Source organism: Neopelma chrysocephalum, unplaced genomic scaffold (assembly GCF_003984885.1).
Source record: "Neopelma chrysocephalum unplaced genomic scaffold, ASM398488v2 Primary Assembly neopelma1_119, whole genome shotgun sequence".
Lineage (NCBI taxonomy): Eukaryota > Metazoa > Chordata > Aves > Passeriformes > Pipridae > Neopelma > Neopelma chrysocephalum.
Window position 1 is genome coordinate 3,034,037 of NW_020897781.1, and position 69,880 is coordinate 3,103,916.

General features: G+C 47.7%; 3 protein-coding genes across 3 annotated transcripts; all 3 read left to right on the forward strand.

Annotated features, from left to right (window-relative positions):
* Positions 1-3,103: 3,103 nt before the first annotated feature.
* Positions 3,104-16,567, forward strand: RBBP8NL (RBBP8 N-terminal like). The gene is made up of 13 exons (XM_027697512.1): positions 3,104-3,170; positions 4,472-4,514; positions 4,979-5,074; positions 5,424-5,536; positions 6,566-6,638; positions 7,904-8,070; positions 8,556-8,638; positions 10,038-10,201; positions 11,227-12,031; positions 12,429-12,537; positions 14,431-14,492; positions 14,799-14,925; positions 16,094-16,567. The coding sequence occupies exons 1-13, from the start codon at positions 3,104-3,106 to the stop codon at positions 16,210-16,212; spliced, it is 2,028 nt and encodes a 675-aa protein (XP_027553313.1). The 3' UTR covers positions 16,213-16,567.
* Positions 16,568-24,155: 7,588 nt separating this feature from the next.
* CABLES2 (Cdk5 and Abl enzyme substrate 2) lies at positions 24,156-47,676 on the forward strand. Its single transcript, XM_027697578.1, has 11 exons — positions 24,156-24,252; positions 24,384-25,200; positions 37,778-37,849; positions 38,045-38,137; positions 38,869-38,946; positions 40,411-40,519; positions 41,076-41,241; positions 41,985-42,088; positions 42,497-42,603; positions 43,919-44,123; positions 44,572-47,676. The coding sequence occupies exons 1-11, from the start codon at positions 24,156-24,158 to the stop codon at positions 44,710-44,712; spliced, it is 1,989 nt and encodes a 662-aa protein (XP_027553379.1). The 3' UTR covers positions 44,713-47,676.
* Positions 47,677-48,795: 1,119 nt separating this feature from the next.
* RPS21 (ribosomal protein S21) lies at positions 48,796-52,725 on the forward strand. The gene is made up of 6 exons (XM_027697516.1): positions 48,796-48,907; positions 49,347-49,434; positions 50,439-50,502; positions 51,528-51,599; positions 52,423-52,478; positions 52,663-52,725. Exons 2-6 carry the CDS (start codon positions 49,385-49,387, stop codon positions 52,670-52,672), a joined length of 252 nt encoding a protein of 83 aa, XP_027553317.1. The 5' UTR covers positions 48,796-48,907; positions 49,347-49,384; the 3' UTR covers positions 52,673-52,725.
* Positions 52,726-69,880: the final 17,155 nt, after the last annotated feature.

The window sequence follows — 69,880 nt, forward strand, 5'->3', positions numbered from 1 at the left end:
GCCGGTTGTCTGAGTCCATCCCCTCCCAAGGCCATTCAGACAGGACAGAAAATAACCTCCCTGCTGCTTTTCCTTTCCCCAGCCAGGAGCATCCCACCCCAAGGATGCCATCAGTACCCAGGCATTGCCTAGGGCTGTTCCAGTCCTGTGCCTGAGAGCTGACATTCCTGGGGGACCCTGTGCACCAACCTGGACCCCTTTTCCTGCCCTGAGCTGACCATCAAGACATGAGGAGAGCAGGTGAGCAAAGCCACAGCAGTCAACGACTGCCCTGCCCCGGGTCTTGGGTTTTCCAAACCCTCCAGATTTAGAGGCTGGATGAGGAGTTTGCCTTTGGTCCCTGACACTGGGGCTCTGTTTGCAGAGGGCACCCGTCACTTTGAAATACATCCAGCCCTGCCGGAACACCAAAGGGCTGCTCCCAGCCCCTCCGCGGGGCCACATCCGGCCCCACTGGGTGTATATCACAGTGACAGCTCTGGAAAGGGCTCAGGGCTGTAAATGAAATCCCTGTCTCAGGGAGTGAGCTCCACACCGAGGGACTCTGTGGTCTGGGCTTCATCAATAAATCTCCTTCAATAAATCCTCTGGAGCGGGACAGAAGAGTGGGGGGCTGCGGCTTCGCGCCTTGACCAGTCCACACTGGGTGAGAAGGGAGCAAAGCTGAACCCCTCAGAGAGCCTGGGCTGCCTGTGGGGTTGCTCTGCTGCAGCAAAAGGCTGAATAGTGGGTACAGATACATGGGGAGCGGTGCTAATGCAGGATCTCTGTTACGGTGTGTGTGCACAGACCAGAGACCCAAAGTCCTCTCCAGCTTTGCCACAGAGAGGCCGTCCTGTCTGCAGGCAGGGTTGGGTGCTGGCATCTCAAAAGCACCAAAAACAGCAATAGCATTTCCCCACTGATTGGATCTGCAGCAGGTCACAGGTCCCTGCCCACCTGAGGGCTCTGAGGAAAAGAAAATCAGGAGTGAACCCCAACCCTGGTGGCACCGCAGCCGTGCATGGAAGGCAAAGCTGCTGCCCACACCCCAGCCTCGAATCCTGATCTGCCGGGCTCTGCCCGCAGCACTGAGTCACAGCTGCAGGGATCCGGATCTGGCACAGAGCACCTGGGCTGCCCCCGCGCCCTCCACCTCCCACCACATCCCAGCCCAGCCCTACCTGCCTGAACCACAGGCTGGCACCAGTCCCAGCCAGGGTGTCACCTTGCCAGGATGTCCCAGCTGGAGCCTTGTGTCCTGAAATGCTGGGTTCAGCCCTTGGAGACACCAGCCTTGGGGAATGGGCAGCACCGAGGTGGGCAGGGGCTGATCCAGCCCAGCGAGCATAGTAGGGAGCTCATGCAGCATCCCTGGCTCTGTTCCCAGTTGCAATCCCTTCCCAGATTACAACAATAGGGAATGCAATGGGAATTAGTACCTGAGCACTTCAGAGCCTTCCCAGCCAGCACTTGGGGTATCAGTCCCATGACAGCAGTGGTGGGTCTCACAACCTCCCTTCAGCCCTGGGGACATGCTGTGCTCAGGGCAGAGCCAAATTTAGGACTCAGTGATCCTGGGAAGTGTTTCCCATGAACATCAGGGGTTTGGGGGTTTTTCTATTTTGCAGTATAGCCAGGTGTTATTTCTCCTGACTGGTTATTCAGCTGTGGCTCTTGGGGCTGAGTAGCAGAGATCAGTTCCCAATCCCATTTCACAGTGGCCCATCTCAAGCTGTGTGAGCCGTCACAAGCCACACCGTGCCTTGGGTAGCTTTTATTTGCTGGGATAGATCACCCAGCCCTGGGAAAGGGTGGGTTATTCCCAGGGAAGTGGGAGCGATGAATATTTTTAATATTTTTTTCCCAGAGAGTGAGATCTCTCTCTGTTCGTACCAGATTTGCTCAGAAGCCAAACGAAGTGTCTCTGGGATGGTTCATGTTCAGGCAGCTGTTCTGCTGATCCGAGCGTGTCGAGAGCACGCGAGCCGAGCTCACTGTCTGTGCTTGCTGGCGCGTGCCTCATTTCTTTTGAAAATCAGATGCTTTAGGGGAAACTTTCTTCTTCCAGCTCTGCGTGCCCACATCTTGCATATGCAGGCAATCTGGCACACCTCTGCTCCGTGTGCAGATAAAGGCACGGGCGGGCTGCCGGCAGCGAGCCGGGCTGGGAGAGGGCTGGAGCCCAGTGGAAAACTTCCCATGCCGCCGTGGGGCTGTAAAACCCAGCTCCCAGCCCACTCTTCACTTTCCAACAACAGAGGGGAGGTTTTCTCCCTGGTCATCTCTTCATGGCTGAAGGCTCAGTGTCCAGGTGCTTTGTTGGGATTGGGATTGCTGGCCGTGACTCACTAACCCGGCATGACTTTTAGGGGAGAAGCTCCCGTGTGGTAATGCTGAATGCCTTGCTGTAGAAGTCTGTCTTCTCCCAGAGTGGTTTTGGTGGTTCTGGAAGACCACACAGGTGTTGTGCCCATCCCAGCTTCCTGCAGGGCTTGGCTCTGCACACCACCTCTCCTGGTTTTCTGTAAAATTGGGTGAAAAACTCTGGTGTCTCCGAAGGTTTCCAAGAGGCTGCAGCCAGCAAGGCCATGCAGAAAGCCTGGGTGATGACAGTGAGGTGGCTGAGTGGTACGTGTTCCCTCTGTAGAAACTGCGTATGGTGCCAGAGGGAGAAGTGATGCATGGACCCATCTCCTGCTGGGCCCATCGGGGTCAAGCACCAATGCTGCTGTGAATTTTCCCACCATCAGTCCCCATGTGCTCCTGACACAAGTCCTGCAGTCCCCTCTTTATCCTCAAGAAAATGTCCTGCCCCACCTCATCCCAGAGAAATGCAATTTAAACAGCTCAGCAGGTAGAGGAAAAGCCTGATTTTCCAGCTGGGCTTTCAGTTCTCCCAGTTTCCAAGACATGCTCTTTGCTGTGCTCAGAGCTGAGGCAGAGTGGACAAAAATGCATCTCATGGTTTAGCAAATGATTTCCTTTCCTAGCTTTGGGCTTTGCCCCAGAACACCACATGCACAAGACTCATCTCTTTTATTGGACTTTTTCTTTCTGTTTTAGGCTGAAACCTGAATAATTTGAAACAAAAGGACATCCTCTTGCAGGAGCAGCCCTGAACATGACCACGGAGAGTTTTGCAGAGTTCCTGAACAAGCTCAAGGAAATCCATGAGAAAGAGGTCCAAGGTGAGGAGACACGAGATGCCTGATGAAAAACTGGCCAAGGTCCATTTCTGTGTAATGGCACCTTGATCTGTTTGCTTTCAAATAACCTGAAGGGAGGAGGAGCAGGTGTGGAGCTTTGGGGATTAGTGCTGAGCAAGCATCACCCATGGGGATGGATTGGGGCGTGGGGTCACAGCCTGGCCCTCAGGGGAGCACCCCTTCTGATGGCACCTTGGTGCCTCTCACCAGTGGAGAACAAGGTTTACTGAGAAAATCGGTAACTTTTTGGATGATGAGGAGGAGCAGAAGAAAGCACCCAAGGCTCCTGGAGAGCAAGCCACGGCGGTGCTCAGTCCCCATGGGAATCCCACTTGCTCCAAGCATTAGCTGTGGGGGATTTGGCTCCTTTCCTGCTCCTGGTGCCATGGTCTGTGCTAAAGGTGAATTGGGAGGTTTGCAGAGGTGACACACACACCTGCTGGGCATCTGCTCCAAGCAACGAGGACTGGAGTACATTTGGATACTGAAGGATCAAAGGGAAAACAGAGAGATGCAATAATCTATAAGACAGAAGCAGCAGGAGATGAAGCTCTGTTAAAGAAAACATTAGAGTCAGGTTGGATAGTTTATTCCTCTAGGGAATAAATTATTCCTCAGGTCATACATTATTAAAATAAAACCCATTAGGTTAAGCAACCAAATGCCAAATACAATTGTTTTCCTATTAGAATAATTCCCAATATCAATATTATGAACAAAACATCAGCACTTTTGGAGGATTCTGGCTTATGAATTCATTCTTCACTTGTGTAATTTCAAGCCGTGTGAGAGTTAGAGGAAGCTGTTGAGCAATTTAAACCACATGTTTACATCTACTTTGCATAAAATGTATTTGACAGGATGTAACGTCTGCAGATCCATCAACCAAAGCCGTTCTCGTTCAGCTGTAAATATTCTCCAAGATGCTTTCCAACCCTGAGAGCTGTAAAATACTGCCCACCTGGGAAATGTACGCTGTAGCAAGAAATAAGTAGAAACAAAACTAAACCAGACTTCTGGGGGGGTGGGAGGCAAATGCAGATGCATTAAATACTCGGAATACAAAATGTGCTCACATTCTGTACAGCTTTTCCAGTTCTATTAAACTGTGGTGGTGTTTCGCACACACAGTGTGTTATTCCTTCTCGGAAATACTGTTTGCAAATCGATGAGATTTCTGCAAAGCCACGCACCTTCCTGAAGTTCCATCGCTGCAGTTTGTTTCTGAGTGCCAGGGGATTGGCAACAAACACCCACCTCTCTGCCTCTGTTCCTTGTTCCAGGTCTGCACAGCAAGCTGACGGAGCTGACGACGGAGAAGTGCCGGTGAGCAATGCCGAGCCCACCCCACCCACGCCGCGGTGGGACAGGGGGTGGAGGGTTGGTTACACTGCTTCATTTTCAGACCTCCTGAGTTCTCCTCCAAAACCGATGGATTTAGAGAGCACTGCTTGCCTTTCTGGCTCCGCCAAATTCAAACCTTTCGGGAGCTTTTGCCACACAAGTCCCCAGCACAGGCAGGGCTTGGTGTGATCCCAACCTACCTCCAGTTCGCCTTCCCACTGGCAAGTGATGCTCGTGCCAGCCTGCAATTATTTTCTTGGGAAGCAATAAACCGTGAGGAAGCAAGCTCCTAATTCCAAGGGAGGTGTCACAGGGCAGCATCTGGGCTCTAACACATTTGTTTCCCCTCCTGCCCCACAAGCAAAAGGACGCTGTGGATGGAGCCACAGATTTTGGGGAGAAATCCAATAACCTCCTTTTTTTGTGTGTTCTGTTTTTTCAATTAGTGATGCTCAGAGAATTGAAGAGCTGTTTGCTAAAAATCACCAATTAAGAGAACAACAAAAGGTCCTTAAAGAAAATGTAAAGGTGTTAGAAAACAGGTAAGATTTGTTTTTCAATAGGGTGCTGCTTAGTGGCAGCAACTGCAGCATCCTAGGGGGAGACTTTGGAATTTGCTGTCTTCCCAGGAGCGGGGTGTAGCACAGGAACCTCTGTATTGCTCATACTCAGTTGCTGGGAGAGCTGGAGGAGTCTGAGCACATGCAGGAGTCTAAGCTCATGATGGTGGGACTAGATCTAGGGGAGTGGAAGGGCCAGCGATAACCCCTCTCACCAATTTGGGGTGATGGGCTGGGTGTTCACACTTCTCTGTGGGGAGGGCAGGAGCTTATTTCCCACATGGGAACCGTGTGGTAACAAGCTGCTGGCCGGGGTTTTTCCTTCCTCCAGGCTGCGAGCAGGTCTCTGTGACAGATGCATGGTCACCCAGGAGCTGGCCAAAAAGAAGCAGAATGAGTATGAGACCTCCCATTTCCAGAGCCTGCAGCACATCTTCATCCTCTGTACGTACCACTGCCTGCTGTAGGCTCAGCTTTGGCTGGCTCAGACTTTGCTCAGTTAATGCCTCTCCTAGATATTTGCACAGGAGCCCTCATGGTGACCAGGCACCCAGAAGGGGTTTGGGGATGGGGAGAAGGGAGGGAGCAGAGCTGTGGATGTCAGCCACACCCCCCCAAGGAGAGGTAACGAAGCAGCAGAGCTGGGGGTTGCAGCCCTCTGTGCCTCCAGAAAAGAGATGCCAGGCCATGTCAGCTGCAAGGGAAAAAGATGCATTTGGCATGGCAGGAGCAACACTCTGGCAAAGACAGGAAAGTCACAGCAGCAGCTCAGCATGGGTAAATGGAAATCAAGCAACACGTGTGATGGATCTTCTCCTGAGTTTTTGGCAGGGCTCCCAGCACTGCTCAAGAGTGGGTTTTTTTCCCTGGGGATTGGGCTGACCCCGGGAGGGTCCTGGGTGTAAGGGAGATAAGGCATTTAGGAGGGATGGAGAGGTGCCAAAAGCCCTTGGTTTATCTCCCCTGCTATGCCACTGCTTCCTGAGTGCTGCTTTCGAGCAGGAGCAAGCCAAGGCAGTCACCCACCCTGCCCATGCTCACCCGCGGCCTCCTCACTGCAGCACCCACCTGCTGGGTGCTCTCAGCTCCCTCTGGAATTTGCCTGATCCCACCCGAGACCCTCAGTCCTCCCCCTAACTCAGCACCTGCTCATCAGGTGTGGCTGCAGTGTTCAGGGCAGGATGTTGGCTGTGTCCAACCCACCACACCACGGCTGCTGCTGCACCTGGGTCGCGCTCTCCCCCTGAGCTGGATGAGCTGCAAGCAGACCCAGTCCAGAAAGTTGCTCCCTTTTATCCCTTAGTCCCTGCACGTTTTCAGAGAAGGAAGGAAGGAAGGAAGGAAATTCGGCATCTCTCCAAAACCTGTTGTCGTTCCCCCCTCCTCCTCCCTCGGGGACCCCAGTGAGCTGTGGCGAGTATCAGCTCTCTCCTTGCAGTGCCTGAACCCTCAGCACAACCTCTGTCCCTGCAGCTAATGAGACAAATCGCCTGAGGGAAGAGAACAAAACTCTCAAGGAAGAACTGAAGAAGCTCCGGAGCCTGGAGTAAGTGCTTCCCTGGGTTTTATTCATTCTCAGGGCTGTTAGTAAGGACAAGGGCGTCCCCACAGCTGAGCAGGGCTATGTCCAGACTGCAGTATCCTCAGGGGTATTTTAGCATCTAATTCCTGTGGATTCCTGTATATATTAGACATTGAAACATTCCTAATAGTCTCAAAACCCTTGTTGACCTTCGCTCGCTCCCCTGTTAACCTGCATCCAAGGATTCAGTGTCTGGGGAACAAGGGTATTCAACCCCTCTCCTCCTCATGGGGTACAACTCACAGGAAGCAAAGTCCTGGGCTGCTCAGCTTGGCCATGGACCTCCACCTGGGCTCTTCCATGGCACCAGCTCCCCTCCTGCAGCAGCCAGGCTGTGTTTTGGAGGAAGGAGAGTGACACACAAGGAACTGTGATGCGGTTAAAGAGGGAGAAGAGATCAGCACCAACAGGTTCGTATCCCAGCAGAGCACTGTGCTGAAAGCCAAGTAACCTGCCAGGCTGGCCAATATATACAAATCAGCTCATTCCTCAAGGGTTTAAAGTCCAGAGGAATTAGCAGTGAGGAATTAGTTTAGAAATGTGTTTTCTTTGGAGCACAGGAACATCATCCACTTAAAGAGAAACTCTGGCTTTTACTCCCCAAATGCTTCTCAAGACCTGACTAATTCCAGAGCTGTAGGTTGGGCAGGGCTTGATGAGTGCTCCTGCTCTGCTCTGCTCTCCCCTGGGATGCTGGATAGGAAGATTTCCAGACAAATATCCATGTCTCAGCATCAGAGTTCAGCCAGGACTTTGTCCACGACATAAACATGTGTCTCCAAGACTTAGTCATTCCCTTGGAGTCATCAAGAGCATCAGCCCCTCCATCCTGATATGGTGACAGAGCACAGCCACCACATCCTCATGCTGAATCCACCCCTACATCAGGCTGAAAGCCCAGCCAGGGACATACAGGTTCCCACAGGGCTTTTGCAATAGTCACAGCTGGGTCCTGGCTTACCCAACGTCGTGGCATCCTGCGACGTTACCCACAGCCAAGTGGGGCAATCAGACCTTGAGCTGTCGTGCTGGCTCTGTCCCATGCTCCAGACTGCAGCTGAGCTGGTGATAAGCTTCAGTGGAAGGAGGTGAGTCTGAGGATCCAGTATATCCACATACACACATAAATATGTATTTGTATATCAGGCTCAGAGCTCCCAGTACAGTGGCTCCAAAACCTTCCTACTCCTACCCCTTCCCATTAATTCATGTCCTTTTCCTTTCAACAGGGACAGGGCAAAGAACCCAGGAGTCACCTCCAGAGAAAGCAGCTCCACGCCAAGCTCCCCATTGCCTTTACTGTCCCCAGTGAGCAGAAATGTTGGCACCGAGAAAGCAGCTCACAGGGAAGCAGAAGAAGCCCACCGTGATGTGGCAGACCTTGAGCTGGGAGAAGGTGGGTGTTGCTGGCTCCTGCCACCCTTGAGGGACCTGGGGATGGGAAGAGTGACAGAGTCATGGTGCAAAACTGCTCTGGGAAAGGGTCTGGAGAGCAAAGGCCAAGATGTTGGCATCTCAGATGGACATTGCCATGGGCAGAACAGGTGCTGGGGGAGAAATGCACATCAAAGGAGAAACACACTGCTCTGCATTAGAGAAAAAGAGTGTTTGGGTGCCCTCACTGTAACACAAGTGATGTGCAAGTGTGGATCCACCAACTGTTTCATGCAGAGACCATGTTGTTGCCTTGCCCAACCACACATGTAATGGAGGGAACATTCAATCAGGTGCTGGGTTGAGCCAAAAGGAAATTTTGACTCAAAGTTTTCAGTGAGAGGTGGTTGGTACCAGCCAGTGGGTTCCTGGGAGGCTGTGAAACTCCAGCACACTGCAGGGCAGGGCTGCAGCAGCTCTGGGTGACTGTTTGTGTCTTTTTTGCAGAAAAGCCTGCAGCACAGAGAAGCTCTCCAAGCAGCAGGACTTCTCCAGGCACTGTCCTCCAAGAAGTCAGCCTTGCAGAAATGGTGAGTTGTCAGAGGTGGTCCGATGTCCTCAGGCCTTCTTCCCAGCGCTGTGGTCATCTGAACTGCATCAAGACAAGCAGATTGGGACAGGGAAAGAGTAGGAGGCACTCAGAGGGTGAAACAATTAACCAGACTTGGGCAGTGCCAAGGAGGGCACCTACCAAATGCCAGGTGCATTCTCTCTGCAGAAATTGCCACTTGCTGCAAGCAAAGCATGTGAAGTTTGGCACAGGCTCCTGTCCCTGATGTGAACATGCACATCCATGTTTGCTCCTGTGTTTATCCTTCATGACAACACATCCAGCATCCTTGAGTCCTCTGCCCATTGCTCTGGTTCCTCTCTCAGATGTCTTGCTAGGGAAACCTCTGAGGAATGAAGGGGCTGGGGAGATTGTGCTGAGCCACATTTCAGTGTAGCTTATCCTGAGCTCTCCATTACCTGGGTGAGCAAGGAGCTGGAGCACAGTGAACGTTGGAAAAGCCTGGAGAACGTGTAAACTGTGGGAGTTGTGGGTACCAGGAACAAACACATCACAGCAGCCCTGCCCAAGAGCAGATACAGGTGTCTCTCCATGTGCAGCATAATGAATATTGGTATTTTCAGAGGGCCTGGCGTTCAGTGGTTGCCATTTTGTGCATTGATGCAAACACAAACACAGAGAGTTTTGCCAGCTGAGGGTTGCTGAGTGATATGGTGACACTGGTGCTGGGAGATGAGACTGCAGGATCTGGAGCCCTGTTCCTGGTCATGGGAAATCAAGCCCACATACACACCCACACACAGGCGCTTCTGTTTTGGCACAGGTTTTGCTTACCTGACCTCCGCAAAAAACTTGAAAGAGCAGGTGAAAAGGGGCTTTGGTAAGGCTGCAGGCAGGCTGTGGGGATAATTAATAGGGATCGCAGGAAGGGCTGGTGACATCTCCAGGTGGGCAGGGGAAAGTCAAGTCAGAACATGTGGTGAGCCTTTCATGACAGCTGATGGAGATGATGATGTCCTGGCCTCACAACCAGGTACTCCACTAGAAATACACCCACCAAACCTGTGTGTGCCAGGAGCTTACATGAGTAAAGGTTAGGGAATTTGCAGGGTCTTATCTTGGTTAAGCCACTGAATCATGACTTAACTTGAGCAGAGACACAAGACCTCCTGCTCTACAAATCAGTGCAGCCCAAAAACAGAGAGTGCAGTAGATCCTGCCAGAAAGCAGAAGGGGGAAATTTCCTCATAAAAATTAATAAAAATCTGGTCAAGTTGTTGACCAGAATCATCAAACAGAGCACTCAGGAGCTGCTTGTCTTGTTCTCGTGAAGAGATGCATCCCAGCTCAGCTGGGCTCCCTGTAGCTCGGGGTGCACAGCAGAATGGCTCACCTGGACTTTCTCCCCTCTGCCACAGGCATCCCAGAGGATTTCCAACCAGCTGCATGGAACCATTGCCCTGGTAAGACCCGGTTCCAGGCCCTGTCTCCTGGAAAAAAGTCCTTCAGGGACAGCAGTGTCACCACCAGCGAGGAAGACTCCTCTCCCTCCGGAGCGCGAGCACAGCCCCAGCCTTGAAGCGTGAGTACCAGCTCCTGGGTCATGGTGTGGGCCTGATCCATGGCCCAAGGCACTGTCCCACTGGGACAGATGGCCAGTATTCACTGTGTTTGTCCACTTTCCCCTCCAATCTTCTCCCACAGCCTTGGGGAGGGGGGAATCTCCCAGTTTATACCAGTAAAAAATGACTGGAATGCAGCCCAACAAGTTCAGCCTCTCATTATTCCAGCTTCTCAGACAGACCCATAAAGTGAACCAGGTGCCCCCACCTCCAGCTAGGAGAAGGACTTGTCCCACAACAGGCAGGAATCCCTGCTCCTCCTTATCTATTCTAATGGACTTTTCTACAGGGCTCAGCACTTCCCAGGCTTATCCTCCCCATGGATTTCAGGAACACAGAAGGCTGAGCAAGGCTAGTGAGTTCATCTGTAGCAAGTTTTCCAGAGTGGGAGTAGTTCTGCTGAGCATTCCTGGGAAAAGCTTGCACTCATGGAAGGGAAATAACCAGCGATAGCAGGGACTGGGTTTACAGGGCAGGTTCGTGCACTGTACCAACCTTCTTAGCATGGCTGTAAAAGGCTCCCATTGAGTGATATTAGGGCAGGGTGGGCTGTTCCTCTGTCCTGGGGGTCTTCAGGCCCACCAAGGCACTAAGAAAGCCCAGGAGGGTCGGTAAGATGCTGCTGGCTGTAAGGCATGATTTGAAAAGTGATGTCTCAGCAGCAGTGCTGATGTGAGTGGTCACTGCATCCTCACCCTCACTCAACCCACTGCCTGGACCTGCTGTGGCCCAGGGACAGGGGATTGCTGCTGGATAGGGATGGTTTCCTGCAGAGTGTGCAGTGAGGAGACCTGCTGCCTGAACCCCCTGGCCACCAGGACCCTCCTCCCCACCACAGCACCCAAAGGCAAGTGTGATGCACAGGCCAAGAGCTGCAAGAGGGCACAGAAAGAGTGGGACAGACCATGTACATACCCTACAGGGCTAGGAAACCACGGGAAAACCCTCTACTTAATGTGATGGGGTTTTTCATTGCTTTTTTTAGTTATTTAACAGCAAGCAAACTGGACTCCCCCAAGGCTGCTCCATCCTACGAAAACCTAAAACTGACCACCCGGAGAGAGCAGCTCTGCCTCCTCCACAAGCACCTTTCCCTGCACCAGCTGGGGCTGGCGAGTCACTGCACCTCGGCTGAGCGGGACGGCAGCATCTTCTCCAGCCATTTGCTCAGGACCAAAGATGCCGAGGGCAGGACACGGTCACGCGACGGCTGGGAAGATCACGCAGCCTTGCTGAAGCTCCCCGCCACCATGGTGTACGTGAGGGATCAGCACCTGGAAGAAAAACTGCACCTCCTCAAGCACCGGGAGCGGCTGCAGCACCTCCTCATGCAGCAGTGCCAGCCAGGCCAGCGGGCAGAGGGAGACACCAAGCTCGCACCTGAGGAGCGGCCCCTCTCCCCGTGGCTGAGCATCGCGGCGGGATGCAAGGAGGAAAGGTCCTTCCTGGAGGATGCCGCGGATGGGAAGGAAGAGAAGGAGCTTTGGCTGAGCCGAGACCGCCCCGAGCTCCGAGCAAAGGTGAAGGAGGCAAGGGATGATGATGCAGACACGCCACTGGATCTGTCAGACTCCGGCCGTGGCAGGGAAACAGACTGGCACCACCGCCGGGAGCTGCGGGGGTGCGGCAGCCCCAGGGAGAGCCCCGCTGAGCTGATAGCCCGCGGCCCTAGTGGGAGACACAGGGCACAGCGGGACGACCTGCGCTTCCCCTACCACTGGCCCAGTGCCACCCGGGCACTGCCTGGTGCTGCCAAGCAGGAAGAGGAGGAGGAAGAGGATGCAGCTGTGGTGAGTACAGCTCGTGTTGGCACCAGCTGTGGCCCCTTCCCCTCCCCAGGGTGTCCAGCACTGCTGCTGGCACCATTGTGACCACTGTTAGGAGGATGGTTTCGATATATGTGAAGCCAACTTGCACATGGCAGAGCCACAGCTGCTCAGCCTGGGCTCTCATTCTCTGTCTCCCCTCCAGTGCCTGTGGGGTTTCCATCCGAGCCCAAGGACAGGCAGTGCCTGTGCCCCCTCCTGCAGGCTGGTGCAGGAGGTGTGCTGGGCTCCCTGCAACACACCACAGTGCACAGAAATGCCTCCATGATGCTCATCCCCATGAGTGTCGTACATAAGGGTTGGGGACAATCCTTTCCTCCTGCCTGGTGGCAACAGCTTTTGTGCTCCCTGTATCCCACAGCTCGCGCTCTCACGGGCACATCTGACAAACAACTCCACGCCGAGCAACCCAGAGGCCCTTCCTGAGTCTGGGGTGAGATGGGATGTGAGTGCACAGAAGGGAGAACCAGGTAAGAAGCCCCAGGCAAATGTGACATTTGAGAAGGCAAGAGCAAAAGGTGCATTTTGGCAAAGGCATCTCCCAGCCCGGAGCTCTGTGCTGGGCTCTGCACGTACCTGCAAACGCCCCAACAGGAGAGACCCTTCCAGGGACCCAAGTGCTCCTGGCTCCCAACATTTTTGGGCCATTAAGGGAAAATTCAGGTTTCACATTTCTGCCCTTGAGAGCTCAGTTTTCAACCCTAGAGATGTCCAAAATTCAGGCTCAGTATCTATAGGGAGAAAGTAACTTCAGCTGTTCTGGAGAAAAGCCCAGTGTTGCTGCCTAGCATGGTCAGGAGCCACCAATGGGGTGCCCTTGCTCCCCTGCAGAGCACCCTCCTCTCCATGCCTAGAGGCATGGAATTCCCAGGAGCTAAAGAGGTCAATGTAGCTCCAACCTATTGGCAAAACCCACTCCAGCATTACCCAAGAAATCTCCAAGAGAGACGGGGAAAACGCAAGAGGTTTGCAGGACCAACACTGGAAAACCATCCCTGTCTGTCTCCTTGCTCCAATGCATGCCCTGTGCTGGTACAGCACACAGGGTTGAGCATGGAGACAGGGATGCTGGTACCTGCAGCAGGTAGATCAGGATGCTCTTTTGCTTTTTCCCTGCTCCATCCCCCATAAGAGCCCTTTCAAGGCTTTCTCCCTGCCTGACCACCAGAGGACACGGGTGCCAGGTTTGTCCAGGTGGGTGGGAGGCAGCAGCCATGGGGATCGGAGCAGGAAGCACGTCTGCTGAAAGCTGCTCAGTACCAGTCTTACTGGCTTGGCCAGAAAGTTGAGCTCTCCTGGATTAGTTGGTCTGGGCGTGTCAGAGTGGTTTGGGAACACTCTCTGGAACAGGATTTTTCACAGTGGAAAAAAAAAAAAAGGGAGTCCTCTGTGATTTACATGCTAAGGAGATATCATCATGGCAGAAGAATTTCAGCTGATTACATTCTGGGTGTGGGAATACAGGACTTTCTTCAGTTCTCACCTTAAGGTTGACACAAAGCCCAGGAAACAAGACACAAAAACTTCTGCACTTTCTAGTCAACCTTAACCTGCAGAAGGATAAGGTGAGGATGGGATCAGGCTACAGGGACTCCAGGAGTGCCTGGAAGCAGCAATGTCTCTCTCCTACCTGGGCAGGGAGGCTGCCCCGCTGAGCCCTGCCCCAGCCAGACCTGGTGTCATGACCAAGAAGCATTGAGCTTCTGGAATGCCCCTGCCCCTCAGAAGAGGGCACAGCCCTGTCCCCAGCCCTTTCTGCCCTCCATGGCCAGCCCAGGTGTGCTGCTGTGGGTGCAGGCCCACAACTCGTGCAGATTCACTCTGTGCAGAGGTCGGGTGTGTGCAGGTTTGTGTCTGGGGTTCTGCAGCCTTGGGGTCTACGTGCAGCAAAATCCTTTGCTGGGCAGGGAAGTGTCTCCCCTGCCTTTCCTTCCTCTGCTCCTTGGCACATGTTTCCTGCTGAGAGACACTGACCAACACCAACAGCAAATGTGTGAAAAATATGCTTCTCCCCACCTGGGGCTAAAATGGGAAGGTGCAGTCTGGGGTTTAAATACCCCTCAGCTTCCCACCTGAACGTAGCCACAGATGTAGGGGCAGCACATGCAACCTTGGTGTAGCAAAGTCCTACAGATACACCTTTACTGGGAGCTGGTTTCCCAACAGAGTCCTGTTGGATCATCCATAAACATTCATTCCAAGCCACTAAGCTCGCAGTGTCTCTGCTTTGCAACACAGTTTATTGCTAAACCTGTTTTCTGCCTCAGTGGCTCTCAGAGCACGGACCAGTGGCTCTGTATCTGCTCATGAGCTTGTCAAGCCTCCTGCCAGCCAAAAAAGCCCTTCTTTTTGTGTTTCCTTAGATGACAACGATGCTGAATCTGGGAAGCAGGAATCCGATGAGCCAGACACAACGGACAGCGAGGTTTGTTTGTTCTCCTCAGCCATCAGGCTGCTGGGTCCAAGAGGCATAAGACAGGTTGTCCCTGCCCAAGCTCCCTCCAGAAGGTGATGGCTCTTCCTGCACTAGGTGCCAAAACTCATTCCCACCCTGTTACACAACTTGTTGCTGAGGGATAGAAGTATCACTCTTTCCAGCTAGACAAGAGTGTTTAAGAACAATAGCATTTGTCATCACTCCATAGGAATGATCACAAAGGTCCCTGGCAATGCCACTAGCTCCCTGGGAAATCCAGGGTAGTTTGTAGACTGACTGTTCTTGTTGCTATAGGGGGCTGCCCCATATGAAGACGATATCCTACAAGAAGCCGAGGCTGATGGGAAATACTTTTGCACCAAAGACAAAGCTCATGTGCAGCAGAAGAAGAGAAAAAGAGGACAGGATCTTTGGATGAAAGGTAGGGAGGAGGAGTTCCTCGGGGCATCAGCTCAGGATCACAGTTTCTCCTGCTTCCCAAGAGGCTCCTGTGAGAAAAGCATGAGGGAACTGAGGGCAGAGGGGAGGAGGGTTCTGCCGAGCACATGCTACGCTGTGTTGTGTTTTGGCAACACTTGTCTCCAGCTGGAGGAGCCCCCTGCTAATGGTTAGCCAGGGCAGCCTGGGCAGGGTGACCAGGAGAGCACTCCTGAGCACCTAAGCTAACAGAGCTGTGTTTGCTTAGCAGGTCAGGGAGGCAGTGACTGGGAAGGCCAAATTCCCAGGGGTGAGGTATTGACATGCAGAGAAAGGTTTCTGCCCATTCTGTTGATCTCCCAGTGTGGCTGGGGAGGTTTCCCTGCTGACAGAGGAATGTGTTGTACTCGTGTTTCCTACAGGTGAATAAGCAGAAAACTGCTCCTGATAAGGGTAAGGATAAGACAGACCTTTGTCTGTCAGGCCTTAAAAAGTGCTCTGTCAGACAAACCCTGCTGCTCACCCCCTCTGTACCAGCCATAAAGACAGGGAAGTGTTGACCCAATTATGAATGTAGAGAGGTTTGCTGCTGGAACATGAAAGGAGCTTGTTTAACAGCCCAGCCTTTGGAGGAGTCCCCTTACTCGGGGGACACCACCAGAACTGGGTGACAAGAGGATTTGCTCTACAAAATCAGCCACTCAGAGCAATGGGGGGAAGATGCCCTGTACACCCCAGGGCAGACACATCCAACCTTCTAGGACAGGATGGAGATGTCCTGAGTGAGGACTGAATGCAGCTGTATTAGGAATGGGGTGATGGAGAGACATAACACCTCTCTCAGCATATGGTGTGGGCCATGTACCACACTGGAAGGGGGGAAAATACAAGGAATACATCCTGCTGGTCTGGGTACCCTCTCAGGTATGCTCCTGCATCAGGTCAGTTCTCTGCCTATTTCTGCTTTACACATTGTTTCTGTGTCCAGGATGACAACAGCCTCCCCTGGCTAATCCACACATCTCACTTGTGAGGTGTTTCTCTTGGTCTTTCCTCTGCTGAGCTTTGCTTCCTCCTGCACTGTCCCTATTTTGGGATGAGGCCATGCTGACTCCGTAAGTGTAAATCCATTGCTCTGTGGTTGACTCCTGCTGTCATCTTGCTGTTTACAGGAGCTAAGAAGTCAATGAGAGGAAGAAAGAAAATCAAAGTGGAGCAATGCTCAGTGGGGATCACAAAGGAACTGGAGAATTGCTCTGCTTCCCACAATGATACCTCTGAGGAGAGTTAACAGCAGGGCAGGATGAAGTGACATGGAGGACTCGGAGGCCTCAGCATCCCACCCACGCTGGGAGTGAATCCTTCTGTCGTGCTGGGCCTGGCAGTGGGGAATTCATAAGGATCCATTAATGGGTAGAGCACTCAGAAACTCCTCACTCAGTGCCCCAGGAGAGGCTAGGCAAGGAAGAGCCGTGCAGGTGATCCCCAGAGCAGCCAGGTCACTGCTGGTGGAGCAGCACATTCAGCAACACCAGCCCTGCACTGGAGCAGACCCTCAGACTGGTGCTAGGAGGAGGAGACATCTCTTTGCAGCACTCACCCTGGATCAGAACAATGATTCTTCCCTGGAATTTCATGCTTGGGGAACAGACTACCCAGACCCCGTTCCTCATGTAGGATGGCCTGGTGGCTGGTCAAAGGGTGGTGACCAAGCTAAACGCTGCATGTACAAACCTGCTTTGATTAAATCCCTACCCAGGTTTCATACACATGTGGATCTTGTTTGACCTGGAAAAAGTCCATGGTTTCCTTTTCCAGTTAAGTGAGGAGCAAGCACATGAGTGGACAGGTGGGATGTGTCCCTGGAGAGGGCAGGGAGACGAGCATAGGAAGGGAGGGCTTGGGTGCTCCCAGTCCCCAAGGTGTCCTGCATGCCTGGAAGAGGTCAGTGTGTGAGACCCAGCTGTGGCTCACAGCAGAGCACCAGCTCAGCAATTCACACTAACCTTGGCAGGATCGCTGGGAGCTGTTTTTCACATGGATAAACTGTTCTTAATAATATTTTTTTCTGTTGGGCTGAGATGGGAAGGACTGCAGTGAGCATCCCTGCAGCCACAACATCGCTCCAGGAGCCAGGCTGGGGTGTTCCTGGAGCACAGCTGGAGAACAGGGGGACAAAACAGGAGACCAGAGAAGGAGTGCCAGAGCCAGTACCTTCCCTGGTTGGTGCCCCATCATTTCCTTTACCTGCAGTTATTTCTATTTAAAGGTGTGTTTGTCTGTCCGTTCACAAGGGCGAAGGCAAAGCGCAGCCAGCCAAGAGCAGCATCTTTATCCTGCAGCGCCTTCCCACCTCCCCAGCCCCAAAATCTCACTTTAAGAGGGGGAGCAGGGGCGGGAGGGGGCCCAGGCCTGCGCAGGGTAGTCCCGCACCCAGCCGGGCGAGAGCGGTGCAGGAGCGGTGCGGGAGCGGTGGAAGCGGTGCGGGAGCAGAACCGGAGCGGTGGAAGCGGTGCGGGAGCGGTGCGGGCGGAGCGGCGGGCGGTGGGAGCGGTGCGGGAGCAGAGCGGGAGCGGAGCGGCAGGCGGGCAGTGCCGCCTGCTGGGCACCGCCGGGCAGGGCCGGGGCCGCTCCCGGAGCGCGGGGGATGCGGTTCGGCCCCTGGGGAGCACCGCAAGGTCTGCCCCTCATAGCTCTGGAGCCAGGGGAAGCGGACAGGCAGCGGGGATGGAGCGGGGGAGTCCCGCGGGGGGCTGCTGCCAGGATAGCTCAGAGCAGCTAAACTTCACGGGCTGAAAAATAACTGAGACGGCTGTCATCTTCCTCCTGCCTCCGGTTTGGCAGAGCTCGTTGGATGCTGGGGAAGGGTCTGCAGCACAGATCTGCTGAGGGAGCTGGAGGTGCTCATCCTGGAGAAAAAGGAGGCTCAGTGGGGGACCTTATCGCTCTCTGCGACCACCTGGAAGGAGGTTGTAGCCAGGTGGGGTTTGGTCTTTTCACCCTGGTAACAAGTGATAGGACAACAGGAAATGACCTCAAGTTGCACAAGGGGAGGTTTAGATCGGATATCAGGAAAAACTTCTTCACCAGAAGGGCTATCAAGCACTGAAAAGGCTGCCCAGGGCAGTGGTGGCGTCACCAGAGTTGCAGGGCTGTTTTTTTCCAGCTCAAAGCGTTCACCAGATCACGGCCATGGGAAGGGGATCAGGGTCACCACTGACACCTTCCCCTCTCGGTCCCGGGCAGACAGCACTGAGCCTGTCCCTTCTCTGACCGACTTGCAGGGGGCAGCAATACCCAGAGCAGCACTGAGCACGGTGGTGAACTGGATAAAACTGTCTTTTAAAAATACCACAGGCAAAAAAAAAAAAAAGTCGAAGTGTAATCCCATAAAGAGGCCCCTCAGACTGTAAGAAGGTAGCCTGGGCTGGGGAGAACTGAAGAGGGAGGGAACTTTTATAGCGTATAAAATAATCCCCTCCCTATGACAATCCCTTGATAAGCAAAGGTGCAGAAGTCTTGCCAAAAATAATGAAGTCCTCAATTTCTTTTTCTCCCCCAGAATTTTTTTCTCTCCCTTTGCACAAGATCACCACAGAATCCACTTTAATTTATAGGACTTTAATTTTTATTTATATTGCTTCTTGTCTTCTTCCAGCAGGCATTTTCACCCGTATCTTCTGCAGGGTGTGTTTGAGGGGCTGGCAGGGACACATATTTCATGGTTAGGGCAGCCCTATAACTATAAAAACAAAAAATAGTTTTGTCAGGTCTGAGTAAAGTGCTCCTCTGAGCAAGTTGTTGAAGTAAATTAAACTTTATACGCTGCACTTGATCTAGTGCTGGAATTTCTCTGCTCCAACCCAGGCCCTGGCTTGCTGTTACCTCCTCACCATGTTGCAGAAAGGTGAATAATTGCTGAGGTCCATTAATTGTCAAATTATGCTTGTCAGTCTTTTGTTCAAGTTGTTCTTGACAGGTAAATGCATGTATTGATCTGGTGATATGCAGGCAGCCTCAGACTTGAACTGTTCTGCTGTAAGGAAGAAATCTGAGCCCTGCAAGGAGCCCTGGAGCTTCGCAGAGGTTTCCATGTGGAAGTTCAGCTCCGCCCGAGGTAACGTGTTTGCAGGAACACACAGGGCAGCGTTCAGCCCAACAGGCAGATCCTGCCTTCCCTGCAGCCCAGCAGCCTTTAATAACCCACTGGAGTTTGGCTAATGACTCCAAGGGGCATCTGTGTGCCAGACCCAGCAATCTCTGCTTTTTGCAGAGTTAATCCATTTTGTTGCCACAGTCCCGCTCAGTACGAGGAGGAGGTTTTACACAATAATTTTCAGAAATCCACTGAAATTACCCTCAGAGCAATACAGCAGAAGGGAAGCTGTCCCATGAGGAGATCAGTCCTTCTGGCAGCTCACGTTTGTTTTGTTCAGACGAATTACAGCTCTGATGTCACCAGTGATGTGATGTAGGTAGGACATCTAGGCAGGCAAACTGGTTTCCCAGAGGAATGGGTTCAGAGCCCAGCTTGGGTTCACTCAGGTCAGGGGCCGGATTTGGAATTGCACAGAAGCCTGGGAGAGCGATGGTGTAACCATTTCTGTTCACTTTTAGTCCATCCAAAATAGCAACGAGTGGTTTCCTTATTGCCTGTCAGGCCAAACAATTCTGGTAACAGACCGTTGCAATTCTTTTGCTTCCTGATCCTTAAGCATCTGCACATGCTTAATCATCCTCACAGCACAGATCCCTGCTCTTAGCTCACAGAACCCCCTGATCCTCCCTGTGCATCAGCCTCCTACTAAGCTGACATTTTCAGCTACTCTCTAAACTTGATTTGTAAAATTTTGTAAGAAATAAATTTGTGCAAGACAAGCTGTGAGTATAAATCTCCATCTCAGGCAAAAAAAAAAGAAACCTGCCACCACACAAAGGTTCCTCTGTTGCATGTGTAAGGGAGACGGTGCTGGGCAGGAAAGTAGGAAGTGCAACAAGCTCAAAGCAAAAGGGAACTGTGCTGGGAACGTGACTGGCTGCAATGCAGGAACCAAAACCACCAAAAACAAAGATATGCATGTCAGATCCTTTCCCCTCACAACCTTCTGTGGTGGTATTGCCTTCATGGCAATAGATGACTTGAAGGTGATTTACTCCATGCCCTTTTTGTGAGCCTGAGCACCACTACCTCTGCAGTGAAATGCTTTTAGCTGGGATCTGGTCAGCATGCAGTGCCCATTTATAGTGCTGGCTTTGGAAACACAGCTTCACTCTTCCGTTCACCGCAGGAAAACTCATTCCAAGCATTACTGAAGCCTTGCTTAAATCCTGTTTTGGGAATTTAAGTGGGATGGGCATTTTTGTGTAGGTCCTTCCCAGGGTCAGATGTGCCCTGAATGTGTGAAAAAGGCAGCACAGACCCTGGCAGCCTCCTGTGGTGCACAGCAAGGAGGGGACGGGGGCAGGGACAGCTCAGATGTTCAGAAGGGAGACAAGGGCAAGCCTTTAACTTTTGAAAAGAGGCTGTGAAGTCATGGATAGGTTTAGCAAGTCCAGAAAGCAGTGGTGGTTCTCAAAGAGAGAGATTTGGGGAGTTCTTTGCTCCTTTATCTCTAGCAAAGTTTACAGTAGGAGTTTTTAAGCCAAAGTTCATGTTCCTCTTGCATCCCTTGGGTATCACAGCTTTCTGCTCTGCCTTGAACATTGTCACCGACCCTTCAAGAGTTCCCCAGCTCCAGCAGGGCTGTGCTGCACACCCTACTCATGCCAAACCTGCTTTTGGATGTGCTGAGCTCCAGGGGGACCTCTCCAGAAAGCACATTTTGCAAGATTCTCTCACGAAAATTATTGATTTATTAATAACAGCGCGTAGTACAGCACCACGTGCTTCAGGGGAGAGGGTTTGATTCATTTATTCACAAATCCTCATGTAAACAACACGTAACAATTTCATGACTCGAGAACAGGGCCCTCCTGAGTGCAGAGAGATATGACTCAATCAATCAGCTCCTTATCTTTTAAATACTTTGTGTCACGAAGGGGAGCCTGAGTCATTTTCCGAGGCTCACGGTTATCAGCACAGAGGTCTGCTGGCAGTGTTTGCCTCCTGGGGATCAGCAGCTGATTTTGCTGTAACTGTGACTCTGCAGCGAGAGCAGAGGGTTGTGTCACCGCTGCGGGTGAGCACATGGCAGTCCAGGGGACACGGCCACTCCGCTCCAGCAGCGGCCCAGGGAAACCAGGACTCACAACTGGAACCCTCTGGAGGCAGATTAAAACCACAGCAGGTCACACAGAGAACTCACTGGTGGGACTGACAGCTTGAGTCAAACCTGGCTTGACAGGGTTTGGGATGCAGGAGGAAAGCGATGAAGGCGGATGTGCCAGCAGGGAGCAGGAGTGATCCAACATGGGAGTGCAGCTCGGAAGGGTTTCATCATTTCTTACATACGTAACACACATAGGGAATGGCACCTCCGGGTGTTTTCTGAGACATACTGAAGAGGAGGAGGAAGATGAGCTCAGGAGAATGCACAGTCCCAAAAATGCAGTGGTTGGTCTTTAGATGGATGTGGTGAGCGTGAAGCTGAGCTCCAAAGAGTGCTGGTTCCCTTGGGTGTGTTGATTTCAGGAGAGAATTTAAAAGGATCAAGCTATGATAGGAAATTTGGGTCAAATTTCCAAGGTCCTTGGATTAGAGCCTGTTCAGGAAAGAGGGGACAGTAAGCTCTGGGTGCATGTGGCATTTATGAATCATCCTCCCAGACTTCTGAGATAACCCTGGTACCCCATGAGGCCTCTTGGATCCCCATTCCCACTCTCCTTAGTCTGGAAAAATGTGTACAGAAATTTCTGGTGCCTTGTCTTAATACCACCAGTTCCTCCAAATGGAAGCTGCTCTTCTGGTTCCCAGCCTAAATATACTTATGACCTGTTTATCTTTGCTTGATTTTGGGCCATGATTTTGCAAAAAATATAACACCCAGCCCACATATGTACTTTAAAATGCTGTCTCATACCAGATGCTTAGATCAAATCCTGCAGTTCTTGCATATAGAAAAATCCTTGTGACCTTGGTGACTCTACTCTCCATATAGTACTGGAATAAGGACTTGCAGGCTTGTCCTGTTCCACACCAGCTCCTTATTCCAGCAGCCCCTGACTCCTCAGATATGTATCCACACAGCCCAGGGCTTCCTTTAAGGCAGAGCAGAAGCTCCAGGAGCAGAATGAGCATGAGTTGAGTATTGGAGATTCAGAGTGATGCTTTATATCTGTGCAATAACGTTGTTGTAAATGCACATCTATCTGTCTTCCTCTTTGTCCAGGGATTTTGAGGTAGTTAAGGCTGGAGTGGCTTCAGCCCAGAACTTGAAGCTGCTGTGCAGCAGCAGGGTGGAGAGTCCAGCCATGCTCAAAAACAGCATCCCCCTTCTGCTGTATGAATGAGAGAACGTGTATGAGCTCAAGGTTCCTCTGTCCCCCCACCCCAGGGATTCCCTGCAGGGAGGAAAGGTTGCTCAAGGTCATACCCAGTCGCTGTCATTTGTGGGAGTGATGCTGATGTGCCGCTCATCTGTTTTAGCGTCAGATTCCTTGAAACAGAGCACTGTGCTCTCTGTACTCAGACACCGGGAGCGAGTTCACCTGTCAGACGTAGATGAAAGCTCCCCAACATTAACAGCAGCAACACTCAAACTGCTAAATTCAGCTTTGAAGTTAGCAACCCACTAAGCCACGGAGGCTGCTCCTTTCTGTGCTGACTCAGTGGGACGATTTACATCCCACAGCTATTTTTACAAGGAAAGAATAACAAAAAAGCCACACATTTATTTTTCAAAATCCAGTCTTGGGTTCTAGAGAATTGTTTGCAGCAAGCCTACATAGGTTTCCATGCCTATTTATCCCTTGGCTTATTTGATGGTCTTGCCAGCAGGAAGGATTTTAATTCCTTTTTATCCCAAACTATTTTTTTCCACAGCTGTGATATGAGATGGTTCTGCCAAATAATTTAGGCTCAAAACCTGACCTATATTGAATAGCATAAGATATCAGGGATGTTCTCCAGATTTTAAGGGGAGACTTTGTATTTCACTGCAGGATTTTTAATGAAAGCCTACAAGAACACATTATCTTATGTTTCCTATCCTAATCCTATTATTATTAATAAATACTGTAAGACATGTTGATGGCCCACTTTCAACAGTATACAAAAAAGGATCTTATGAAACAGCCATATGAAAAGACATAAAACCTGTATGTGTTTTATAGAACAGTTTCAAAATCTATCTTTTGTTCAGTGCCCATATTTCAGTCCATATCATCAGACATTGGTTTGATTGCTGATGTAGACCATAAGCAATATCAAGAGTTGTCATGTAGCTTCTTCAAGCATGTTTGGCAAGAGCATTCACCATTCTAAGGGCCCAGTGCAAATACATTAATACCTGCTTAATTACAAACATCTCAGTAGTCCCTCATTAATGGCAAATTTGATCTGTACTTTAACATATGTACTGTGTGGGCAAAATCCTGCTTGGGAGCACAAGCTGCTTCAGAGCATGTGAGGTGGGAAGCATGAGAGTCTGCATTTCGGTTTCAGAGGAACAGAGAGGCCACCAGCACCCACACGCTGCTGTTCTCGGCCCCAAAGGGTTCATCATGCCCAGCACAGCTTCCAAACCTCCCCTAGCACAGCTCCCAAACCTCCCCTTCCAGGCCCGAGGGCATGGACATCATCAGAGCACATCAACATCCCCAGAGGAAAGGAAAGGGCAGAGCTTTCTTGCTTGGCAGGCAGTCAGAGCATCATCCTGGGATGTGGCAGACACCAGTTCAAGAGCCTGAGGGGTATGTTTATCCCGTGCAGTATAAACACGCCAGTCTGGGAAGCGACTGAGATGCCTTGAGTTACTTTGTGGAGATAAATACTAAGTTTATGTACTCCCAGACCCGGGTCTGCCTTGCCCATATACGGCCCACGATCAGCACTGCCTTGGCTTTGCTTCAGGAGCTGGGAGCGTGGGGATCCATCCCTTTGCACGGGTTTCGGGGCTGCTGGTGAGTCTCGGGGCTGTGCACGGGGGTCTGCACCCTCGGGGTCGGCGAGCTGGGGTCCACCTCAGCCACGCGAACTGCAGGAGGACTGAGTCCCAGGCTGCGGGGATGGAGCAAGAGGATCGACCGCCTTCATCCGCTTTTGTAGGAGCGCTTTGACGCGCACAGGCGCCCGCGATGGGTTTAACAGATGTGCCCTCCCGCCCGCAGGAAGTCCAGGAGGCCTTGGGAAAGGGAGACCACCAGTGCGACCGAGGGTTTGGGTGGGGAGACGGTGGGTGGAGAAGTTTTAAAACAGTCATACAACGGGACACGGTGGGTATTTGCGAGGGGACACGGTGGGTGGTTGTGCGGGGATACGGTGGGCGGTTTTGCGAGGACACGGTGGGCTTGTGGCTGTGGTAGGGAAGCACTCGAGGGAGGAAGAGGCTGGCAGCGTGACGGCCCGAGGGTGCCGGTCCTGGTTCCCCTCCCGGTCCGCCGGGGCAGCCCCTCCCCGCCCGGGCCCCTCCGGCGCTGCCCGAGCCGGCGGCGCTAGGACCCGGCGGAGCCCCACGGGCCGGCGCGGGGAGGGGCGGGGCCACCCGCCGCGGGCCAATGAGCGCGGGGCCGCGGCCGGTTTCATTTGCATTCGGGCGCGACGCAGCCAATGGGCGCGCGGGCCGCCGGCCGCGCTGCGCTCCTGCCGCCCCGCCCGGGCGGCGCGGCTCATTCGGAGAATGGCCGCGGCCACGGCGTGCGGCTCCCCGCCTCCCCGCCCGCCCCGCGAGCAGCCGCCGCCGCGCAAGCGGGGCGACTCCCGGCGGCGCCAGGCCGCCCTCTTCTTCCTCAACAACATCTCCCTGGACGGGCGGCCGCCCTGCCCGCCCGCCGAGAAGCCGCCGCTGCCCGCCGGCCCGGGCGAGGGGGAGGAGGCGGCGGAGCCGGCCGGAGCCCCCCCGCGCCTGCTGCCCCCGCCGCCCGTATGCCAGCCGCCGCCCGCCCTGCTGCTGCCCGGCGTGCCCGCGCTGGCCGCCGCCGGAGCCAAGGGGGATGCGGACACCGCCCGCGGGGGCATCTTCCTGCCGCAGCTGCTGCTGGGCGGCCCGCTGTGCCCGCCGCCCCCGGCGCCGCCCGCCCTGCCGGGGATGCTGGCGGCCGCCAAGCCGGGCGCCCCGGGGCTGCTGAGCCCCTCGCAGAGCGCGGCGGGCGGCGGCTTCGCGCTGGAGGCGCAGCGGCAGAGGTGAGTGAGGGGACGGGTCTCGCCGGGCCAGCCCGCCCCTGCCGCCCTGACCCCGCGGGGCGTGGGAAGCGCCGGGACCCCCCGGGGCCCTGGGAAGAGCCGGACTTTCCCAGGGCCCTCGGCCGGCCGGCGGCTCCGGGAGGGGGGAGCGGGGCATGGGAAATGGGCGCCCCCGGGGAGAGCGGCCGTGGGAGGCGGCGCCGGCCCCGCTGTGGCCCCGGGAGGGAGCACCTGCCCCGGCAGCCCGGCCGGAGGTGCGCGGGGATCCAGCCGGGGAGCGCTGCCCATCCCGGCATCGGGAGCGCGGCTCGGCCCCGGGGAAGGAGGATGCCCCGGAGGATGAGTGGGATCTGCGGAGGGGATCGCTCGCTGAGGCTCTGGCTGCAGGTCTGCGGAACCCCGAACCCTGCCTCCTGCTTTTCCCCAGCCCCAGTTTCTGCGTTTTTCTGTTTCCAGGTGGAGCTGTCAGGGTCACTGCTAGGCAGGACGCTTCCTCCGTGCACACTGCTGGTGTCGTGCCTTCTCCTGCTCTCTGCTGCTTGTCTCTGCAGTAACTCTGTATTAATGAATGCTTGTGCGCTGGGAACTTGGAATCAGCCTCGGGGGAGGATGCTCTGGCCTTCAGAGCAGGATTACTATTGCATTTCCAAGGCACTTCTATCAGCTTGGAAGTGTTGCTTTTCTAATCGACTGGAAGGCAGGCTCTTGCTCAGATCTTGGGGATTTGAGCTCTGAAAGAACTCTTTTCAGGCTGTTTCTTGCATAAACAGCTCTGTAAAGTGAGCTGGCCCTCTGAGCCTGCAGATAGGCAGCGGTATCAAAGGCTTTAAGTCTCTGTGGTCTTTACAGTGGCTTCCAGAGCTTTGTTAGTGAGCTGAAATAGAGATGTTGTCTGTGCTTTAAAGCTGGGGAGCTTGCTAATGCAGTTGATGGGTATTCCATTTCAGTGTGCATCTCACAGTGGAGGTGTTCTGTGTATCCCCAGGAAACAGCTACTTGGAGGCTCATGTGGATTTGAAGAGAAGTAGCTGTTTTTCAGTAATGTCTGGGGGTCCTCATGTGTTGTCCCTCCTGTGATGTTTTTCCTTCTTGAACTGTTACTTACCAACCATTGATTTTCTTGGAGAAATTGAAGCTGGGCCTGCTCTCTGGGTGTCCTGGATGCACAGATTGCACTGTTGTGTGCTGCTTGTTGAGCAGGAAAGTCTGAAGTGAGGGCGTTGCTGTGGCACAGCTCCTTCCCAGCACTCCTGGTCCACAAGATCCAGCGCACGAGGTGCTCTGCGATTTCATTTCATTGCTTTAATATTGTAGGTAAAGCTCCTGAGGGCAAGTTCTGCATTAAGAGCTTCACAAGCACAGTTCCCTCTGTGGCTGTGGCATTTTGTGTGCCCGTGTGTATGGAGTTCAGGACTGATGGATCTCATGTAAATGGTTCAATCCTTCCCCTTCCTGCTCCAAGTCAATAGGACGCTAAGAAAATATTCCTGGGATCTTCTCATTTGATGTCCCCTTTCTTTGGCACCAGGTTTTAGCTGTTCCACTGGAGTAATTTCAATCAATCCACCTGAAAAGAATGATGAATCAGAAATAAAAGGTAGAGAGAAGTGCAAGGGGGCAATCAAGGGAATCAAAAGGCTTCTGCCTGAGTAATGACAAAACAGACCATGATTTTTCTGCTTGGAAGAGCTGGCTGAAAGGGTATGTTGTATGGCATTAATCAGTTTGTATACTACTTTCAAGGGTGATTTGGAGTGAGAGTTCATCTGGTTTTTATCTTTAAAGAAAGAGAGCATCAGCTGAAACTATCAGACAGAAGATCCACATCTTTACATGGAGATACACACATCTTCTGACAAAATTGACAGTTTTATGCTGCCTGTGGAGATGTGTTAGACCCAACATATCTCATTTTTTTTGCTGACAACTTGCAGGGTGAGGGACTTAAAGCACTTTATTTTTTCACTGGACAGTTCTGTACTTAGTACTGCAACAGAGCATCCCTTCATCCCCCTCTGCGTGGAGCAGAGGCATCTCTTCTTGTTGTAAATACACAAGGAATGATTTGGGGACTTCCTTTGCTGCTGGATGGTGGTGGTTGAGCTTCGTCCCCTTCTGTGTTGGGTGAGCTGTTTACAAAATTGGATTCAGAAATCAATAATTACAAAATGGGTTTGCTTTTACTGGGAGTTGAGAATCTGAGTATTGTTTTGCCATACAGTGATGTTGCTACTCTAGATTAACTGCCTGCATCCTGCAAAGGTAGAGGCATGTGAAGTGGTTGGAGGAAAGCAGGAGGTGGAATCTGCACCACCTTCCTGGACTTTTAAATCCTTGGTGCCCGCTTAAGGCAGGTGTTCTCAGAGTCCTTTTTGAGTCACTGTCAAGAGCTGCTTTGAATTTTCTTCAGTGGAGTCTCTCTTAAATGCTCCAGGAGCACAGTCTGAGGGTCTCCAGGCTCGCTCCACCCATGTTCAGTGACCAGTGCTGCTGCAATCCATGCTGTGACTGGGGATTTCATTGTGCTGGGGCTTGCCCCAATCCATGAAGATCTCTGTCTAGAATTGATGGTATCACTGATGGCAGAGTTTTATTGCAAAACTTGATCTTGTTTGACTTGATTGAGAAGTTGCAAGAAGCTGATGAGACCGGCCAGTGTGGCTCGGGGCAGGTCGAGACGGCACCTCTGCCAGAGTTGGTGGTTAGTTATTAGCAACAGGCAGGACATTCAGCCCAGCCCAGGGAACAAGAGATCTCACCTGATGTAACCTAGAGTTCCTTGGAGTTTCTCAATAGCTGTCAGATCCTTCAGGATGGAAACTTCAGCAGAGGAGGCACCTTCATTCTGGATGCTCGGTTTCTCCGTGCTGCTGGCTGAGCATTATAAACTTAATGACTCTAACCTTCCACTTTTGTTTTCCTAAGGAATCTTCTGTTTACCGGATCTTAAATTACAATGCTGTGTTATACCAGCTTGCCTAATCTGCTTGCCATCCCTCTTCCCTTCTCCTTTTCCACCTTGTTCTGTTCTTTTGTTCTTTCAAAGAACAAGCCTTACAGAAAGCAGTGGAGGGAGGCAGCAAACGGCGAACAAATCGGCATTCACAGATCTTTAATGAATTTCTGCAGCTGGGTCTGAAGCTGGCAGAGCTTTGTGGGGAAACACAGATAACAGAGGGCCCTGGAAATAGCCAGGTTATGAAAGCATGGAAAATGGAAACAACAGCCCTGAATGTCAATGCTTGTTGTGCTTCTGAGGTTTCAGTATAGTGTAATGTAAAGCAGCTGGTTTGGCCATAATTTGCTGCATTTTGCTGGGCCTAAGAATAAATACAGAGAGTAAATTATTTGCGACTGATGCTTTAATGTCCTTGGAGTTCAGTGGTCAGGGAGCTGAACTGAGTGTTCGTGATAGCTCAGTCATTTCTGATTTATCAGCAGATTTAGGTCATTTTGAGAGTGGGAGTTTAAACAGTAGTTGATAACAGCAACACTTTGGACCAACTTTGCTTTTAAGTCTTAATTGGATGCCAGATTGCTGACATAGGTGTGATCAGATTAGTTCCTTGGGTGGAACAGCAGAAATGCTTGGTCAGGATTTTATGCTTATGATGGTTAATGTGTTGTTTTGTCCTACTGTCAGCTTAGCTGCTGTTGTCACTTCAAGAAGTATAAATATTTTTATAAAAACCCTTCTCCTAATAAACAGATTTTGTTGAGATGGATAAAATAAAATTTTCAAAAGTCTTAGTTTTGATTTTCAGCCTTATTTGGAATGAGCTGAACACATGGTGCTTTTCAGAAAGCAGCAAGATCTGTCAGAGCTGGAAAGCTTTGACCTTTCAGAGGTGAACAGTACACTGGGATGTGCTGCTCGGGGCTGGAAGTGAACATATTCTGAATCTGAACTTTATTTAAAAGTCAGCTGAAATGTGAAGGCTGCAGACTCCTCCCAAACAAGCAGGTTGCTTCAGCAGGTTTCTCTCATATTTGCAACTGCAGGTGAATTGCATGTGCCCAACATTAAATATTTTATAGCTGCCTATAGTCATTCCCAGCCAGGTGTATTAACCAGGAGAAGTAAGTTCTCTGCCTAGCAGGAAACTTGGAGATCAGAAAATCCATGACCTTGTGTCCTGCACACCTCTGTGAATGGGTCTGGATCAGACAATCTGAGACACTTGTAGCACCAAGGTTATTTGACCTCTTACATTTAAGAGAGTCCAGAGGCTTAAAAGTGACAGTGCTCTCCAGGCAGGAGTAGTCTGTGCAGAATTAACTACACATGCAGCTGATTTTATCTGTGGATGGATTCTGTAGCTTTTCAAAGGGATTGTGCAGGAGCCCTGGCAGCAGGTTTCGGGATGCTGTGGGATAGGAGACGCTCTGGAAGTGCTGTTTCCACCTTTCCTTTTCCCTTGCTGCCAGCTCAAAGCTCCTCTCCACAGGAGGTGATGAGGGTGGTCAGAATGATGTTGTCGTGCTTCAAGTAAACGAGTCATCAGCCAAGAAAGAAAATGTTGCTAAATTAAATAAAAAAAAACCTGAAAAACTTATTTTTTGGCCCCTCATTCAGATCACCAGTGAGCAAGTCCTGTAGGAGTGTTTCAGTGAGAGGTTCCTTATCCTGGTGTTCCACTGCTGTGGACTGGAATGTACTGTCAAAACCTTCTATAGCAGCACAGCATTCATGGCTGTTTAACATTTTACTTTTCAGATTTATTTTACAGGCTTCCTTTGAGTTAGGAAAAATAACAAAAGCTTCACTGGACCATTATTTTTCAAGTGTAACTCTTGACCCTGGAGTCTGCAGGATCTCTGTGTACTGGGTTAAAACATCATTTCTTTGAGTCACAGTCAAAACCACTTATCTCCTCTCTCCTCCTTGCCTTCCTCCCTCCCCAGATCTCAGCTGGTGAAGTGCCTCCTCCCCAGTCTGAGCACTCAGAGTTCCCAAAACTCACGTTGAACAGCAGCTGAGTGCTGTGGGTGCAATGAAGGACACGTTTAGGTTGTCAGTGTCTTTACCATAACTCTGCTTAGCCCCAAAGTCCTCTTTGAGACTTGCAGAGACGTGGGCTGCCCAAATTTGGATCTGCTTTGCCAGCTGGCAGAGATGGACATCTCACCCACGTGGGGGTGAAGCTCCTCCATCAGGGCTACGTGTGCTCTTGGCACTGTGACTGAGCTGGTTCAGAAGAGTTACTAGCAGTGGTTCTCAGCTTTTTGTAATTTATTGTGAACTGTAGGACGAGGCAGGGATGGAAGAATCTTTGCTTTCCATTCTAAGGAGTAGTTCTGAGCCACAGACAAGCTCTTCTGCTCTGGGTTTGGGTATGGTTTCTTTGGTTTGAAAGGGAAAATAAAACAGGTGAAGAGAGAGGAAGTGACTTGCAAAAATCTCTGTTAAATATATTTTTTTATTTCCTGCATTATGTGTTTTTTAGCTATATTTAGTATATTAAATGTAATTATTTAGTTATATATAGTATATTAAACCCTGTGTTCCTCCTGTTTTCCATCTGTCAGCCAGTTAAAGCTGTGAGGCTGTCAGGCTGAGTGAGCTTGAAGATGTTTTTGAGCCTTCTTTTGAAGGTTGTTCTGAAGTCATCAGGCTCTGTGGTTTGAGTTTAGAAAATGCACAATGAAACTTGGGCTCTTTAAGGAGCATGAGATATTGTTGATAGAGCAGGTGACTGCAGATGGAGGGTGCTCAGCTAAAGCTACTCTTTCAGGCCAACTCTTCAAACACAGCTTTAAACTCCTCTAACCTTTGGTTTATAGCTGTTGTGTATTTAACCTACTTAAATCATTATAGTTCATTCCCTGGAAAAGGTGTTAAATGAAGAAACTTTATCTGGTCTCGTAAGTGCAAGCAAAGCAAAGTGTTTCACAGGGCAGCCCCTCTGATTCACGAGACATACTGAGTCTTTTAAAACTAAAAGCTTGGTTCTGGCTGACCCCACTGCCGAGGCTGCTCTCCCCTTTCCAGGGAATGCTCCCCTTGTTCCAGCCCTTGCTCAGTGTGGTGGTACCCAAGCTGCAGACCTGCCTTGGAGCTGGGTAGCTGTTTCATTTTGGAGTCCCCACAGCACAGGCTGAACTGCTGCTGGTCAGAGCTGCTTCCTCAACAGCATGGACAGATTTGCACTTGCTCTGCTGTGGTTGCTACAATTAAGCGTAAAATTTTGCCCTGGTGAGGCTGCAGCCTCTTGACTGTGGGTTGGATGCCTGATGCAGCGGGAAGAACCAACTGCCCATAAAAACACTGTGAGACCTCTCTAAACTTGCTTTGACTGGGTTTTGTCCAGTCGCCTGTTTTAAATTTTCCTTTCCTTCCCAGTTAAAAGCTTCTCTTTTCTTTTTCCCCTCCTTTTTTTTTTTTTTAAACTCAGGATTTTTGTTGTGCTGAAAGCTTTTATTTAACAAGGCACATGATGAAATGACAGCATCATCTCTCAGTGAAGTGCATGAATATTTCCAGCATAATGCCCATAGTGTCATCAAGGACACACTTTGCATTTCACGTGCCTGTTTTGGTCAGCAGTTCAGTGCTTAGTAAGCAGAGCACAGAGCACAAGGGAACCAGGTTGGTGAGCTAGGAACACCTCCAGAAACTGATAGAAATCCAGAGAAATACTGGTGGTGTCCTGGCCAGCACATCTAATCAGCTTTGTGAGAAGCAGCAGGGATTTTAGGATTGGGCTCTGGGCACAGCAAACCTTGCATCTGGTTTGGTGGTTCTGTTGCAACAGCTGGCTTTCACAATGCTTACTGGAAGGCATTATTTTATCCTTGGATTGTCTAAACACTCTTAGCACCAAAGCAATATGATTTATGAAACGCAATGAATACAAAGCTCGTTTTCTATTAGGTCTTAATCATATGTGGTTGTGAATCAGCAGTGAAGTAGCAGCTGCTGTGAAGATTATCTAATTTCTTGCCTTGTTAGTATTTAAAACTCTCCAGGCTTAGTGAGCTTCCCACTTACTCTGCCTCCACCTTCATTCAAATTATACTTCAATTCTGTTCCTTCTCATCTGTCCCACAGGCTGTGACACATTCTTTCCTTGCATGTGGCTTTACTGGTGTTGGAGGAGTGCAGCAGCGCAGTGTTTGGGACCAGCGGGAAAGCCCCTGGTGCCCTTTCAGTTTTGCGAACAAACCTTGCATAAGAACACAAAGGTGAAGGAATTAGACCTCTTCCCTCCTCCTGAGGTCTCACAGAGGGACCTGCTCTGAAGCCTGAAAGTACTTTTCGTGCTCATGTGGCTGATTTCAGTTTACTCTCTAAAATTAAGATTACTGGAGGAATAAGTTAAACTACCCCCACTGTGAGACTTGTATTTATTCTCTGGCAGTCTGATACTTAAACAAATGTCAGAAGGAGCTCCTGGGACGGTGGCCTGCAATCCAAACTGCACGTTTGTGGTGCCATAAAACAGCGAGTAGCTGACTTTGTGAAGCAGGAGCGCTGAGGTCTGTGCTTACCGTTGGTGATGCAAAGTGTCTTCTCTGCCACTGCCTCTCAATGAACATCAGAGCTGAAACCATCTGTCCATGAAAGTGGCATGCACGGTGCTGGGCACTTCATGGTACAGATTCCTTGTGAAGTCATTTGTTTAACAAAGACATGGTTTTGATGTGATTCAGTGTAAATGACTGACTTTGTTTTGGCTTTAATTACTGAGAACTTGTTGCTATCGGTGAGCTGTACTCAATCTGCTTTTTAGCAGGAATCTCATTAATGTGAGCACCGAGGGTGGAGAGGCAAGGGCACTGATAGCAGAACAGGGATGCTCCCACTCCCACACTCTGGGATGCAAGCCTGGAAACATTAAATGTCTCCTGGGCAGCATAAGAAATGGCTCTTGCTAAAAAGTAAGCTTAAAAACTGGGACTAATTTTCTCAATCCCTTGATGCCTGTGTTTTACCTAGTGAAACCCAAGCACAGTTCATATCTGTTTGCTGGCTTGCCTGTAAGGAATGAAAACAATACAGCTTAATCTTTAAAGTATGTCTTGGAAAAACAAATCTGACAGGTATGTCTTCCTATTGTAAACAGGATTTGGGATCTGGATTTCTTGTGCAAATTACCTTTGACAGTTGTTACTAAGCTAGTGCTTCCAAAAACCAATAAATTTTTTTTGTCCTTGTTATATTCATAACTCAGCCCCTTGACAGCTGTGATTGTACTGAAGCCTGTAAAGGACCTTACAAAGGGACATCTCATTAAAATAAAACTCGAGTGAGAAATAGGAAACCAAATTCTATTAGGCCCTAATTTTACACAGTAATTAAAAATCCTTGACCTCCCCCATGCCAGCCATCTATTAGCAGTAGGGATGGCTAAAGAGCAACAGAGGATATCAGCCTTGCTGCTAATTTTAGTCCAGTGCCTGGGGTGTGTGCCTGCGTGGGTACAATAAGCAGCATCAGCAGGGGGAGGGATGCAGCTCCATCTGAAACAAATCCACCCTGCAGGGCCCTTTGGAGCAGGTCATGTCACTGTCCAGCTCTTGCAGCATCTTTGAATGGTTTTGTCACAGGGCTTGGTGATGCTGGAAGTGATGAGGGTGAGAAGTTGTGGCAGGAGGTGAACTCAGGGTGCAGCTGAACATGGATTGAACTCCGTCTGTGTGGTGGGCTCAGGGTGCAAACCTGTCCCTCAGAGGGCTGGGGGTTAATCAGGATGGGGGGAGAATCCCAGTAAGGTTTTAGAAACTTCCAGTTTCACCCCTCAGGAGGGAGCGAGGCCACCTGGTCTGTTCACCTGCTGTGGCACAAATGCAGGAATCAGAAGGGCAAAAGGCAAAGGAGCTTCAAAATGGCCAAGTGGCAGCTGCACACAGGTTTAAGAAAGATCACTGGTCGCTGTAAGGTCCAGTATTAGGGGTTAAGGCCCAACATTAAGGGGTTAAAATGAGTTTTTGAGGGCTGTTTGTTGCAGAACCTGAGAGTGCTGAGCAGGGTCTTGGGTGCCCAAAAGGCTGCCCCGCTGTCCCTTAGAGGACACAATGGCCCAGAAGCAGGAATGGGGGAGGCTTGTCTGAGCCTGAAACCACATGTGATAGCACAGGATTAGCATCTCTTACATTCAACTATAATAACCTGCTAAAGAATTAGAAACTTGGGCTTCCAACTACAGCAACATCCCCAAACTTTATCCTTGTCCTCTTGGGTGTCTGCAGGTAGCCCAGTGTAGGTGGGAAGTTGGAAAATACTCTTTGCAAGCCATCCAAAGGTCAGTGCTTTTTAATCTGGAGCTGTGACTTAACCAGCTTTTTCCTTTCAATTTACAAGAGGGGAAGTGTAGGGATTACCAGTGCTATACATAGATTGCTCTTAGCTGTGTCCTGTTCTCCTGGGAGCACTTAAGAGCTGTGTCAACCTTGGGGCTGGAGATCCCACGTGCTGCTTGTCCAGTGTTCACCCTCTGCAGAGAGTTTCTCTGCCAGTGCTTGGTGGGCAGGACCAGAAGAGGACAACTTCGAAGCTGAAACCACTCAAAAGTTGGGTTTCCTCGGTGGGAGATCCATCAGAAAGGATAAATGTGTGGGCTGCCCACTGCTTCCCAGGGCAGGAGTCAAAATGTAGCTCTGAACATAATTTGTTGTGGTTTCTCTGAACATAAGGGGGTTTTGTGGGCTTTTTTAAAGTGCGTGTTTAGCTCGTACAGGACTTGGCAGCAGTGTTGGATTGTGTGAGTCCCCATGTGCACATGGAGATAACAAGCCAAGGCATAATCCAGAATTCCTCTGCTTGATAGCCCCTTATCTCTGGGCATGTGCTGTGTGTGTGTTTTCTCTCTTGGTGGGTCCCCTCCAGGTGCTGGCTGTGTAAACACAGTTGCTGTTTTTAATGATCTAGGAGGGTCCTGCTTTGGCCTTTACTGGCTCCTGAAACAAAGGGAAGCAACCGAAAGTGACTCCTGGCCAAGGACGTACAACCAACCAAACCCTGTGTGGCTTGTCAGGGCAACAGCTGGTACTGGCAAACAGGCACGTTTGAACTTTCTTTAGGGTGCTGTTGGAATTACAGCCTGCTTCATGGAACCCATAAACATTTTAGTATCAGATACTTCAATTTCTAATTGTCAGGTCGCACATGGGTAAGGGTGTGTGTAAGGTAACTCACAGCATATGTAGAGATGTTGGTATTCTTAGTATTTAGGTTGCATTTAGCAACAGACACACTGTGTAAAGTACTTAAAATCCTTTGAATTCCAGTGGATCAGGCCATAAGCAAGAAGTGTTATCCCAGATGAAGCTGCTGAGCATGGGATAGGTGACTCAACATTTTTGTGTCGAAGCTGGCAGTCACTGGAGCCATCCTGTGCAGCTTGTTGTTCAAGTGTGAGTTGGTTGCATGAGAAGAACACTCAAACTAAAGCAGATATGTGTGTGTGTGTGTGTGTATAAGACTACTCAAAAAGTGTTAAATTTTGCTGCATGTTCCAAGTACTGCGCTAGCGAGTCTCAGACTGCGGTGAGGGTGCTGTGTTGCTGTAAAATGTTGGATTGAGCATAGAAACTATTTCAGGTTCTCTGGATTAGTGAAAGGTCTGTATGTACACTCCATTTTGAGGTTTGAGGGAGAATGTCGTGCTTAGCATCAGGGACTCCTTCAAGGTGACAGCTTCGCTGAGGACAGAAATTATTTACAAGTGTAGCTAAAAATGAAGTTTCCTGTTGGCAGAGTGGGGATGAGTCATTGTGGTTCTGAGTCAAGGGGTGGGATCTTCCCTTTGCTGCATCAGGGTTTTACTTCCAGATATGCTCTCGGAGCAGCAGGCTCAGGTGTTTGTCACTCTTGCCCCTGTTACTGAGAAAACAGGGCGGTGTTCAGAAGTGTAACACCCCGGATGGGTCTCCACCGTGGAAATCCTGTGCTGACACTGGGGGTGGTTGCATCTGCAGCACTGTGGAGTTAGTGAGGCTCTAGCTGTGGCTCTCCCAATCCATCCTGTTTCAGCAGCATCCTTTTACAGAACTACATGCTTTTTTTGTACCAGTGCCTGTTGGCATTGGCTGTGTTTTCCCTTTGCTTGCCATACATGGCGTCCTTCTCTCTCCATCCAGCCAGGTCTCCCCTGGGAGGGGAGGAAATCTGTGGATGTAACCGGCTGCCTTTGTGCCAGGAGGTTTGTGATCACCTCCTCATTTTGTGAAGGGTTTTTTATTGCATTTTAGATGGCAACACAGACTAGAGAACCATATGTTTGTGAAAGCATTAAATGCTCCTGTGCTGTTCTTGTTGAAAAGCAAAAGAACAATAATAATTTTAAAACTGAAGTGCTGGTGAAGGGTGTTGAAGCTGTGCCAGGAACGTTCTCCAGCAGCACCTTAATGGCTGTTGATCGTAGGAGGCTGTTTCTAGCAATACTGAAGGTGTTAGTCCTGTGGGAGAATTTACCTCTCCTGTGTTTACAGAAATGGACACTAATTTTTCATCCTCCTACCTGTTTGAGTCATGGGCTTTTCTTTCTTTTAAGAATGCCTGAACAGCTAAGAGTCTGCTCTGATGCGGTTTAAAGTTTGATTTTTATTTTTTTGTCATAAGTAGATTTCGTCAAACCAGAGTCCTGCAACTTCTGTCTCATGTGCTGCTTCTACACTGACCTTCATGGCAGTTGAGTTACTGTTAGTTGAGTTACTGCGTCATTTGGGAAGAAAACTTTGGATTTTAACAGACATGGCTTGTGCTAAAAGTGTAGCACAATGTATGCTTAAAAAAAAAGTAGAAAATATGGATTCTCAGTTGTGGTGTCAGCATTTTGCTGGTGGCAGTTTAATCCGAGTGCATTGTTCTATGGAAATTGCAGTCACAGTTGCACAATTCATTTGTAAATCTCTACTAACAAAGAAGGACTTCACTTGGACAAAAGTAATGTATCTTACTTTGGCAAAGTCTATTTTTTTGCTTAAACGTAATATCCTATTACTGTTGCACTAACTCACATGATTCCTACTATTATTCTTGCATCTTCCATTCTGGGACTTCAGATGTGTGCCAAATACTTTTTGCTTCCTCTAATAACCCTCTCTATTGTTTTCCGGAGAGATCTGTTGGTTTTATTGAGCTGCAGCTCTAGGCTCTCAGTCTGCTGACTCCTGCAGCTGGAGACAAGGGTTCTGAATTGAGAATACACACAGATGTCTGGTCATCATACAGATATACCTATATCTGAACATAAATTAATAAAAAATTACTTGTTCCCTTGCTTTGATGGGGGGAGCTTTTTGCAACATTTCTTGTCAGATTTTAAATCGGTGTTTGGAAGCTTTCTGATGTTTAATGTAGTGGTAGGTGGTGTTCTTTGTGGACAGCAGTGAATGCTCTTATTAATGAAGTTGGTGTAAATACGTATTTCAAGGGTCCTAGAGGGGGAGACAAGTTCTTGGCCTTTTTAGGAACTTCAAACTCTTAGTTAAGCACTCTTGCAACAACAACAACAACAAAAAATTCCAGAAAACCTGCCATTTGTCCTAAGAGCTCGTAGATCTGTTGCAGTTCATAAACTCAGAGGCCATGAACTAATATTGTTCACTCTTCGTGGTGTTGTACATTTTACAGAAGGCGTTTTATCTCCCAGCGCTGCTCTCTAGACTTTTTAGAAGACATAGTGGAATATGCCAGTGTACGAAGGTACTTTTTTCAAAAGCAGCATTAATCTCAACTCGTTGCATGCAGTCCTCTCCTCCCTCCACCCTCTTCCACGCCAATATCTGAGGTCCTGCATGCTAGTGCTGCCATCTGATCATACAACTGGCATGACTCTTTTTTTCAGAGCACTTAACAGATTTGGGGGTTTTCTTTTTGTTTTTCTTTTTGTTGTTGCAGAACCAAGCATATATCTGGATCTCCAAGACACAAAAGTTTGAAGAAGATGCACTTCATCAAGAACATGAGGCAGTATGACACCAAAAACAGCAGGTAACTTGTGGAGATCAAGGTTCCCCCTGTGCTCAGGTGCAGTAGGATGTGCCCAGATGCAGAATCCAGTTCCATGGAGCTGGATATTTAATATCAGTGGAAATAAGGGGATGTCCTTGGGGCCTTGTTAGTTTTATACAGACTTCTATCAAAGGCATTAGGTGCTCATAGCTGCTACATTTGCAGCAATACACTGATGATTCTGCCATCCTACTTGGAGGAGGTTATATCTTTCTCTCTTAACACCTTCCTTATCTCTCACACACAGAGAGGTCAGAGCTGAGGAGGATTTAAGGAGAATGACTTGGTTTAGCTGAATTCTTGGCTCAGTTGCTGAGCAGGAGAGAAAGGGGTGGCTGTGTTCATGTTTATTATTAATAGAAGTGTGAGGTTTCATCTAAATGTAAAATATTATCTACTTCTTTCCACAAGGTTTATATAAAAATTACGTAAATATAGATATATATTTAAAGACTCTCCTTTGAGGAGTTCCCAAGGTGATGGCACTTAGTGAAGGCTGGAGTTTTATATAGAGCTTAACCCCAAGGACCTGCAGGGTCAGCATGAAACCTCTGCTCTTCTGCTGCTTTCTGAAAACATAACATACATAGCAAGATCTATGTGACTTGCAGAGCAAGACAAGAAGAGTCTTGTGTTCATATTGCATAAAAAGCTGCTCTGTGGCTTCTGGATCTTAATTCATGTCCTGATCTTTTCCCATCTGCTTACAGGATAGTGTTAATCTGTGCGAAACGAACACTGTGCGTGGCTTTTTCTATCCTACCTTACGGGGAGGGTTTACGGATCAGGTGAGTCTCTTGAACTGCTTTGTGAAATGTCTGGTCTGCTGTTTCAAGAGATCTTTTGAAATGAGTAACGTTGCTGTAGGTCTCCTGTTTTGAAGCAGGTGAAGTTAATTAACTTACCATTCATGGGTAAGGACAAGGACTTGCTGTCAGAGCTGTAAAACCAGATATTGCCACAGTGTCAAAGTGTCCATTCAAACTTCCAAAGAAAAATAGTGGAAAAGGTAGACTGTTCTTCCAGTGTTTACTGACATTTTAAAGCACTCCAGCCCTGTAAAATCTCTGAAATCAGCTTTGAATAGATGGTGTGATTGGTTGCTGTGTAGGATTTTCTGTACTCCTAAAGTGTCAGCTGTCTTTAGTGTCACAAACAATGGTATGAGCAAAAACGCACAAGGAGCATCAGGGAAGGATGCTGCTGCCTTCCATGGAAACCCTGAGGGGTTTATAGTGAATTTACACCTAAATAAGTTTAAGATGCTCTTCTGTTTCTCAGCTCTAAGCCATGAATGTCACTATTTGCAATCTGAGAAAAGCAGAAACAGTTTAGACTGATTTGAACAGCTTTTAGTGTTTGGACTACATTTTTATATACAACTGTCAGTCTGATCACTTACGAGAAACAAAATCTGCAAACTGGATTTCCCTGCATCTCTCCTCAGTCCCTTGTGAAGTTTAAGTTGATTCTGTAAAGGTCTGTGATCCACAAATGTACCATAGAAAATACTAATTCTATTCTGATCCAATTCTGGCAAAACAATTGTGTTGTCACTTCTGTCCTGTACGTAACTTATGGACAAAGGAAACGGATGCTTAGTGGTGGGAATTGTATTGTATGCAAATACATTGCCATAAAAATAGTTGATGGGAAAATATTCCCTCACATAATAGAAAGGCAGCAAGGTCACTGGAGCTATTTCAGAGCAGTTCTGAGCACTGGGCTGCTCTGCTTCTAAGCTGGTAAGGCAGTTCTTCAACTGAAAGCTGGTTTTTTGGATTGGAATATCGGTGACGAAGCTCCATGTTGCCATCGCTGACACAAAGTTCTGCAGCCTTTATTCTGAATTTGAGTTTGTGTGCACAGGGGTTGGGAAATTGCACTTGAAAGGCAAGTTTCTAGTCCTGGAAAGCTATTAATGTACGTCCTATTTGCTGTGAGGTGTTTGAGCATTAGTGTGTTAGGAATGGTGTGGTCTTGTGCAGAAAGACCATATCAGAAAGTTAAGCGTTAGTAGGTGTATTGGTACAGATTTGCATTAAAATGAGATTAACAACCCCAAGTTTTGAAAAGAGTAGTTAAAAATTCATGCTTTCTCTGAGGTGGGACTGAGGGGTTGCCCTGTTCCCACGCAAGAGAACTCTGACCTGATTGTTGGCTATATCTAGGGAATGGAACTGGGGTTTGCCACAGAGGAAACTGGGCTTGTACTGCATTTTGTAATAGTGCCCTTTCTTACCTGCATTTAGTGATCTGAAAATGGAAGGACAGAAGCAGCGACATCCTTCTGGGGGAGTTTCAGTCTCCACTGAGATGGTGCTTGGACTGGAAGGAGTAGAGCTGGGTGCTGATGGCAAGGTAAGGGCACTCATTTTTTCACCCTGGAACCATTTCATACTGGGACAAAACACTTAATTTATGCAGTGCATTGCTATACATAAAGTGAAAGCTATGGCTTTTCACACCAGTGGAAGTTTTAGATCCTTAGTTTGAAATTCTGGCCTGTGATAATGTTTCTTCTGAAGAGGCTGTTGAAGCTTGTGATCACTTCTGCCTCTGTTTCTGGAGACCTGATTTGACTTTGCTATCTTGGGCAACATGTGAGTGATGTTTTGATAGAAATATGGGTGAAATTTAGACCCCTTTAGTGAAATTTATATTCCACCAGAATTTTACTGCTGTGATTCTCCCCTTTGCCACACCACCAAATCTCCTAAAACACTTCCATTCTGAAGTTGTGGAAACAAGGCATACCTCATCCAACTTTTCCCTTTCTTCCTGTCCCACAGTTTCAAGGTCCCAACTCCCAAGTACAAACTCCAGGGGCCCTCTGAGTTGGAAAATCCTAGCTGTCTGGAAATAGGCTTTTCAGTCAACTTCCCCCCATAACTCCTACAACGTTCTCTTCTTTCAGGTTGTGTCCTATGCAAAATTCTTGTACCCCACCAATGCTCTGGTTGTTCGCAAAGCCGACGGCTACGGTGCTGTTCCCTCGAGTCGAGCCAGTGCTCCACGGAGTCTTCCTGGATCAAGATACAAACCTGTGACAGCAAAAACAATACCAGCAGGGACAGACATTGGTAAGGGCAGGCACCAGCTCTGTCATCTCTTGTGCACACAGCAGAAAAGGCACAGATTTGTCTGAGACAATTGCAAGCGGTCATTGGGATGGATTTGCTGCAGCTGGAAGGAGACTGGCTTTAGCAGAGCCTAGTAAAGAAGGCTCATTAGTGAAGTCTAAATGATGAGCCTTAGGAGTGAGACTTCCACATGTTCCTTACATCCTCCATATATCTGGCCTAGTTCTGATTATGCCATTCAAGGAGCACAAAGCTTTTCCTTGGAAATGTAAAGTTTTATATTACTCACTAAGAAACATCTGGTGTACGTGGATCCAGGTGGTTCTCCTTGCCTTCTAGCACAGGAACAACACATAAGCCAAAGAGTTTGTGCCAAGAATCCCTTTTCTCATGTAAAAGAGCAAACCCAACAACTCTGCTGTCTGTTAGATATAGGCAAAAGAATTCAGTCTTGTGCTGTTGTTTACTGGGTATATTTGTAGGTGGTAAACTCAGTTTGCACTAAGTCTGAAATGGTGCATCAGGCACATGGTTGAGAAAGAGCTTGTTTGGCCATTTTTTAATCATTTTAAAACCTGACTGGTACATTTACAAATGCAAATGTGTGACTGTAGCTGAAGTTTACCCATATTATGAGATCTGTCAACACTTAGTGTTTGCTGTCTGAAAACTTTTTTAAAGAGGAAACGGGGAACTTAAAGCTCTATATCTTGTGACCCAGTGTGCTTTCCTCATTCCCTCAGGAAGTGAAGCTGGGGAAGCTGCAGAGTATGATCCAAATCTTCTGGATGATCCTCAGTGGCCCTGTGGAAAACATAAACGTGTTCTCATCTTTGCCTCTTACATGGTGAGTGACTGGCACACCTGAACGGGGGAGCAAGTGAGTGCCTGGAAGATCCTCCTATAAAGGATTTGCTTGAGGAAGAAAAATTCCTCTTGGAAGAAGACGTTGAGTCTTTTCTGATAATTGATTAGGAAAACTACAAACAGTTGAGTTTGTACAGTGAACTTGTTGAGGGCCAACCTGGCACCTATCTTCATGTTGTCATCTACTTCTTGTAACCATTTGCTTACTAGTTTAAGACTGTCTGTAGTTGGGCTTCAACATGATCTATTAACCTTAGGACATTTCAGAAATGTTAGATTGTGAATAATAAAACTAAGGTTTGCCTTTGCATTTGTGTCCTTGGAAGATTTCTTCAGTTGTCAGTCCTGTTCACAAGACAAATGATAAATTTTGCCTCTTGTGTTTCAGACTACAGTCATAGAATATGTGAAACCATCAGACCTTAAAAAGGATATGAATGAAACCTTTAGAGAGAAGTTTCCTCATATTAAGTTGACACTGAGCAAAATCAGGAGGTAAGAAATAAGCACTGAGTAATGAGAACATCATCTACACTGCACGAGGCTGCTTTTATCTTCCACTCGTATGGAGCAAATACTCCATCTATTAATAGCATATATGATTAAACACTAATCTCCTGTTGCCAGTTGAGCTGACTGTAGAGTGACAGCCCTGTACAGGAATGTTTAGGGTGCTGAGAAAGGCTAGCAGTTGGTTTTCACAGTTCCACCTAGAAGGGTTTTGTTTCACTTACTGTGGGGTACTAACACTACCATCCAATTAACAGTGAGGCAGCATTAGCTTTGAAACAAACACTTGTAAACTGATTGCTTGGCTGCAGTGCACTCCCACTCCAACTGGATTGGCTTTCTGGGCCCTCTGGCTATTTTTGCCTTTCAATTACCAGACTCACTGATAAAAACGGCCTCTAACAAGATTCTAGGATAAAGGGTGTTAAATCTGGGGAGTCTTGGTAAAGAAAAACATTTTGTGAAAGTCACACAGAATTTCTCAGCTTCCAGTAAATGTATGTGGCCACTCCTCAGCAAGGTGCACTGTTGCACCTTCAGAGAGCTGTAATCTTACTGGTGTTACAGGGTGATGAATGCAGTCAGGGCCTGCTGAAATAGCAGCTTAAACATGATTCTGCTGAATCAGCAGGGCCAGGTGTAACTCAGCTCCAGCTGAAGGTTTGCTTGGGCAGTCTGTGTTCAGCCAGGGTCCTGCATACTCCTCTTTGTAGCTGTTTGGAGTAATGTGTTCACACAGAGAGCTTGCAGGTGTAGTGTGGGTGGCAGCCAGGAGAGGTACCACTGCCTCCAGGTCTGCCTTAATGCTGAGGTGAAGGGCTGGCTGTTGTGGGGAGTGTGTAAACCAGGCTGCCTTCACCCTCACACCTGGCTCTTACACAAGGCATGTAGTAGACAGGTCTCTACACAGCAACTGCTGTGATCTGCACAGCTCTGATGTGGTTTTCTGTAGGTCAGAGTGGTTCAGTCTCATGATATGAATCACAAACCATTTTGTGAGCCAAGAAGGAATCATACAGCAATAGCCTGTGTGTCAGTGAGGCAGCTAAGCCCTGTTTTTTGGGCAGATGATGAGAAACTGTTCTACCACAGTGGATGTTGCCAGCTAGGTTAAATCAGTGTGTGCGGCAGCACCAGGTTGCTGCCAGCTGGACTTTTCCACTCTAGGATAATACTTGTCATGGTTTTCCACATAGGAGTCTTGCCCATATGCTCCTCTGAGTTGCCATACTGCAGTATCTCTAGAGCATTTCATAAGAGCTGTCATGTTGGGGGGGGGTATCTTTTTTCCTATTCCCAGTTTGAAGAGAGAGATGAGAAACCTGAGTGAAGAGTGCAATCTGGAGCCTGTTACTGTCTCCATGGCTTATGTTTACTTTGAGAAGCTCGTCCTCCAAGGCAAACTCAACAAACAGAACCGCAAACTGTGTGCTGGTGCTTGCGTCCTGCTCGCAGCCAAGATCAGCAGCGACCTCAGGAAACACGAAGTTAAACACCTTATAGATGTAAGTCAGACTTCTTACAGGTGTTGTCAGAACCTTCTCTCTAGTTCGTAGGTGAAGACAAACGTTAAAGCAAAGATTTTCAGCGGCGCGTGCTTGCATTTAAGACCAGCTTTTCCAGACAACTTTATGTCTCATTAGGGCCCTTGATTTATTTTTTTAATTCATTAAATTATCTGAGTGGTGCAGGCTAATGTCTTACTGATCCTACAGTAAAGTTATTTTTGCACTTGCATATGTTTGCCTGAGAAGCAGTAACTGTTGTGTGGGTGTCACAGCTGAGCTGATAAGCTGATCTCTGGCAACACATTTTGATTCTGTAGGTACAGCTCAGGCCATGCATTGCTGACTCCTGTTTTATGCCGACTTAATTTAGCAGTGCCTTAAAATCATCTGGATTAACTGATTCTTCTTCCTCCCCCTCCTTTGTTTTGTTTTGTTACTGCCATAGAAACTAGAAGAGAGATTCAGATTCAACAGAAGGGATCTCATCGGTTTCGAATTCACCGTCCTTGTAGCTTTGGAACTGGCTCTTTATCTTCCTGAAAACCAAGTTTTACCTCATTACAGACGGCTCACGCAACAGTCTTAACCAAAGCTCCGTCCCAGCCGGCAGCCGGCGGTGCCAGGGATCGCATCCCTGGATGCTGCTGGTGGAGGTGCCACTGGCCTCGCCGTGTGCGTCCCGCCGCGGCTCCAGCTCGTTTGGAAGGCTGCAGGGTGTTGTCAAACTGTCGAGTTGTGTGTTGTGGACACGGATGCCAAGCCTGGGGGATGGTACGAGAAGAGTTAATGAACTTTTGTTTTCTTTTGGACGTTTAAAGCACAAATATTCACCAGTCAGCTGTCGCGGCTGCTTATTACTCCTTATTTATCTTTTTGGTTTTACTAAAACTGCTCTTCCCTATGAAGAATACTATGGTATTGGTTCTTTTTTTCTTTTTTTTTTTTTTAGCACTTATTCTATTCCTTGAAACTAAGGGAAGCATCACTTCCATTCCAGTGCACCATAAAGTTCAGATATTTCTAAGAATCTTCTCGCATTTTTACATTAATGAAATGCATACTTTATTTTTTTAAAGATGTGCCTAAAACTGGCTGGTCTGGTACCAGTGCTTTTTAAGTTAGTTCTGTTATTTAGTGGGAAATCCTGAATTTGTATAGCCATTTATTCTTTACCTGCATTGGCCTTGCATACAAGGAACACAATTCCAGTATATCTGCACTGAGGATACACAGGGCATCTGTTCTATGATTCTGTAGATCCATAAGTAGCGAGATTGAAATTACTCCGTTCCAATTTATTTACTGTTAGTACCTTAAAAATACACATTTCACTTAAAAAAGGAAAGATGGTTTGAAAATCTGTCATGAAGTACCACATGTTGAACAAGGTAGCTGGGAAGTGATTGCCGTCCTAATTCACTCTTCAGTGGAAGATGAGCGCTCGACTAAGAGCGATTTGCTGTCAAATGTATCATTTAGGATTTTTATTTGTTTCACTGTTCCATAGCCTGAAATAAGCACCTTTTTAATATGACTGTATTATATATGGTCTTATGTGCTCTGAGCAAGTATGAAGTCAGTAGAGTTACTGCTGCCAAACGAAGCCAATGAAACAAAGCATGCTCGGTATTTAAAATGCTACTTTTTTTACTCGGTTCTTCCAAGCGTTGCATCACTGTGATGGTCCTCATAAAACTGGCATTTCTTGCACATCTGAGCAGCCACCGACTGGTGCCCAGCAGCGCTCTAGAGCGTACGCACAGGTTAAATAACTTCTCTGAACATTGGCTATTCCTTCGTTTGTTTTTTAAATATCCAGGTTGGGAATGAATTCTTGATTGTACTTGGAACCTTCTGTGGTATTGGCTCTTGGGTTTATTTTCTGAAGCAATATTATAAGTAACTGTGTCCGTTTGCAAGGAACAAAACTGATACTTGGCTATTTGAGAAATTTGTAATTTAAGTTTGACTCCTAAATGAAACACCAGACCTTGTGCTGAGGTCAGGGGCTTGCTATCTAACATGTAAAGTAATGTAAATTCCTGTTCCTTGTATTAAATGTTGGTTGTAGCCAAAACCAAGGCTGAATCTTTGCTCTTCAGCCTTGTTTTGTCTGAAGCTAATTTGGCTTCATTAGAATTGCAGCAAACTTTACTGGAGCCCCTTCCTCTTTGAGTAGGGTTCAAAGTGTATTTTTCATATATAATAGTTACAGTGACTATCAAATCTTTTGTAACTGTGTTCAGCTGTACGTAGCTTCAAACTATTTGTGTAAAATTTAATATGCTTGTGATTTCTCTAACACAGAAGGATTTTCCAGTCTCCATAAGGTAGCTAATAGCTTAGACAATAAGCTTGCCAGTTATCTTCTAAAAGGTTTAAAAAATTGCCTACTAGTTAAACTTTCTACTGAATATAACTGTGCTTGCATGCAGAAATAGTGATGTACTTAACATCTAGTGTGTAATGAGCCTCCAAATTAGCAAACAGTGGTGGAGACAGCTGAGGTGGTCCAACATTTCCTCAAGGCATTGTGGAGGGGACAGAAGTACAACTGAGCAAAGAAATTTCTCATAGGGTGTCTCCAGAAAAGCTTGGTTAGTATGAATGAAATGAGAAAATATCTTTTCTCTAAGAACTTCTTTGTTTAGTGTATAAAGAGTTTTACGTAACAAAATTAACTTTCCTTTCTCACCATCAAAGGGGAAAAAACTGCTCTTTGGTTTGCAACACTTTGCAGTCTCTATTCAGTGGAAGTTTGTCTAGTTGAAGTGGCCATCTGGGCTGTAATTACACTCCCAGAATCACGTCACAAACCGGCAAGCTTTTGTTTTCTTCCAGGAGAACAAATTAGGATAAGGAGCATTAAATTACAGAATGCTGAATGTTGTCTTAATAGTTATTCTAAAACTTGGCTTGGGCACACACTTGAGTTCAAAAGCTGTTGGGAGCACAGGCCAAAGATGACGCAGGGCAGCGAGTGCTGTGCCAGTCTCTGGCAGAGCCTGGGGTTGGGGTGATGCTGCCCAGAGCCGTAGCCTGGGGCTTGTACATCAGGCACCTTGTGTGTCTGTGCAGAAACAGCCCTTCTGCAGAGATACACCAGCTCTGTGTGTTTGTGTGTTGGTTTTTCCCATTTCTAGAGTGCAGCTCGCAGTCCTGTGTGGGGAATCTCTCTTTTCACCTAAAAGCTGCCACCATGTGGCAAAGGACTATTAGTACGTTTTTTGTTCGTAAACTCAACGTGGGACCCAAAATAAAACCCAGATCTGCCGGTTTACGTTTTCACAGCCAAACTCCTCTTGCTCTGAAGAGAAACAGGTTTACGCTCGGGGGGGTCTTTTGCTGTGTGAAGGTGCTGCTGGGGTGGCTCAGCATGGAGAACTCTCTTGATAAGAGGCTGTACATTTTCCTGTAAACAATACTGCTCTGGTTTTGTCATGCTCCATTATTTAAATGTCTGAGTTGTAGCCTAGTTTGTTTTTCTGGTTTTTTGGGTTCTTTTTGTTCTTTCTGTGAAATTAAGATGCTGTGAAATAAAACCTGTTTTCGTACATGTTTTGTAACCAAATGTCTCGTTCTGGAATCACAGAATGGTTGGGGTTGGAAGGGACCTCTGGAGATCATCCAGTCCATCCACCTGGAGCAGGTGACACAGGAACATGTCCAGGTGGGTTTGGAATGTCTCCAGAGAGGGAGACTTCACAACCTCCCTGGGCAGCCTGTTCCAGGGCTCTGCCACCCTTGGTGTCAAAAAGTTATTCCTCAGGTAGTGGTGTTTTTCTTTATAGCCGTTGCTCCTCGTCCTGTCACTGGGCACCTCTGAAAAGAGTCTGGTACCACAGAATCATAAAATGTTAAGAGAGTCATGGACATGCCATGCCATGCCATGGACAGGGACACCTCCCACTAGACCAGGTTGCTCAAGGCTTTATCCAGCCTGCCCTCGAGCCACTGCCAGGGTTGGGGCATCCACAACCTCTCTGGGGAACCTGTTTCAGTGCCTCACCACCATCACAGGGAAGAATTTCTTCCTAATATCTAACCTAAATTTCCCCTCTCACTTTTTAGTCATTAATTTGGTACCCCTTAATCCTTGTCCCATCACTACCATCCTCTTCACAGGTGCCTTGGAGATATTTATATGCACTAATGAGATCCCCTCTCCATCTTCTCCAGACTAAGCAGGCCCAGCTCCTGCAGCCTCTCCTAAGAGAGATCATCACTGTGGCGCCCGCTGGACCCTCTCTGGAAGCTCGGGATGAGGGTCTTCCATGAGGGGGCCCGGGGGTGGTCTGGCCACGGGATTACAGAATAGTTCGGGCTGGAAGGGACCTCTGAGGATCACCCCGAGCCAAGGCAGGGTCCCCTGGCGCGGGTGCCCCAGCAACGCACCCACGTGGGTTCGGAACGTCTCCTGACAGTCCCCGCAGGTAAGCGGCGCTGTGACCCCGGGGAGGGGGAACGGGACAGAGACCCCCCCGCTCCCTGATCCCCAGCCGGGGGGACACAGCCCGAGCGGTCCCGGGGGCGATGGGTGGGGGACACACCCCCCCCACACACATCCCTGAGAGGACGGATACCCATTCCGTGATCCCCAGCCGGGGGGACACAGCCCGAGCGGTGCCGGGGGCGGTGGTGGGTCAGCCCATCCCTGCGGGGACGGGTGCCCGCTCCCCGATCCCGGTGACGCCAGGGGCGGACCGGAAGCGCTCCCGGTGCCTCGCGCGTGTTTCCGTGTCCGGCCCCGCCCGTCCCTTTCCGCCCCTGCCGCGCGCGAGGTGGGAGCGATGGCGGCGCCGCTCCGGGACCGGGGGCTCCCAGGGGCTCTGAGGGGGCTTTGAGGGGGTTCTGCCCGCGGTGTGCGGGCTCCGGGGCGCGGCCCGGGAGCTCAGCCGGGCTCCGGCACCACCTCACCGCTTCCCCGGGAGGGGCAGCCCCGCTCTCTGTGACCAGCGACAGCACCCGAGGGAGCGGCTGGAGCTGTGTCGGGGGCGGGTTAGGTTGGGTTTCGGGAAAAGGTCCTTCCCCCAGAGGGTGGTCGGGCACTGACCAGGCTCCCCAGGGCAGTGGGCACAGCACCAAGGTTGACAGAGCTCAGGGAGCGTTTCGCTGTCGGGCACATGGTGGGAGTGTTGGAGTGTCTGTGCAGGGCCAGGGGTTGGACTGGGTGGTCCTTGTGTGTCCCTTCCAGCTCAGGATATTCCATGATTTTTTCAGGTATTGCTGCTTAGTGCCTCAGCGGGGATCCCGACGAGATGCAGAACGACGCCGGGGAGTTCGTGGACCTTTATGTTCCTCGGAAATGGTGAGCGGGGCCCGCGAGGGGCCGGGGCTGGGAATGGACCCGAGGCGGCTGCAGCCTCTGCAAAGAGGCTTCTTGTAGCAGCGAGTATCGGGGGTGGTGGGGAATGTTTACTGTCAGTTTCTGTATTTTTAAGTACCTTATGTAAAATACGTGAAGCAAAGACTAAAGTTGAGAACGCTCTGCGTCTCCTGTTCCAAAACTGCCAGCTGTAATTAGGGTGACAACAATGGAATCACAGAACAATTTGGGCTGGAAGGGACCTTAAAGCTCATCTCATTCCAACCCCCTGCAGCAACACCTTCCACTAGCCCAGGTTGCTCCAAGCCCTGTCCAACCTGGCCTTGAACACTTCCAGGCATGGGCAGCCACAGCTTCTCTGGGCAACCTGTGCCAGGGCCTCACCACCCTCACAGGGAAGAATTTCTTCCTAAAATGTTTCACATCAGAAGTATAACTGTGTGTTTGTAGCACACAAGCGTTTCTGTGACTGTTGCAAGCTGTGGTAGTGAACCTGTTAAATAATCACATATCCTAATAGCACATCATAACTATAATTTTGGTATTGTAGTAAATGGTCAGTAGGAAACTTCTAAAAGTGTGCGTATGTTAAAAAAATATTACAAATAAACCATTTCTGTGCACTTTATTACGTTAAGTCAAATATTATTTACTATCTGGGATTTCTGAGGATTTGCAACTTGAGTGTCTTTGACAGCTGTAATGGCTTCCAATGAAAAAGGCATAGAAACTACAGTCTTTTGAATTACCTTGATTGCTGCATCTTTTGCATTTTAGAAAAAAAAATAATAGTCTGTGTTTTCAAGACCTGCATGATGCCACCAAGTGAAAGTTTCCTTTAAATGTACTTAAAACAGCGTAAACTGTTACTGCCTACATTTCTTGAGTAGTTTTAATTTGCCTGTAGCCTTGGCTTTAGTAGCTTTTTTTGTCATTGTTACGGTCTGTTTTCTTTTTTTTTAAATATATCTTGTTTTATTCCTTAGCTCTGCTAGCAACCGAATCATTGGTGCCAAGGATCATGCTTCCATTCAGATAAATATTTCTGAGGTAAGTTTCTTAACATGTGATGAGAGAGCTACACCTTTAAACTTCTGATAGAAGTTGAGAAATAAAACAGCATGTGATGCATCTCAAATAATTCACTAAAGAAAGCCACAGTAGACCTTGACTCCTGCAGGTTCCCAGTTAATGCACGTGGGCCCTGGTTAATTTAAGCTCCTTTTAGCATGATTTGGGTTTTTTTTTCCCATTTGTTTGTTGCTTTTCACCTTTCAGAATTTCTGTAGACAGAGTGTTCCTGTAGCTTATGAGCTGTAGAGCTTGATTTAGTTCTTGAATAGGAGACCACAAGGCCACGTTCCCATTTTTTTAAAACATCTGAGTCTCTTGTGTTAGCTGACTTTAAAAAGTGCTCTGTTTGTGATTTCCTGTAAATGTTAAGGCAAATACTTTCCTTGTTCACCATGTTTCATTCCTTCAGTGATCCCTATTTCTTGTTTTCAAAGGATCAGAGATGAGCAGAATGTGGAAACAAATCCACCTGGAATTATAGGGTTCACCACACTGTTTAATTTCATGATTTATATTGTTTAGTCTTTTTTCCTGTTAAATTTCTCAGCAGCTGGAGAAAGTGAGACAATTTATGTCTCTCAACTTGGGCATTTTCCTAACTATGTAACAAGTCTGTCCCCTTCCACCCTTCAGTTCAGTTTTCCAGGGTACTGACCTTAGTTAAAAGAAACATGAAAAAAAATTGTAAAAGTAGGAAAAATCCACAAGCAGACTTTACACTGAACTTTGTACAGAACTCAATTTTTTTTCTTTTAGCTACCACTTCTTGTTACTCTGTGTGATCCAATAAATTTTATATCTGCACTATGGAATTAACTATAAATTTGCTGTGCAAAGATCATCTGTAGTTGACCTTCCAACTTCAGTATTTGCCCGGAGTTTCTGTAGTTTACTTGCTCAACACTGCAAGTGTTTTTCTGCAGTTTTTAACTTTGCAAGTGTGATGGAGGAGCATAAAACCTTATAAGAATCTGTGTGCAGTAACTTGGCTGTAATTACAGGTTGACAAGGTGACAGGCAGAGTGAACGGCCAGTTCAAGACTTACGCCATTTGCGGCCCAATCCGGAGGATGGTGAGTGCTTTCCTCACCTACAAAATCATTCTGCTTCCTTACATGTTGATTAGTAATAATGAGATGTATATTTGGCCCTGAAAACACAATGTGCCTTTAGCTCATTCTCAAGCAAGAACTTTTGTGGGGGTAACAGAAGACAAGAGGGAAGTGTGAACAAATTTATAGAATCCCAGAACGGTTGGGGGTTGGAAGGGACTTTAAAGATCATTCAGTTTGAACCCCTTCCACTAGACCAGGATGCTCAGGGCTCCATCCAACCTGGCCTTGAACACTTCCAGGGATGGGGCAGCCACAGCTTCTTTGGGCAACCTGTGCCAGTGCCTCAGTTTAAGTTGGAATAATCAGTTTCTTCTGGGTTCTTGTTTGTTTGTTTTCTTAATACTTTGGTTTGTAGAATTATGTATGTTTATTTTTTTAAATCACTGAAGGATGAAAGTGATTTGTTTTGAGAATGTACCAAGACACTGAATATCTGGCTTTTATCTGTTGTTTACAATTATTTGAGAGGATACTACAATGACTTCAAGTTGTTAAACGTGGTGTGAAGCTTCTTAGAGTTCATCACAAGTCCACTTACCCAAAAGTATATCTTGTAAATGCAAATGTGTATTTTATCAAGTTAAAACTGTTTCTTATCCTTAAGGATGACAAAGAATTAACAGTTTATTTTGAAAACGCTAATCTGTCTATAAAATGTAAGGATCTGTGGAAGGCATTGTGCATTTCCCTGCCAGCATTAACTGCTGCAGCTGCCTCTCTTTTCAGTGTGTGTCAGCAATTATTTGGACACTTCAGAATATTTTTATTTTGTTTCTTAAAGGGTGAATCAGACGACTCCATTCTGCGCCTGGCAAAAAATGATGGAATTGTTTCCAAGTATGTATGTTTATCTTATCCTCTAACTCTTGCAGGGGTAACTTCCGTACCCAAATCCAGCTTTTAGGATGACAGTGTGTACGTTGTATTTATAGGAAGATTACACAGTTGCTCAAAAATATTTACTTGGAGCTGTTGAAGCAAATTGGTTTGTAACAACAATGTTTATTTCATTTTCTTCTAGGAACTTCTAACTGAAGAAACTTCGGTATGGGACATGTGATGTGAAATAAACAGTTCAAACCTACATTGTGCTGTGTCTTTTGTTCAATTCATAAACATCAGTGGATTTATTATGGTTAATCTTAAAAGACTTAGAGATGTGTCTTTAAAAATATACAGATTCTGATTGTGAATTCTTAAAATAAATCAGCTTGTAAGGCAATGCCAGAGTTGAAATTCAAGAATTTCCACTTCACTCTTTGATTCACTGTCATCTTTCTTTTCCAGAGTTAATAAGTTTTGCAGTTGTAGCCCAAGTGCTTTTTTGATCCGTAGTAGAGTGTTCCAGCTTGCTGCTTTTTCAGTGGAAAAACTAGGGGTATTCTTCTTGTTTTGTTGTCACAGTTTAGTGGGTTTTCTGCTCACAGAGGGTCACAATATTTATTCTGCTATTGGCACATTCTTTAAGTAAGTTAATGAAACTGGAATTCATGGAAAACTAACTGGGAATACTTATATGCTAATAGATTGCTTGCCATGTGAGAGAGACTTAAAAGTTTTGCCGTTTTACTTAGGACTTCAATGTTGAAAAGTGGGGAATAATTTTTTTTAATTGAATCAGTTTTTTTCTCAAATCATGAAGTAAATTTAGGATTTAGAGTGTATGGCACTGTGTAGACACAATGAAGTATATAACTAAATCTTTATTTCAGGAGCAATTTCAGCAGTCAGAACTCAGCAGTTCTGACTGAGTTTTAGCATAGCCATAACCTAAAACATCTTTGGCTACACATTCTCTCTTCTCACTGATAACGCTTGAATTTACTAGTACTCCTCTGAGCTGATAGTACTTTTAGTAGATAAACTCCTGGATGTTTTGAGTAGTGGCAACTCGGCTAAAAAGACCAAAAAACAAAGGCTTCATGTTGAATTCACATTGAACTTAAGACAGAAAGCACATGAGAGACCTTTTAAATACTAAAATTAGAGGGGAAAAAATAAACCCACACTTTATTTTTGAGCTATGTTCTTCTGACATCTAAGTTAACTATGAAAAATGCATTTAAAAAAAAGGGGGGGTGGGGAGTGGTGGGGGAGGATGACACTGTTAGTTGTGATTCTCCTAGAAATAATTCATTTTTCCAGCAGATAAACCTGTGAAAACACTTTCTGGAAAGACAAATACAGTCTCCAAACTAGGGAGATTTCAGCTTGGCATATTTCCAATCCTTATTACTTTCCTTTGTACACAGTAAGAGGAGATAAATTTTAATTGGACTTGATGGTTTTTTTCTAACGTATCTTAAATTAGCTGCTTCTGCCTTGGCATTAGGGTAGAACTTTAAATAAAACCACTAACTGTTTACTGCTGATAAATGCCTGGTTTACCAAAGAGTTTAGATATTGTTGACTTGTTTCTAATCCCCTGGGACTCTGTTCATCCATGTGGATTTCAGTGGAATTCCTCCATAAGGCACAGTGAACTGACAGCTTAAAAGTTCAAGATGAACTTGAGGTCTCTCAGATGTCTTTTTGAGCAATACAACCCCATTAGCATACAGCTGTACCAAATTTACACTTCTGTTTGAAGTATTTAGCAATAATGTTGTAATTTAAAATGTTCTGGGCTTTGTCATACTGATTGTTGCCATTTGGTTTTCAGAACTTAAAAAAAAATTGAAACAAATTACTTTTTCATTAATTTCTTGTCAAAATAAGAAATGTAATGGTGCCATATCCTAAAACAGTTCAGTTGGGAATGGATTAGTGCTGTGCTAAAGGCTTCCTTGAGTTCATGCTGTTGTCACCAGCAAGACTGCACATGAGTCTTACAAGAATTTCTGCAGAATCCTAACAAGGGAGGACACGTGTCCCTTTAAAAATGCAATTTTCAGTTGCATTTCCTAGTATTGTGATGTAAAATGTTCTTTGTTTTCCTGAAACAGGAATAGTTCAGATGTTCGAGAGCCATGAAAGGGAATGAACTGTACTTGTACTGTACAAGATGGACAGAGTTGCCCTTAAATGGTTACATTGCACCAAGTCGTGAAATTCTTTGCTGTTACTTACGAGGACTTGGCAGTGGCATCCTAAAGACATCTGATTTAACTGGGGCTATTTTAGTGTCTTTGGCAAAAATTTTACTGCTCAGGCAAGAGCCTATCTACTCCTGAAAACACCTGGGTTTTTTGTAGCTTGTAGATGTCTCATAATACTGATTTTTCTTCTAAGCCTTGACATTCTTCTAATGAACTACATGGTGTTGAAAAGCTGCTTTAGTCAGTCTCAGCTGTAAGCCTGTTGTGATCAGAGACCCGGGGTGAGGAGGTCACTGCTTCTTCTGTTGCCGTGGGCACAGGATCAGCAGCTTTGATAACATCACCCCTCTGCAAGGTGCCAAACAGGCACAAGGCTGCCAGGCTGGGAGAAGACAAGAGGCAACAACGTGCTTGCCTGGCATCATTCCTGCTCCACTGCACAGAGGAGCACTGTAACTCTGGAAAGGGATAAAAAAGGCCAAGAGTGTCCTTTGCTTTCATGTGTGTCCATCCACTGCTGCTGCTCTGCTGCCTGGCTCAGGCTCTTGAGGAGTTTTTCTGTCTCACTAGTGCTGCCTGCAGAAAGGAACCTGGGACAGCTGTGCAGGATATAATTTATTTTCCTAAAGCATGTGGTGATGCTGGAGGTTGCTGAAAGCCTACCTAGAGGGCTGAGCTAATCTAGTTGCACTAGATTTGGCAGCAATTTTGTTTTTCAGCTGGATGTTATGGAGAGCTGTCTATTCCCACCTCCTGTTTTGTTCAATTGCTGTCACTCTTAGTGATACACCAAGATAAATACACCTCTGCTGCAAATATGACTTTTAACAAGTTAAAGGGAGGTTTTGATTTTAGTTAATTCATTGATGGCTGTTTGTGTTGAGGCATCCCGGGGGGGCAGCTTCCCTCTATGTATGTTGGACTAATCAGCCGTGGAAAAAAACAAAGAAAACCAATTAGGCATTTTTTTCCTACTGGGAAACACACTGTTGTTTGATATCAGACAGGAGTTCTGCTTGGCTGAATCCTCAATAGGAACTGCAGGTGCTGAGATTTGAGGAATTAAGAACAGTTAATAATGCCAATGTGGGATTCTTTTTTTAATGCATGATGATGAAAAATGTATTGATGAAAAATGTACTATTTTAACATCTGTTCTGAGATAGCTGACAGTAAAACTAACGTGGCCAGGCTGAACCAGGCATATTTTGCAATATATACATGCAAGCTTTAGTTTGTTAACAAATCCTGTTCTTTGGTTTCTTTCTACAGGACTGGGACCGTGGAGAAGAGCAGGTACATGCCTGTTCTGATGAGGATTGGGGCCCCTGGGTTTGGGAGTTGCTGTTTGCAGTCCTGGGGCTGACCATGGCCGGCTGTCAGCACCCACCCAGCCACTCCCCACTCCTTCTCCACAACAGGACAGAAAACAGGGTGGAAAAGCACGTGGGTGACGGCAGGGAGATCACTTACCAATTACCATCGTGGGCAAAACAGGAAAATCAATTTATTGCTTACTAACACAGAGTTGGATGGTGAGAAGCCCCATCCACCCCCTTTACCCAAGCTCTGCGTCAGGGGACACCCGCGGATCCCCAGCCCCAGGGCTCGTGGGGCTGCCCCTGGCAATCTAATTTTTATTTACCTCACCCCCTGCTCACTCCCACACCCCCTTTCCCCACCATGCCCTGGCATTGCTGAGGGGCTCAGCCGTGCCCTGTGCTGGGGCAGCTGGAGCCATCCAGAACTGGCCGTGCCCAGCCTGAGGTGGCCATGCCTCCCCCTCAGAGACCCTCCTGCCACTGCTGGGCACCCAGCACAGCTCTCCCCACCACCAACAGGTATTTAATCCAAAACCTTTTGTTCCAACAACTGCTGATGGCCTTCAGCAATGCCTCAGGTTTGTATCGTGCTTCTCCTGTGTCAGCTTCATAGGGATATGTTTGTGTTTATCCATGTTTCTGACCTGGGAAAGCGATGGCACTCTGAGGGTGAGGCGTGGTCATCCATCAGGCACCTGATAGTGTCAGGACTAAACTGCAGATCGTGGAGCCCCAGAGCTGTATTTAATCTGTTAATTCAGGTGCTCTTCCAAGAGGATGGAGAACAATCCTTGTGCAGGGAGGCTGGGATTGTGGGGCATTGGTTGGGGGTCACTGCAGGGATGGAAGTAAGAGTCACACACTGCATTTTGGCAAGCTGGTTGTGAGCTGGGACACACCGCATACATCAAATTAAGGTTTTACTTACCTGGCACTAAATGCAATAATCATTTCACTGTTTTCCCAGGGCACCAGAGTCCTGAGAAGCACCTTGATCCATCCATCGATGCATACCAAAATACAATGTACTGGTGTCCTGATGTGAAGTTACTCAGGCTGTCACACTCTCACGAGCTGCAGTGCCTGTCAGGTAAGAAGGTTAAACAAAAATGCTAAAATCCCATGTGTTGAATTTCACAAAACAGTATTTTTATTAAGTGTTTAGCAGAACTCTGTGCAGGTTACTCATAGAGCTGGGAAATGTGATAGTTTGTGCTCTAGGCAAAGTGTTTCAAATGTCTGAGGCTAAACAAAAATAGCACTTCAAAATAAATTGGGTGGGGAGGTGGCAGAGATTATTACTTGCTGCTTGTCCCTGCTTCATTCAGTTCTTTCCCCTACAAAGGCTAGAAAGGCTGGGTATTTAATTTTCCCTTTGACCAGTTTGAGGCTAAAAGAAAGGGATTTACATGCCTGATTTCTGTTCTGGCCAATGGAGCCATGCTTACAGCAAACTCCCTCTGCATTCCTGGGAAAATGGGGTCATTTGTGCTGGATCACCCAGCCAAGCATGGATCTGTGACTGTACAGCCCACAAGCCAGCTGTGCCGAGGAAATAACAATCTTAAAAAGTTGACTCTACAATTAAGTTCCGTGTCTGCTGATGGGACAATTTTGCTGCTTGTCTTGTGTCTGCTCTCAAGTGCCTGGAACCATTATCCCAGAGTTCAGTGCATTACCTGGTAATCTCAAACTTGGGAGAGTTTCCAGGCAGGCTGACCAAAATCTGAGGATCTAAGACTGCCTGTACCCAGGAATAAGTAAATTAAAGGAAGCTAATCCCAGATGGTGCTGATTAAAACATGAACTACAAAGGGAGATTAGGGAAGCAGCTTTCAGGCTGCGACGTATATTACCTGAGAGGGAGCTTGATCATTGTGCACAGAGCTCATATTTCTGGAAACCCAGCACATCTTGACACAGCACTGCCTTTGGAGAGATTGCATCCTCCTGCAGAAGATAACAGAGCCAAGCTTTGGGTCTTCTGATTACAGAGGGAATTAACATCTCGGCAACACATTGGAGACAAACCCCATTCAGGTTAAAGGGAGGCAATTGTATAAGATTTTTCTGACCTTCTCCCAGATGCTGCATTGTCTAGGGAACAGGAGGCTTTGCAGGTGTGGGACAGGTGACAAGGTACCTGCTTGCCAGGAACACTGCAGCCAGTGTTCACTTCTGATCTCGGCTGAATGGTTGATATCAGACCTCCTTTGGTCTTAAGGCCCCAGATGCAGATTTTTTGTTTCCCAAAATATATTTATCACATATCTCTGTAACAATCAAGCTTGTTTGAGACTGTCCTGATGGGAAAGTTGATTCTTGCCTCACTTGGAACAATGCTGACTCACTGCTGTAAGTCATAATTCCCAAAAAACTTTAAATATCCAGGAAAGTCTCATACACATACATGCATAACAGCTTTCCATATGATTAGGTAAAAATCTCAAACTATGGCACTTCACCAGATTACCTTGTGACTCATGTCTGCTCTGCTACTCAGCCCTCATTGTTTTCACTGCCTTTAAAAAGAAAGAGAAGAAAAAGTGCTGTTTGTTTCTGCAGAGCAGAAAGCTGCTCCTGGCGTGCTTCCCATGAAATGTGCATCACAGGCATTCCAAAAAACTAGAGCACTGGGATTAAGGCTCAGGAGACCTAGTTTCTACTTAGAACAGTGATGTTTGTTTTGAGCAAGACCTGTTGACTGCTACGTTCTATACTAGAATTTACCCATCTCTCAAATGAATGTGATTAAAAAAGCAGGAAGCTTTGAATCAATTTAAGGGGTGCTCAGTAAATGCAGTATGAGGTGGCACAGTTCCTTAAATAACTTATACAAGAATTATAAACTTTTAAGATCTGCAGTGAACTCAGTAGAGTTGAGCCAGAGGCAGGTGTAATAATTTACTATTTTAACCCCTGGTTTTATCTGCTATTCAGCAGGGAAATTGTACACCCCCAATTATCTGGACATACAAATAAAATAGTGTAATTTTTTCCATTTTTAATCCAGTACCATTTATGGAGGTAGGACCCTTTGAGTGTTTTTTCTTCCTTTAGGGAGTGGGCCATATCAAGGGAGGGTCATATCAAAGTTGATTGCTGGAAAGAATTACTCTGATTTACAAGCTCTGCACCTTGAGATAACTCCTCTGGTATTTGGAGACTCTGAAATGCAAAAAGCAGCGCTCATGGGGAGCCTGCTCTCCATGTCACCCCTTTCTTGTATCAGTAGCTGGGACCCAGGAGTCACGAATCACAAAAAGGACTGGTCCTTGTCAGCCCACTCCAAGCTGCAGCTGCCATGTCTGTTCCTACTGCTCTGGCCCAGTTTAAAGACTTCTCGGATCTCTAAGGTCAATGGAGCCTTTAATGCAAATTCACAGGATACCATTAGCCTTAGATTCCCATCTTCATGAATTTGCAAGAGACACTCTCCAGAAGTGCTCAGAGCTGGGAACAGAACAAACCAGGAGAAATTCCAGCAAAGGGGGAGGTGACTGATTCCAGCTCCAGATAACAGTTGTTATCAGAGAAGCTCATAAATCCACCCAGTTTAAACAGTGTCAGGCAGCATCTCGTGCTGCATTGTGTGTTGCCTCAAGGGATCTATAGCTGCTTGTTCTGATCAACGACTTCCATTCCATCTTTCAGGTTCCCAAAAGTCACTACTTCCTGGAAAATGTTTGTGGGAATACTAGTTCTGAGTGTCTGGGTAGCCTTAGGGAGGAGGAGCAGAGCATGTCGCTGTTCTAATAAACAGCCCCAAATTACTGTTTGCTGTCACTTGGGTGGCTGGAAAATGCACTAGTGATTAAAACAACATATATTGGCAAAAACAACATGCCAGAAATATGGAGGTTGTTTAAATGTTGGGACATCCCCTGTTGGGACCTGATTTTCAAATGTCTGGTGGAATACGAAGTCTTCATTGAGACACAGTGCCAGTGTTTCTCCTGGCAACTGTAAGTAGACACCTAATAGCCCCATTCTTTGAGAAGCACAAATACATGGCTACCATCACCTTCTGTGTGTCACTGTCACCCTTCTTGTGTCATCACTGCCACTGCAGAGCGTCCCTGCACCTTGGCAGATGAAGATTACTTGAGGAGGAGATATAAGACATGGTAATCTATGTATCTTAACTCTGGTTTTGCCTCAAGCATTTGTGCAGAGGTACTATGGCCTAATAACAATGAGGCAGACCTTTGGGAGAAAATAGACATTTAATGTTTGGGAAAAAACCCTACAGCTTTACCATGGAAAACTATGGATTTGCTGTTAAAGAATGATGTGGATATGAGAAGATGAGCATCCCTGGCAGGGAGTTGGTCCCAAGTACAGTGTCAGGCTGACACTCATGTGCTCCGAGTGATTTCTCAACAACTCCTTCCTGCTACATGAAAAAAAATATTTGTATTGTGGTCAGCCATCCCTTTTAGGGATGTGCTGCAGCAATTATGAGAAGCAAGAGGGAGTCATGACCTTGCTATTATTCTAGCAACTCAGTGGATTTATTTGAGCCACATTTTGTCTCTTCCAGCAAACAGTTCAGTAATTTCCAATACACCAAAAAGAGCATAAGGGGATTCTGCCTCCACTGTCATCACTTTTGAATGACCTTGCAGAACAAAGAGTAGATGATGAAGTGACCTCATAAAATACTGTTCTAGGAAAACAGCATGTCATACACTGCTGGGATGAACTGTCCAGAACAGGATACTGGGAGTAACCTCTCACCCCACATAGTGAGAGAGAAAGATATGAACCTGTGGGACTTTGTCAGTCAAGCAGATGCATGAAATCTCTATGGCAGCCTTCAGTGTAGGTGGGGATATAGAGGGGGGAAGATTGTTTCTTCTCCCAAATTATAGGGTTCAGCACCTTGGCTACCTTCAGAAGAGTGTAATAGCCCTTCCCTGACCTCTGTGGTGAGGAAACTTGGGTCACAAAAGCTGCGTCCTACTATATATCCAGGTAACTTCTAAGTGGGCTGGTTGTGCCTCAGCACAACAGTAGCTGGACGCTGAAACCTGGTGGCACCAAGGGTGACACAGTGCAAAGTGGGATTCCCAAAGAATAGCTCTGGGGAGCAGCATTTAGGGGAAGAAACTGATAAAATGAGGTAGTAGTGACAGTCACCTTTTTTTTTTCCTTTACTATTGTAGAAAGTAACTGAAAGAAGGGAGCAGATGAAAATGTTTAGTGTTTAGTGAAAGGCTGGGCAGCAGGCTCTTCTTACCATCCTGAAAGGAGCTGCTCAGCACTGCGTTCCTCTGCACCCTCTGGTACTGGTTAATCTTGGAAAGAGGCAGTATATCCCTCTCTGCTCCTTAGAAATGGCCTGAGCAGCAACGGAGTAATCGCTTGGACTGAACACATGGCTGGAATCCTTTTGATAAGGTCCAAGACACAGAACAGCTTCCTACATGCTGCCTCGAGGGCAGACCTGACCATCTGACTCCCATTGTAGTGACATTTCAGGAGCAATTTTATTTGTTCCGGTCGGCTTTAATTGAACATCTGGGTTAATAACAGGGAGATTCCCAAGGTTGGCGTAAGAGTCGGGAAGGAAAAGGAGTCATTTTGGAGTTCTTCCTTAATCACAGCTCCTTTGTTAGAAATGTTGGTGTTATTTAATTGAGTGTTAAATCCCAGTCACATGAGCACCCTCGAGTGTAATCTCCTGTGATAAATTGCCCAGTACTCGTGTCAGAGACACATTCTGGTCTCCAGCCTGTGCAAGACTGAGCGCCCTGTGATTACAGCTGACTTTTGGAGAGGGAATGAGGGAGGAATGGATCTTATTTCAGCTTAAATTGATTTAAAAAGACAATTGACTCCAGATTTGGATGAAGACACTGTTCTCTAATGTGCTTGAGGCCTTTGTAGATTTAGTTACTTTTTCCATGCTTTTCAGAAAATGTTTACAGGGTCCAAGTCTTATCAGACAGAGGCAGACAGCCCTCAGGGGGGAACAGACGATTGTACAAGGTCTCATCTCACAGATGGGACAGAAGGAAGGGAAAGGGCTTGTTAAGAGTTAGGCGGGAGCTTGTTATCTGTTGGAAGCAGTCAGATCTCTAGGATCAGGAAAGAGAACTTGAAGGTGGAAATGGAAACTAGATATGAGGAAGGAACTGAGCAGATAAGAGGAGGATGGGAAGGAAAACCTGTAACTCTTCAAGAAAACCGCTCTTGTGCTACATTCCTCCAATATTTCTGCATGTTATTCTGCTCATTCTCCCCCCTCAGAGATTTCACCCTATGTTTTGGGGTCTCTGGGATCAACCAGAGCCAGAAAGATAGGCCAGAGGCAGAGCAAGGTGCTGGCATTCCTGGGGGGCACAGGTGCCTGGGGTAAGCATGCAGGGGACAGTAAATGGTTTCTGGGATGCTCCCGACTCCACTGGCACTGTGTTCCCCAAATGTTGTGGGTGGCAGCAACTTTGAGCTGTGCACCAGAGAGGTCTCTGCTCTCAGACCTCCACACTTGGATAGTGGGCAGAATTTGTTGGCCTCAGATGCAGATTTTCATTCCGCTGTGAAGCCACTTACATTTATATCCAGCTGAGAGGGCAGGTTTAGCTTTGCTCAGTCAGTCTCCATTTAGAGATTCCTCACCTGATGTTTCCTTCACTCTCAGGGCAGCAGCAAAACAGCACAGGGCTCCGTGCCTGCGCCCAGGAAGGTGGTGGTGTGCACCAGCAGCCGAGAAATTCACTGGGAACAAAGTCAAGAAACCGTGGACCTGCAGCAGGAGAGGAGCAGCCCTGTGGGAAGCAGTTTGGAGCATGGACACATGGACACATCCAGGTAGGACACAGGTGTGGCCCAGGCTGGCTGCACCTGTGTGCCAGATACAGACAGCTACATCTGGCAGAGGGGCGGTCTGGAGTGACCGGTCCTGGTGTCAGGCATCTGTCTCCCTTCTGGAATGCAAGGCTTGTGCTGAGACAGCTCCTTGGGTGCTGTTTTCCCTGTAATGTTAAAGCTCTGGCACTAAGGGAAATGGCAGTGGTGTGGTGTGCTCAGGACACACAGCCTGGCTGAGTCGCTGGACTGGGATGTCTCCTCTCTCGGGTGCCTGTTCCTGGCGTGCCGCCTGCCTCCAGCCCAGCAGCAGCTGTGACAGGACCCCTTGTCCCACCACACACACAGCACATCCTCTGGCATGGCCCTGCTGATAACAGCCTGTTCCCTCAGCCCATCACAGGCACATCACAGCCATCTCATTTTATCCAAACACCACTTCCCTCCCCAGTCCTGAATCATCAGGCTGATATCAGTGCCTGTGTGTCAGTACCAAAGAATGCCTGATAATATCCCCTTTTCTCCTCAGCTTTTCCTAGCTCCCTTTAAATTCAAAATAATTTGTGCTTCCTTATGACCCCAAAGGCACTACTAAACAACATGAAAGTAAGCATTTTAATCAGTAAAATGCAAGATTTTTTTATAAAATAATAACAAGACCCTGCAGGGAGAAAGACTGAGAAAAGAAGAACAAATGAAAAGAAATGTTCTGTATGTTCTGGCTGGGAGCCAAAGGCCCTCTGGGCCAGGTTTGGATAAAATAGGGCTTAATTTCTGGTGTGAGAAACCGCTAGAGTGAATCTGTAGCAAACAAAGGCCAATTCACAAAGGGACATAGGCCAGGGCTGGAGGAGGAGAAGGCAGCCTGCCAGTTCTGCCAGCTCCCGTGATTTCATCATATCTTGCAATATCAGATGTTTTACTTGCAGCTTCCTTTTCCACTTGCATTTTTAAAAAAACTGCATTTCTAGAAACCTGTAGGGAAAAACATGAGGTACGCTCCAAAGATGGCCCAGAAAGCAAAATGAAGATAAAAGACACTAGAGTTCATTAACTTGAAGAAAATTAAATTGAGATTCTTAAACAAGCCTCAGGGAGAGGAGGGTTTTTTTAAAAAAACGTTTGGGCTGGGCACTGTGAAATGCCTTCTTGTACCATGAACAACTGTTTACATTTGAAAAGAAATGCTGTGTCAGCAGTGCTAGGGGGCTCATCTCAGTGACAGCATTATCTCCCTGGAGAGCTTCCAGTGCCAGAGGAGTGTGAGATCCCCCAGATCTCCCAGGGCTCAGCAGTGCCCTCTTCCAGACCACCACAGCCTCTCCCCTGCACATCACAGGGGTCAGAGAGATGACATAAAGCCAACTATGGTAACAGGGTGGTACAAACCTACCAAGGGAATTCTCTCCACAATGGGAATCTTGCCCAATTCTTAAAAGTCCATTTTTTCCCTTGGGAGCATAGCAGAGAGCATGTACCCAGAACAGTGGCATTTCCATCACATCCCACAGTACGGGTGGTACCGACGGGAACGAGTCGCGCTCCCGTTATGTTCCCTGATTCTTTCCAATAAACAGAGCAGAGAGAATGGCTTGTTCTGAAAATCTAAAGCTTTTCTATTAGCTGCACGCTGTGCTTAATACCCTTGATAATTAAACAGTTGGCCAGTAGAATATACTTTGTTTTTTCTCTAATTGCTCAGATCCAGGCAGTGTGTTCAGGAGTCAGCTCTCAAACAACCTGACGTTTAGTGCAGCTACAGAAACCAGTGGCACAGCGTGCAGCGGTGACAGCTTTAGAGTCCCTCTCAAGAGGCTGTTGGGGATGCAGGATTGCTTCCCCAGGGGTCATCCCTGTATTTTCCCATGATATTATCTGATTTTTGAGGCCAGTTGCGGACGCAGGAATTCTGCCCACGCACATTTCTTCTGGCTGCTGTAGGTCCTGGGATGACAGTGGGTCGGCCCACACAGGGCAGCCTGTGGCCATTTACCAGCCCACGCCAACATAAGCTCAGTCCTAATTCTTGATTTTGAAAACACCATTATGGGAGTGTAGGAAACACAACTTTGATGTCATCATGTCCACTTTGGATTTACCTCAGGCCACCATGATTTGGGCTTTCCCCACACAATTTGTGATTGAGCACAAGCAATGTGAGGTGTTTTTGGCTGTCTGGGGTTCAGTCTCAAAGGAGGCACTTCTAGAAACTATTGTTTGAATTGCTGTCATTTTAGCAGACAAAATAATTAAGTTTTGAAGAAGATACTGAGCTAAGGAGCTGAGATGTCATGATGTAGTTGGTTGAGAGGAGTTGGGTGTTACTGGAGGATTCAAGCCCCATCCCAAAAGCAGGGACACTGTATATGGATTGGGAAGGTGAGGGATGAGACAACACTGCAGTTTGCATGATAGCTTGTGGTAGAAATCCAAATTGCTCCATCCCCTCTGTGCTGGAGGGGTGCTGCCAGACACAGGTGGATACAGACATATACACCCAAGGCATCAGCTCCAGTGACAGCCAGTCTTGTAGCACTGGTGACAGATGTGTTACCTTTCAATACAAGTGTACTGGGAGTGATGCAGGTTTTCCACTGTGGTACACAGGCTCAATGTGACTAATGGAAGGGAAACAAGGAGTGTTTGACCCTCGTTAGTGTCATAATTTCAAGTGATGCCCACCCTTTCCCCATTTTACAGCCGCGGGGCTCTGACAAAGAGGGCTGTGTTCTTGCTGTGTATGATTAACTAAATCCTGTGTTACATGTAACAGGCTGAATGGGGAGCTGAGGACACTGTTTGCAAAGATAAAGGATGTGCAACTGTACTGGCACAGGCAGTGCCTCTGCAGGAGTGGATTTTGAGAAAAAAGAGAGCCTGGGTCCTGTTTTCATCTTGTTTGTAGCTGTGGTACTTACAGTACATGAAATTTGAAAAATCCCTTTGTTTGGCTGCCCTCAGGCTTCCCACGTGGAAAAAGGGTGTGTGGGGATGGGAGTGCCCACACTGTGAACACACTGTGCTCTCTGCTGCTTGCACTGCCCAGGCTGATCCAGGCAACGGGGAGGGAAGGAGAACTCATTCACCCACGCAGTGGGAGTTGCTTGGTTACCACCATCATGGAGGGGAGCCTCTGCAGGTCACCCATCAGGGAAGCCCCCCAGGGACCAGGTTCTCCTGTACAAAACCTATCCTCTTCCCTGCCTCCACCCCAGTGTTTCACGCTGTTCAGACACAGACATGCTCAGACACCACTTTTTCCCTTCTGTTTCCACTTGCCTCTGTTCTCCTGAACCAAGATCACATATATCAAAATATTATAAGGGTCAGCTGCTTGCAGGATGAGGAGGTACAGAGAATTCCCCAAGATTTCACATGCTAATTCATTTCAGCATCACCTGTCTCCTCTGCTCATCATATAACACTGTTTTTATTACTCATAAATTTTCAAGTGGAGTAAAGAAGTTTGGGCAGCTCAATTTGACTGAAAATGCTTTTGGAGATTGACAGGAACAACACTTATGTTGTCACATTCCAGCATAAGCATACCTTTCACTTCAGATAACCGGGATAAAAATGATATATTATGATGGTGTTCCAGGCTTAGTTTCACCTACAGCATCTTTATATTATATGGCAGCAGCCATTAGAAATGAATGATGCCAGAACCAGACAGAGCCTGTGCTCTTAATTGTAGGGGCCATTTGCTCTGCTGATGACAGACAGTGTCTGCCTGTGTACACTGACTTCACCTGCTCATGTGTTTCTGATTTTGCTGCAGTGTTTGGTATGGAGGAAAGTGAGAATATCCCTTTCGTACCATCTGTGGTGTGTTTTCTTCCCCCCAAGTGTTCTGAAAGATCAACTTGTACTCAGACAAGTGTGATGCCTTTGAACTGATTGGAGAGATGCCCACAGGAATCCATGCCCACTTCAGGACCTGGTCTAGGGAACACAATTCAGAAACATTATAGTCCAGAAGCTTCTCCACCTCACCCTGGTGTGGCTGTGTCTTAGCTGAGATTGCTCCCCACAGCACAGCCCCTTCCAAGCACATTTGCTCAGGGGAGGAGCAAGTGTGGGGACAAAAATGATACAACAGCCCTCGCACTTTATTGCCCAAACATGAGTCCTGTGCATGTAGAAGGAGCTCAGCACGTCCTAGTGTGGTGTTTATTAACACGCAGGGCATCGCTCTTAACGGGTTTATGTTGGTGTAAATATTCAACATGAGTTAGGGTAGCCAGTGGGGTTGGGACAAGTGTGAGATCTCTACTAGATGCTTTCTGAAAGTGACACTAGGACAGTATATTTTGCCTTTTTTTTTTTCCGTTTGCAAATATCTGCTTGTCTGTGTATGCACACGGTGAGTTTCTTTTGTAATGAATCTTCCCCTGTTTGCTAATTGCTGCCACGCAAAGCCCTGCTGCCTTTGGCATCTGGTTTCCTATGAACACCTTCACTTCTGGATATTGCTTTAGTAATCCCAACAAAGCCATCCTGACAGCTCTGACTGATTGTCTCCATTCATAAAACTGCATCTTAATACCTAATCCTCACCACCGCTGCCAGCCAGGCAGTTTCATTGTTAAAAAGATTAAACTATTATCCCATGCAAACACCAATCTTTAATTTTTAAATGTTAGGCTAGAGTCTTCTGATGATGGAAAATGCCAGGATGCACGGGACACTGTATTCTCTGGAGCTTCGTGGCCAACATGCTTAAAGCTCAGTGAAATATAAGTTACTGCCTCATTCGTTACTTCTGTGGGTGAATGTGTCCCTTCCCCCAACCCAAACTCAGCTGGTTTGAGACTCAGAAATGAAAGTAAAGTATCTTTTGTTTTGCTTTTAAAGTTTTTTTAAAATTCTGTTTGAGTCACGGGCTAAAATTATAGTTGATTTTGGACTATTTACAGCAGAAGGATTTTAATAGCAGGCGCTCACTGAAAACTCAAAGAACAGTCCCCAGACATGGACAAGTTAAACTCTTTGCTACTGGGTCTTGTACTAATACCAACTTTTTCCCATGGTTTAGTATCAGACAGACATGATCTAACCGAGGTGCATTTTGAGTCAGATTCCTGCTCCCTCAGAACAGCAAACTGGCTGACATATTTAGGTGGCTGTCATGAAAAGTCATTTGTACCACACTGGGCTTTGAAGCACCTTTGTGTTCTACTGAGTTCTGCTTTGAAAGGTGCGATGACACCCCAAGATGCGTTTTAAATTAAGCTGGTTTGGCTGATGGGAAACTAATGTAGAACAGATTTAAGTAGCTTGAGTTACAATCAAAGATCCCCGTGAGATTGCTTTTGGCCAGCTAAACACTTGCTAAAGGATGACTCACTTAATCTCTGTCAGCATGGTAGACGGTGCATGGCAAAGCGCACAGGCGGATGTGTCGAACAGAAAACCTTTGTCCAGGCAGCCCCTGGCGTGGGCACTGCTGTGAGCCCTGGAGAGGCTCACGGGGTGGGTGCAGATGCCTGGTCTTGCGTGTGAGCAAAGGCATCAGAGGCTGGATACGTGGGGGTGGGACACCAGGCCGTGGGGGTGGGACATGGGGCTCTGGGGGTGGGACATTGGGTCAGCGCGTTCATCCACGTCACTTGCTGGAACTGCTGAGCTGTTCCATGCAAGACCTGGAAAGTCAGCATGTCTAGAGAAAGTGATTAAACAAAGATACAGGGCCTAAGGAAATGCCCTGGTTAGCTGAGATTTATGAGCCATGGTCGGATATGTCACTTGAAACTGCCAAAACAGAGGGGGATGGGTTCTGGTCCCTCTGGATGTGCTGGAGAGCTGCAGGCTGTAGTTTCCCATCCATTTCTTGTCAGTGCTACAATACAGCTGTCTGAGTGTTGCCTGTAGCTTCAGGTACTATGATTTTCGTGGTGTTTCTTACCCTCGTTTTTTTTTCCATTAGTAAAAAGAATTCTGCAATCTCACTTATATTTTACATCTTCAATTAAAAATTATTAATATTTTCTACATGGAGTTGGCTTTTTTTGCTGATTTTTTTACTGAACAGAGGAGCAGAGTGTGACAGAGCTGCAGTATGGGCTGAAGGACAGATCCCTAGGTTTGATCCATAGCTGTTGATGTGGTTAGGGAGTCTCTTGCTGACACTGTGCATCTAGTCTATAGCAGAAGGGTTATGTTTTCATAAGGCAGCATCTCTCTGCTTTGCCTGAAGTACAAGGGTGATGAGTTCATGGCTTGTGCTTCAGTTATTTTTGCTCTTCTGTTCTGGAAATGAAGGATAATCCCCAGCCTCCAGCTCCTGAGACTTCTTTTCAGAGCTAAAAAGAGCCAATGTCCAAGCTGGGAAGAAGATAAAGCAGATATGCACTAACTACAGTGCTCTGAAGATCTAGGAGTGACCTGTGGGATGAGCACCTGTCATCTCTCCTCTATTTCTCCTGCACAGCTGTGAAAGGTGTGAGAAGTGCCAGCTCACCTGTGACAGTTGTCCCCTTTGGCACAGCTGTTTTGTCATGCCAGGAGGTGACCGGGAAAACCACCAGCCATGAAGTATGGAAATCCCTGGAGTGGTGACTGTCTTCATCTCAAAGAGGGGATCTTCTGGTACATTTTGTCTTGAAAACAGTTTATTAGGGGGGGAAAAGGAACTGCAGGAGCTAGAAATGGCAGTGAGGTAGGCAGGGGAATGATTTCAGAGGAGAAAAATGCTCATGAACCTCTCTCCTCCTCCCAGGCAAAGAAGCTGCCAGCCTTCATGTGGCATGTCATTTGTCAAGCTGTCACCCGGGGGCCCGTGGGTTCACCCAGGAGGGAGCGTGGGGCACACCTGTAACCTTTGCCTCCAGAGCTGTCTGCGGTTGTCCCCAAGGCTTGTTTCTGACTGCAAAGGCAGCAGTGGGCTGTGGGCGAGGTGGGGAGGGGCTGTGGGTGTTCATACCTCCAGGGGTGGGAGTGGGGAGCGTGCTGAGTGCCCTGGAAAGCCTCAGCTCCTCTGTTGTAGGGGTGTGCTGTAGCTGAAGGCGCGCTCTCCCCTCACAGCGAGCAGCAGCACAGCTCATCTCTGCCCCTGTCACTGCAA

Bases quoted from the DNA above. Each gene is read 5' to 3' on its own strand.
- RBBP8NL (XM_027697512.1), top strand. From the start codon at position 3,104: ATGACCACGGAGAGTTTTGCAGAGTTCCTGAACAAGCTCAAGGAAATC. The intron at 6,639-7,903 runs GTAAGTGCTTCC...TCCTTTCAACAG, and splicing joins AAGAAGCTCCGGAGCCTGGA to GGACAGGGCAAAGAACCCAG. The intron at 10,202-11,226 runs GTGAGTACCAGC...TGCTTTTTTTAG, and splicing joins CACAGCCCCAGCCTTGAAGC to TTATTTAACAGCAAGCAAAC.
- CABLES2 (XM_027697578.1), top strand. From the start codon at position 24,156: ATGGGTTTAACAGATGTGCCCTCCCGCCCGCAGGAAGTCCAGGAGGCC. The intron at 38,138-38,868 runs GTAACTTGTGGA...ATCTGCTTACAG, and splicing joins TATGACACCAAAAACAGCAG to GATAGTGTTAATCTGTGCGA. The intron at 40,520-41,075 runs GTAAGGGCACTC...CTCTTCTTTCAG, and splicing joins AGCTGGGTGCTGATGGCAAG to GTTGTGTCCTATGCAAAATT.
- RPS21 (XM_027697516.1), top strand. From the start codon at position 49,385: ATGCAGAACGACGCCGGGGAGTTCGTGGACCTTTATGTTCCTCGGAAA. The intron at 49,435-50,438 runs GTGAGCGGGGCC...TTTATTCCTTAG, and splicing joins CTTTATGTTCCTCGGAAATG to CTCTGCTAGCAACCGAATCA. The intron at 51,600-52,422 runs GTGAGTGCTTTC...TGTTTCTTAAAG, and splicing joins GCGGCCCAATCCGGAGGATG to GGTGAATCAGACGACTCCAT.